General features: G+C 42.6%; 4 protein-coding genes across 4 annotated transcripts; 3 read left to right on the top strand and 1 right to left on the bottom strand.

Moving 5' to 3' along the window:
* Window positions 1–16062: 16062 nt before the first annotated feature.
* Window positions 16063–19771, bottom strand: LOC306975056 (excitatory amino acid transporter 3-like; the record flags this gene model as incomplete). Its single annotated transcript, XM_079572475.1, has 6 exons — window positions 16063–16174; window positions 16509–16646; window positions 17428–17619; window positions 18926–19051; window positions 19404–19511; window positions 19587–19771. The coding sequence occupies 6 exons, from the start codon at window positions 19769–19771 to the stop codon at window positions 16063–16065; spliced, it is 861 nt and encodes a 286-aa protein (XP_079428601.1).
* A 16096-nt stretch (window positions 19772–35867) lies between these two features.
* ufl1 (UFM1-specific ligase 1) lies at window positions 35868–43402 on the top strand. Its single transcript, XM_079571651.1, has 19 exons — window positions 35868–36087; window positions 36228–36373; window positions 36496–36524; window positions 36765–36862; window positions 36941–37055; window positions 37136–37266; window positions 37854–37912; window positions 37996–38142; window positions 38513–38688; window positions 38854–39033; window positions 39139–39265; window positions 39347–39469; window positions 39641–39761; window positions 41201–41367; window positions 41445–41575; window positions 41658–41738; window positions 42213–42298; window positions 42645–42825; window positions 43027–43402. Exons 1-19 carry the CDS (start codon window positions 36011–36013, stop codon window positions 43201–43203), a joined length of 2352 nt encoding a protein of 783 aa, XP_079427777.1. The 5' UTR covers window positions 35868–36010; the 3' UTR covers window positions 43204–43402.
* Window positions 43403–43759: 357 nt separating this feature from the next.
* LOC306974832 (uncharacterized protein C14orf132-like) lies at window positions 43760–46584 on the top strand. The gene is made up of 2 exons (XM_079572227.1): window positions 43760–44037; window positions 46260–46584. The coding sequence occupies exons 1-2, from the start codon at window positions 44011–44013 to the stop codon at window positions 46488–46490; spliced, it is 258 nt and encodes an 85-aa protein (XP_079428353.1). The 5' UTR covers window positions 43760–44010; the 3' UTR covers window positions 46491–46584.
* Window positions 46585–52369: 5785 nt separating this feature from the next.
* LOC306974877 (B2 bradykinin receptor) lies at window positions 52370–55146 on the top strand. Its single transcript, XM_079572277.1, has 2 exons — window positions 52370–52386; window positions 53633–55146. Exon 2 carries the CDS (start codon window positions 53639–53641, stop codon window positions 54704–54706), a length of 1068 nt encoding a protein of 355 aa, XP_079428403.1. The 5' UTR covers window positions 52370–52386; window positions 53633–53638; the 3' UTR covers window positions 54707–55146.
* Window positions 55147–58573: the final 3427 nt, after the last annotated feature.

The raw sequence follows: 58573 nt of genomic DNA on the forward strand, positions 1-58573 counted from the left end.
TTTACTGCACTCAAAACAAGCACCAAAACAAGCTCCATGCACACAGCACCCCGGGGAGCAGAGCCATGGACTGCACCCCGAGGAGCTGGGGTCGGAACAAAAGTGTGTCAAAGAAAGCACATCGAGTGATCCTCGTGTTCCCGACTGCAGAAGTGCTTAGATTGTCGAATGCATGCAAAATGATCTCTGCCTCATGAGTTTGAGTCTTGGAAACTGTTCACTAAATGTATGTCTCATTGGTAAATATAATCAACAATCAATTTTGTCAAAGAGAACTGGCCTTTATTTGATAGGACATTACAGAAAGGTGTAATTAAAGGAGACATACAGGATATTGGCCTAAAGCAACAGAAACAACTCATTTATTTCCGGTCCAAAGCCAGCGGAATTGATTCAAACCTGCCCACTATAGTCGTCACCAAAACACAATCCATCCATCTTTTTCCACTTGTCCTTCGTCGAACTGCCCAAATCACATTGCACCAGCCCCTTATGGCTCTTCCTGCAGGTGGTGGGTCCACAGAAGGACGGCCTCAAGATTCTATCCGGGCCTGTTGGTCTTTCACAAGGGGCTTCTGATCCACTCTTTGTCTGACCCATAAACTAGGACGTGTTTGCCATGGGAGACCCTACCAGGGGTACAAAGCCACGACAACAGAGCTCCCTGCACAAATAAGAGCATTTTGGTCCAAAAGATGGTCACCATAGATAAACTGACCAATCTGCCCATGTGCCATCGCTTGGAAACCTGAAAATGGGGCTTTTCCTTGACATCCAAAGAAACATTTTCCTCTAGGACAGACCTGGTCAAATTACGGCCCGCGGGCTACATCCGGTCCGTGAGATGATTGAATCCGGCCCACGACTTGTATGGTATAAATTCCTGAGTGTAATTTTTTTTTTAAGTCTTTAGCCCATTCCTTTGCATAGTCACTAGGGGGCTGCTTAAATAAAAATAAAAGGAAAGAATTCCACATGTGTCCAGCAGAGGGCACTGACATAATGAGAGATCAGGATACAAACAACACATTGGCTGCAGTCCTGTCAGGCTCATTATTTTTCATTCATTGATAATTATAGACCTACTAAATACCAGTGTCAGATATTCAAAATACACAATTTAGTGTCATGTACAATAGGATAAAGTTGCAGAATAAGTTATTGCTGATGTGGTACTCCGACTCAATTCAGGCTTCTTTTGTCGCCCCTTATGAAAATGAATTGCCCGCCCCTGCTGGATACCTACACAGAAAAAGAGGATAAACTTCTTGCTGACTCCCTCCAACACACACCTATTCGCACTTTTCAAGTTGGGGAAGAAAAACTGTCTAGACATCTTTGTTTTTGAGTGGTGCACATATTGTTTCACGACAACATTTGCGCGCACCTCCGTGTTTTATTTGCATAATAATTAATGTGTGCTGAGTTAAATGTCTGGCGCGCCTCGACGGGTCTGGGAGTATGCAGACTCACTTGTTGCTCGCACACTGGCGGATCCGAGCCTGGACGGAGCAGTGCTGGCGTGGAACCATCTGATGCCTCCACAGACTGTCTGGAGAGTGTGATAGAGCTAATGGAAGCAGAGGCTGCGTTGTCAATGGGCTGGCAGGGCTGACGGCCCCGCGCCTGTCTACACGTGGGTGGCTGTGCAGACAGATAAAATCCCCCAGTGACAGGACGGGCGCTGTACCGAGGACCGCGGATCAGAGAGGGGACAAACCAGGTCAGAGCAGGTTCACAACCAAAAAAGCACAGCGCCACGGCATGTCAACGCGGAAAAGAGAGTTACGCCAAGCCGTTCTCCGAGATATAACTTGTTCCATTTAAAGTACACACATTATCCGTTTGGTGGCTTGTTAAACCTGCTTTTGGACATCTGCAGCAATGACACTTCTCAATTTTAGATTAATGTGTGTGTACTGAGGCTTTCTGAAACTACTTTGGACACCTCAGTCTTGGTATTTTACTATGTAGAATTTAGAATAATGCACCTAAAAAAAACTTTTGACTGAAACTATAGCTACTCTATGATTAAGCATGTACTCATTACTGTTCTGTGATAAGCAATGAATGTATTTGTCTTCACGTGTTATTTCTATTTTGGAGTGAGATTTATCGTGAAATTTGTTCAGTAATATACACATTATGTCTTGACGAAGAACTGTGTGTTATAAAGGACTTTTATTTTCCTCTTTTTAGACTGTCTCTATGCTACAGTAAGCCAGTACTGTAATGTAGGCATTCATATGCAATGGACATTCCAATATGTTCTTGGTGTCTGTAATAAAACTGTGATTTGTCAGGCCTGCACATCAGATGACCTGCCTGGCTGTCGCCCCCACACAGGACAGGCAAAGTGGGTGAAGTGTCTTTAAAAAGTTACAAAACTGAGGCACTCAAAGAAAATGTCATCAGGGCGAGCTCGAGTGATCTGTCAGGATGCAGCTTTTAAACTGTATTAAGTGATCACATGCACCATAGGGGCTGGAACTCAGTCAGCTGACGCAGTACATTCATGAGCAGCATTTCAAAATACCAGGACAAGTGTGAAGTGTCTTGCCCGGCTATGCCATGACAGCATATGCTCATCTTCGCTCTGACAACCATTAAAGGAACAGGCCACCGTTTTTCCATGCTGAGTTATGTTCTTTCCTGAGCTTAGACGAGTTGATACGTACTTGTCTGGTCTTTGTGCGTGCCCTCAGTCACGCAAAACGACCAAAGATGGTGTTAGCATTTGGCCCCTCCCAATGTATTCCTATAGCTCCAAACGGGGGTGGCGTTAGAAGCTACCACGCTCTTCCACAGGCACGCACAAAGACCAGACAGGTATGTATCAACTCATCTAAGCTCAGGTAAGAACATATCTCAGTTTGTAAGAACTGTGTGCTCTCAGTCACGCAAAAAGACCAAAGATGTTGTTAGCACTTGGCCTCTCCCAATGTACTCCTATGGCTCCAAACGAGGTGAAGTTAGAAGCGACCAAGCTCTTCCACGGGCACGCACAAAGACCAGACTTGTACGTATCAACTCGTCTAAGCTCAGGTAAAAACATATCACAGTATGTAAAAACGGTGGCCTGTTCCTTTAAATGAAATAGCATAATTGCACTTTCACATACAGCAGCTTGTTACCATGTCAATGTCACTGCTTGATCCATAAAAGTCTTTAGACAATATCTGCTAACCATATGGAACAAATACTATTGTCCATGTTATCCCCTCCAGGCTTCCATAGTTTCACTTTGCCAATGAAATGCCCATACTCCGCCTGTAGTTTGCAGTTGTGGCTCTCAGCTTTTCCCCGTAAATGTATTGTGTCGATGCTTTGTCCGACCGGGATTTGAATAGAAAGCCCCTCATTATCTTCAGTGATGTCTTTCTGTCACAGCTCAGATTCAGTCAAAGACAGCGCTCGAGCCCACTGTCATGAAAGCGTTGAAATAAACGAGCTAAAAAACATTCCATCATCCCACTGCCAACATTAAGCAGATTGTCTATCCATTTTCGTCACTTGTCGGGTTTGATTTAGGAGTTTGCATATGAAAAAAACAAAAAAAACAAAACAAGCTCTCCCACTGTTGAAGAACAAGCATCAGCCATCATGTGTAACTGCCAAAGAAACCAAAAGGCTTTTTTTCTGTTCCTGTCTTCAGAACGGACGTCTTATAAATGCCACATTTATCAAATTAAAATGTTATTTTTCCAAATTCTGAGAGCAGAAAAAATTCTAATGGACGCTGATTGATTTGTGTAGAGCTCGGGGGGGGGGGCACATTCCACAATAATAAAGTTACCAAAGGAACTTTGTCAGTATCCGCGGCCCGCTCCGGGATTACATGGTAGACTTCATTACATTCAAATGATACGTGTTAATCTCTGTGAAAGATCGGCCGCAACTCTGAATGCTAAGCCTGCCTCGGACTAGCTCACAATGAAGTGCGAATTGGACTAAATGATAATGTGCCAGGTCTTATATGGATCTAGCGGCGGAGCGGGCCTCTCTATTGATGGAACGAGTGGAGAGAGTGTCTGAAATGTCAATCTGATCATCGGCGTGATTATCTGGTTAAGGCTGAGCTCCCGGGACGCGGTTGCATAATGCGCGGGAGAATTAGTGTTGGAATTGGTGCGGTCGGCGAGGTGTGGGTGGCCGGCGTGTGCAGGTGATGATGTGAAGCTGCAGGACGGAGGCGCAGCACGGTCATGGCTGCAGTTTTTCAAAAGTATCTGCTCGGAAGATCGTGCAACAAATGACGATCCTCCGAGTCCAATACAAGGGGCAGTGGTACAGCAGATAGCGCTCGTGCTTCACAGCTAGAAGGTCCCTGGTTTGATCCCTGGGGGGGTCGGAGGTGGTCGGAGGTGGTCGGAGGTGGTCGGAGGTAGTCGGAGGGGTAGATGGAACAGACTTGCTTCCCTGCTTGAGTCTACCTCAAGGAGCAGCTGTGACTACAACTGTAGCCTACCACTGCCCAGTATGGCGTGAATGAATAATGATTACAGTGTGGCGATACGGACTTGTAAAGCACAATCATAGATATAATAATTAGACATAGATTAATACCTATTCAACCCCATTCATAGAAAAGGTCCCGAGTCGTGTGTGAACCTTAATGGCCGCTCAGACTCCTCCTATGCAGCCTGTTCCTTAAAAGGGCAAAAAGGCGGGATGGGCGGAGCCTCTACAGAGCTCCAGAGCTTGATTGTCACTGCACTGAAAATGCTTCCAATTTTCTGGCTAATAAACAAAAACCAGCGTGGTTAAAAATATTTCACCAACCCCAACATGGTCACATGGGCCTTAGCATTTTTTTCGAAACAGAAAAACTCTTTGGAGCCAGGCTTATAAGCCGTTCTTGGGTGGTCGGAAGTCTCATTAGAATCAATGCTTCCACGTGTCTTTTGGAGTCGCCCCTGGCCACAAGGGGGCGGTATTACAGCAATGTCAGCTCCCTGCCATAAGGACCATAGAGAAGCGTGTTCCTCACCCATTGAGCGCAATACAAGCAAGTACAAAATATCATGGTTCAGTTTTCACAATGCGGTGTTATCAGCGGTTTTGCGCACTGTTGTTGTTGGTCATTTACCACAGATTGGAGACACACTTTCTCTCTCTCGTGCCGCGTTCGTAGATTGGTATAAGCCAAATCAGCATTGTCAGTACGCATGCGTGGTAATATTCCGGTCTGTGTTCACAACTACCCACAGTGTCAACAAAGAACAACTGGCTATTTAGTGTCACTTAAAGTGTTTTTTTGGCGATATGCCAGGTTCACATTCACTCTCCATTGCAGTGCGACTGTCCACGTGGGCTTAATCAGTCTGAGTCTCAGTCATAGTTTTGCTCTATTCACGAGTGCAATAAAGGAACCTCACAGCGTTGTATATGGAGCCACCATACGTACTCATCACATTTCCTACTGAAAGAAAAGATCCAGACCGTCGTGACGAATGAATTAAACTAGTAAGTGTGACATATACTAGTAATGTATCTGTAAACAATACGTCTACACAACAACTGTTTTTTATTTATTTATTGGTTTGGCAAGGGCCATGAGTTATTTTTCTATATATACTGTATTTATAAAATAGGCTAGGGGAGGAACTATCACTCTTTGGTGCAAGGTCATTTATGTGAATAAAACTATCCATCAAACTCTCTAGCTACATTTACTTGATCGGAGATTTCAGATACTCCAATAGAGTTCGGGAATGTGACGCTCTCGCGAAGCGTTATTGTTTTTTATTATTGTTCACATTAAAACACTTGGACACCGCAGTGAGTTAGATGTATTTACCAGCAGTAACTCAGCAGCTTACGGAGTTGTTCCAGTACTCAGTGGATTTCTCAAAATAGCAGCTGTAGTAGCTCCACTTGAGATGGCTTCAGTCATTGCAGAATTTCTTGCAAAATGTGATATTCATAGTGTAGTTTTACTGCTGTTTGCAATGCATTCTTTTCACAACTTTATGCTTCAATCGGTGGAAAATGATTCACATTCAGGGACTGGCTCATATAAGACTTGCATTCAATATGGATCCGTAAGTAATCCCGTGTCTTCATTTGTCAGAATCTATATGAATCTATATGATAGACCTGTTTGGTTTAATGTATGTAATGTAATACTGGCATAGGTTATGAACACCTGCACGTATATCCAGAAAACTGTCCTAATATCGATTCGCTGTTCACCCCGTTTCACCCTGAGCCAGCCTGTCTACTAAAGCCTAAGGGGCAAAAAAAAAAAATCCCTTAAAAACATGTGCAGCTGCAGTCTTGAGGCTCTTTCACATGTCCAATACCGTTTCCATGGTAGTGCAAAAATGTTCATCCATTAAGGCAGACAGGGCTCTGCCACCAAAGCGCTGTGCCTCCGGTCCGCAGCCTCAGCCTGACTGTGTGCGGGAGGACGGTGCTGACAGAGAATATTAGCCCCTCGCTGTCACGGCAGGTAAGGCTTCATCAGCTTCTGCTTTACACATTATTTTATGGCTCCGCATGCTAATCCGATCGCCATGGAGACGGAGACCAAAAGCCTCACCTTGAGCCGAGCGCCGCCTGTCAGCTTCGCTTCCGCCTGACGCCCCTCACGGCCCGACAGGTGTGAGGGAGCCGCGGTGTCAGGACTCATTCTGATCATCAATCACACGCGGGGAGGACAGGGGGGGGGGGGGGGGGGGGGGGGGGACGGTCCAACACAATGTCATATTCAGCCAAGGCAGAGGGGACAGCGTCACACCCGGTACTTCCTGCATTAGAGATTTAAAAAGGAGGTCGACTTATTAATAAAAGCAAGGAGTGAGAAACGACTGGGCCTCAATTTCGAATGGGGCAGGAGCACCTTCTACAGGCAGAAATGGGAATGACACTATGAAAACAAGCTTTCACTTTCAGCTAAAGGCATATTTTTATCTCGCTGTTTAGCACCTGTCTTAATAAATGACCCCCTTTGAGTGCAGCTCAGGACGGGTCTGCACTCCTGTCACAGCACATTGTTTTGGATTTCTTTAAAGACTGGCTTAGTTCTATCTGCTTCCTCTAGTTTTACAACAGAAACACGTTTTGGCTTCTCCATTTGTCCCTTTTTAGGAGGTTAGCACGAAATAACTAACATTTGTTGTTTGCTGGAGGGGGAAAGCCACGCCCTCAGCCGCTGACATCACACATGCTCGGTCCAATTTTATTTATTAGAAAACATTTTTGCCAAAACATATTCAACACAGTTATATTTAAAGGGACTATACAGAGTCGGGGGTCCATAAACAAAGCCGGGGTCCATAAACAAAGGCTCCAGTAAAATACGTTTTAATTGGGAAATTTCTATTGAGGAAACTTTTTTCAATAAATGAATAATAATGAGCCTAACAGGACAATACCTTCGGCTTATGCTTGTATTGCACTTAACAAGCCTGTGTTACAAGCCTCTGCTGCACTGTTGTCATTATTCATTCACTCAGGACATGGTGGTGGTAAGCTACTATTATAGCCACAGCCGCCCTGGGGCAGCCTGCCCATTTACCACATGATTATAATGTGTTGTTTATATCCTGATCTCTTCTTTTGTCAGTGCCCTCTGCTGGACACGTGTGGAATTATTTCCATTCTTTATTTAAGCTGCCCCCTAGTGGCGGGAGGGAGCATTCTGGTTATTTCTTTAAAAAATATATATAACTCCGTACAGGAATGGGCAAGAGACTTACTTACTTACATACTCACTAATTTGTGCTCTACAAGTCAGGGGCCAGATTGAATCATCTCGCGGGCCGGATTTGACCCGCAGGCAGCCTGTTGGAGACCCCTGCCCTGCATGTTCCAGTAGGTGTAGAATGAACCCAGACCTATTCACCACAACTTCCTCTAAAATCCTGCACTCAAAGCGGTGTTAGTTCGGGTCTGAAGCGTCGTCATGCACGAGCTTAATATAGAAGCTGCAGTTAGAGGTAAGACCTGAGGTGGCAGTAGTGAGTATAAAATAACCAACTTGCATCTGGCCCTTTTAAGATATTGTACAAAAAAATTTACATAGTTAGAGGCAAACAATTTTAAATTGTTGACATGTTATGTCCAAAAAATGAGTCAAACTGCTTTGGAACTTTACCATATCTATGTTACTTTCTTTTGCTTAAAAATTAAAATAAAATTAAAAAAACTTTTCTGTCCAACATTTTTCATCATTAAAACTGCTGCTTCACTGAAATATAACTGATGTAACTGCTCCATCTTAATAGTCATATTTTCAAAAGCATTAAAACCTGTCATAGGCACTTTAACTGGTTCCCAATCTGCACCGTTTTTTGGGTCCAGCATTTTTTTAGTGGAAAACAAAAAACAGTTGGTGTAAAAGGGCCATCTGTGATTAATATGTCAATGGACATGCAGCGATATCTAGTTCTCTGTCTGTGACTTTTCAAGCGTATTCCTAAACCGATCTTGTCTTGTATCAGCGTCCGTCTGGTCTGATGTTAACGTCGGAGCAGACCTCCCACAGTCAGGAAGCGGCACAGCTGCGAACTCCAAAACCAAAGGGCCAAACCAGCGGTCATCCACGGACCGCCATTAGACTCAGAGCAACACAGCTCCACATAATCCCATCATCAGGGCAGTGGCGGTGAAAAGGCTGATTTGAATAGGCCGCGGCTGTGTCTGCGGAGTCAGGGAGAGTTCAGAGCACATCCCTCCCTCAGCGCCGCTCTCGTTAATGTCAATTTCACACTCCCGATCCTACGGCGACGCTCTCCCAAAGTGTGCTTCCGAAATAGAGTAGTGTTTTGAATGCACTCCAGACATCAAAAGACCGAGCACGGCGCCAAGACCTACATGAACTTCTGAACCCTAACATGCCCGCTCGGAGATGATGCAAAGGGTCCACAACATCAGCACCATGACAAGTATATTTTTCTCTCTCTTTCTCTCTGGATTTTGAAGCTTTGATATTTGGCTCAGAGATGTAATAAAACGTCATTAAACATATTTATCGTCATATTTTGGAAGGAAAACACAGGAGATGCCCCTGAGATACAGCACAACAGTCCCATCCGTTTTCACAAATAATGGCCTAATAATCTCCATAATAAACCGCCGCTGTAGCTGGGTCAGAAAATATCCCAAACTACTGCGCAAAGTTGCACCACAGATTTCATCAGGGGTGCCGATATCAGCGGAGGGCACTGCAGGGAAATGTAGCTTCCATTTTTACCACCGCCATGATGTGAATTTGAAAAAGCTCCTGGCTCGGAGTGAGTTGATAAGGAGCTAAGTTGCTTGTTAATGCCGAAGTGCTGATGTGGTTGTATCAGTTGTCACGGCGGAGTCTCCGGAGGGAAGTGTGCACCGGGGTGAATCTGCGGTCGTTTGGTTCGCCGTTGCGTCAGCCTTCCTCACCGGCTCCAGCTTTTGCTTTTCATCTGACGTTATTTTATTTTTAAGTCCCGGGTCTGAATAGACGCCACAAATATTCACTGGGAGCGACGTGCACATTCATGACCCGATTCGATAGACCTCGCCGACCAGACTTAGAGCACTGGCAGGTTTGCTGACTGTTTTTTTTTTTTTTATCCCACTCTCCATTCCTTTTGATTGACATAGTCTTTCACTCTGGTTTAAGGGGGAAATGCCCAAACAAAATAAGAATAAAAATGGGAAAATATGTGAGGTAGGCCTGTATGTAGGCTGTCACTACAGGCTTACACAGGCATGTCATGGTAAATGCTCTCAACTTATATAGCGCTATTCCACCTACATTAGGCACTCAAAGCGCTTCACAGCAAGGATCCACTCACCCATTCATACTCTCATTCATCCACCAATGCACGCAGACACTGGGGGCAATGTGGGTGAAGTGTCTTGCCCAAGGACACAACGACAGTGTGCACTTTCGATCACGAGACGACCTGCTCTACCATCTGCGCCACCGTCGCCCTGTGTAGTCATGCATGTTTGTGTAATGTTATGGCCTTCCCCAGTTTGGAACACCAGCACACACCCCTGTTCAGTTCTATTTGAATTGAATCAAATGCTCAAGGACACATTGTCAGTGGGAATGGTGAAAGGAGAAGGCAGCACGGTGGCTGAGTGGTTAGCGCTCTCGGCTCATGGCAAGAAGGTCCCAGGTTCAATTCTCTGTGGGGTTTGAATGTTATTCCAAAGGCTGGATGTTGGTCCTCCATCACTCCATGCAATAAGTTAAACCCCACTCATGGATTCTGACCATTAGCCAGGCTCCACATCTGGAGATGCCTCCTGGGGGCGCCATGCAGTTGCCCACTGCTCCTGACGGGTTACCCCGGCGCCATCAAAGTATGGGTCAGATGCTTGACATTAACGTTAGAATTGAATCCCATCCTAGTATTATTATTATAGAAAAGCTCCTCCTTCTCATCGCAGGTCTGAAGCAACGCTGAGTTCCACTACACCATATGTAGAGCTTATGTTGCACATCGACAGCTGATCATTATGTGGGCCAGCTGTAGCCTCGCTCATAAGCACCACGTGATGATGGTGTAGCCCTGTTGTGGGGCAGAAGAGATGACTACACGGAGCAGGAGATGATGAGGGTGAGGAGGGCTCTCAGAGGGAGCGTCAGGAGTTCACTTCACTTTATTAGAAAATGCTCTGTGAAGAATAAGAGCTGCAGTCCCTTCTGGGACAGGCATCATTTACATAAAGCTCTGTACTTCAAAAGTCTCCGCTGCCTCAGTCCACTCTGTAGTGTGTGCTACAAGCTCCAGGCTCCACTGGACCTGCTCCTGTAGCTAACACAGGCTGAGAGGAAGGGAACATGGCCCTTCATCTGCACCAACAGCGTGATGGACATGTGGAGGAAGCTCTGTTTTTACAACAAACACCATGGTCATGTTCAAAAATGAGGTTGCAAATGCAGGTGTTACAGTTTGGATTGTTATATGAGCATATGCTTACATAAACTGCTGTGCCTTGTGCCCCGACAGCACGTCGGCAGGAGACCTCTGAGCCCTCACGCCAGCGCAGCTCCGCAACCCACCCACACACTCCGGAGACGTCCAGAAAGGTCCAACTACTGCGTCCATCTTCTCACTATTTCCTCATCTCTTCCAAGAAGCAAGAAAATAACTCCGAAACAAATCTACATATCCTCCATGAGTTTATGGACACTTTTCCCTCATCCATAGGCTTACTTTTTTATTTCGCTCGAGGCGGCACGGATACCATTTTAGTTTGTGCAAAACTTTGAACAATATTAGCCCTGCTGTGTCAGTGTGGGGGCGTGGATCTCATCGGCGCTCACATATGCTCTTCAGTAAAGTGTAATAAATCACATTCAGAACTAATGTTGAGCCATTCATCATGCCGTGCTGGCGGTTCAAGTCCACCGTCACATGCGCAGTCTCAGCCGCGGACTCGGGCCCCCGCTAATGGACACGTATTTAGAGAAATAGATGGCGTGGATAACTGTGTGAATATGATTATGGTCTGAGAGGCTGTTTGCTCATTACTCTCCCTGATTAATTACCTGCAATTAGATTTGAAGAGAGGCTTATACACTTTTTATGAGAGGCACACTTATAGGGTTATTGCGAAGCTTACCAACTGATCTTCATTTTCTCTCACATTTTTAACGCCTCCAAGCAACAAAACACAAAAGTACATATGCACTTTTACAATCGTTCATTTTACAAATATGTTAGGTACTGTTTTACTTTTGCCCTGAGAAAAAAAAGTTCCACTAAAAAGAATTTCAACCTCTAACAATGTAAGCCATTGTTGCAACAAGCTGGTTCCAAAACATCATAAAATATGAACAACGGCGTGCTGACATGTCCTGCCTCTCATCTCTCCAGGTCAGAAACAAAAGCCTTGTTTGTGTGCTTGCGTCTCTCTCTCTCTCTCCGTCTCCTCCTCTTATACAAGTTTAATTGAGGTAATATACTATTGATTTCCTTTCTTTCGTCCGTTTTGCTCTGTGCCCGGCTGCGGGGGTCGTTCGAGCGCCTCCGCTCTAACGCAAGCTTTGATGCACCAAAGGCTACGAATCACCGCTAATGACCTGCTTAATTGCCTGCATGATAAACATTGCGCGGCCGTTGCTCTCTCTGCGCAAACCGAGCAGAGATGGGCCCGTAATGTACTATTGATATTTGCAGCCGAGGTTTTACTTGGAGGCCTCACTCAAGAAAAAGTTCTCTTTGATCCGCACCGCAAAGCAGGAATATCTGAGTGACTTAAAGGTCAGGCTACTTTTGGACAACAACAGATATGTATAGATCAGGTACTTTCATTTATGAGCATAAAAGAAAAAATCTCTTAATGGCGAACGGGGAGGGAAGCGATGTCTATTCTAGAACTTCAAACTTTGAGAAAGCATCAAAAATAATCAGAATGAGATCAATTAACAAATAAATAAAGAAGTGTCCACCTGGATTTAACCAACTGTTCTGCTCTGAGGTTGTTGCAGTCAGTCAGGTTTAGGTTCAGCAACACTGTGTCCAAAGGTGTAGTTTACGATTGTCCATAGCCGTTTATTGGATGTTACGAATGTGTAGCACGTCTGCACGTAGCCATAGCCAATCATATCAATTGTCCCCAATGAAGTATGGCATACCCACTTTTCTTCTTTATAATAAACTTTCGAGCTAAACTATTGAGAACACGGTCTAAAGCTTGAACAAAAGATGGCTTCAAGTCTGCTGCAAACTACAACCTTCCATCGAATAGCGCGTCATCGTCTTGCCGTCCCTCCTCGCTCTGTGATTGATCCATGTGAAGATTTTGGCCTTGGCCTCCAGGCTGCTGAGGAGGAAATGATTCGAGCGCGTAAAGCAGCATGGATGTTCCCAGGACAGTAAAATTGTGCCATGTAAAGCCCTTTGTGACTATGTCTGTGAAAGGCGCTATACTGTACAAATAAAGTCCTTTCTTTCCTTTCTTGAGTGTGCGATGTCGCTGTTTATTTGTTCCCCCTCCTCAACATCCTCTGACATAACTTTTAGTGTGTGTTCCCTTTCTTCCTTACAGAGGAAGCTTATTGTGAGCAGAGAATAATGGCCAAGCACTTGGAGACACTTGTCAGTGAACGCACAAGATGCTGAAAACGATGTACAACAGAAATGACCATGTAGCATGAAGGCCCTAGATTCCGAGACCGTGTTTGCATGGTGATTTTCCAAACATGCACAACCACTGGTTTTCCTATGGGGACGTTGAAGTCTACCTCATAGCCTAAAGATGAATATTCTGGACTCAGCTCATTCCAGCTTATGCGGCGCTCCTCTTTTGCAGTATACGTGCCTTCATGAAACATTTGGCTTGGCGGCCGATGGGGAGCTAAATCAAGTTTTAATATCCACCCGGTGGTCACTCTGCCTGCGCCACCAAATGAACAAGGCCTAATTTATGCCTATAATATCATGGAGAATAATTGACCTTCAGTGTGAAATGAGCAGAGCTTTGGGCAGCCGTTCATCAAACCTCAGATGGGACGCCTCTCTCTCTCTCTCTCCCTCTTACACTCTCTCCCTGCGGCCCCTTCAGTTTTCGGGTGGGCTCTAATTGACTTCATCCCCTAATGTTTAATCTGGGGAAAAATAGTCTCCCTGAAATTTGCCCTGCACAAATAAAACAGTCCAAAGCCAATTTAATGCTAGGATATACGTACTATAAAGTGGTCATATTAAATGCTCGATTGTTTATGCTTTTCCTAAAATGTCAGCCTCACCTTAATCTCTGTGAAGACATAAATGAGCGAAAAGAACACTGTCGAGTTCCCATGCGCATCGTTTTATGTTTTGATAAAGCGCGCCATACCGAATTATGCTACGTCTTCAATGAGAGAATAGCACTTAGGACTTAGAATTCATCTTTACTGTGAAAGGGGCTGGAAGTAATAGGCGAGGAGACACACAGGGTTGCTGGTTGTCACATATGAGTCTAACCATGTTGCCCACGAATGTGCCGGGTCACGGAGAGCAGACGAAAGCAACAGCCGCTGCTAAATTATCAACGTATAATGTTCATCTGCCTGTCAGCTGCCTTTGATTAGACACAACAAGCCATGTCCAAACAATTCAGAGCCACGGCCTTCTCATGCCTCTCAGATTTCCAACCCTTTTTGTAGTCCATGAAGGCAGCAGAGGTCAGCGGAGGGGCAAAGGGATTGTTTTGTTAAATAAGTTATCCACCAGCCTCGAACAACACCGTGACAGAATCTTCAGTGCTCTTCTGTGCTAATTGTGACTGATAAGCAGTTAAGTATCGTGACAAACAATAGCAACGAGCTATTATCAAGGCATGCTAAAGCAGAGAAATGAGGCGAAGATTGGAGAAGAAATAGCCAGATTCCTCAAACACGCATGAATGAAACAGAACTTATGGTACGTTTATAGAAGAAAACGTTAGGGCATAGAGACAAATGTTGGAGTGGCAGCAATTGACTCAGTGCATAACTTCAAATCATAACAACGGCGCCCAAGAAGTGACTTCCTGTTTCAATCCAGCGCGCCAAAATAAAAGCACACAGCTCGTCTCATTGATTAGCTCGGCAGGTACCCCTCAACATTACATAAATATACTATAATACACACATTTCGAGTGTTTTGTCTGTTAATAGTTAGGCAGAAAGAAAGTTGAATTTATGAATAAGATGGCGCTTTTATTTTGATGTGCTGGATTGAAACAGGAAGTCATTTCTTCGGTAGCGTTGTAATGATTGAATTTATACACAGAGTCAATTGAATGAAGAAATGTTGGGAATAAAAGTTATTTTCATTAGAATTTTTAAAATACTGACAGGAAGTGGCATAGTTTGCCTCTATCTATGTCACTTCCTGTCAGTGTCCAAAAAGGAAGTGGAATTGTAAACATCACAAAAATGGTCAAACTAAATAAAAGCTGGGTACATTTTTTTTTTTTAGCAAAGTCTTAAATATAATTGTCTTAAAGGAACAGGCCACCATTTTTCCATACTGAGATATGTTCTTGCCTGAGCTTAGACGAGTTGATGCGTACCGCTCAGTCACGCAAAACGACCAAAGATGTTGTTAGCATTTGGCCTCTCCCAATGTATTCCTATAGCTCCAAACGGGGGTGAGGTTGGAAGCTACCACGCTCTCCCTCTGCTTTCAGGCGTGCGATACTCTCAGGGTGATGTAAACAACAATTGCTACCTGCTAGCATGCTAATTCACAATTGGAAAACAAAACAGACAAAAAGCTTAGGCCCCAAAATGCGCATAACACATTGTCAGTACAAATTAAAGACGGTTTGGGACTGTATGAAACCTCTCCTTTATTCTCACAGCGCTGCGATGAAAATGTCCGTTCCAGTGCTCTCATCATGTACCGCCAGTGGCTCGTGCGGACTCGGAGCGGCTACAATTACCAGCAGATTGCCACTTCTCCCTCCCCCCATGTCCAGCGGAGGAGCTTGAAGATGAAGCCATTCCGACGGGACTCCTAATCATGAGCTGCAAAACGGGAAAATCCGGGTCAGGGGAAGTGAAATCCGATGGGGGCCGACGAGAGGAGGCACTGGAGGAGAACTCCCTGAGATCTCAATGGGAGCTCTCCAAGGAACGCATGCAGCACTAATTAACACTAAAGACGTGCACAGGTGAAATGATAGTGTCAGGCCAGCGCGTGCGGCATGGGACCATATGCTTAAAGCGACACTACGTAACAACTTAAGGTACTTCTAGGCTGGAAAGAAACTTCTCTAGCAGCGTCTCAAGTGTCACAGTGTTTTCAATTATAGACTTGATGGTTGAAAATGACTAACAATCATCATGGTTTGAAGAATAACTGCTCATGTTTTCAAATGAGTGAGGAAATAAGTAATACAGTTCACTAAAAGTAATATGCGATAGGTTTATTGAACGGCTTCCGCAAAGCATTTCACATAAGGTAATGTAAGATTCGACAAACAATACTTGAGTTTAATCAGCAGACAGAGAAATCGATCAGTGACCATGCCCTCAGTAAATCAAATGAATGAGTGAACATCACAATAAGCATAGTGTTTAATATCCATCAGTCCATCCCTATACACACGTGGTGCATCTCAAAACATACACAGATCTTCTGCAGTGACCTAAACGCTGATGCTCCCTTCAGGAGAGTGCTCGTCCCGATAATTTCCGTGATGAATAATGGCGGCTCCAAAGCAGTTCCCGGCAGCGTTCACTGCTTCACACAGCGGGTACCTGTAACAGAGGGCAGGCCGTTAGGGTGGCCACCTCAAAAAGTAGGGAAAGTGGGGCAAGGGGAGGCGCAGAGTGGGAGGGGCTTACTGTAGCTCTCTCTTAGGATCAGGAAGTGATGCTACTGTATATTTTGTGTCAGCGGTTTTAGATCAATATGGCATTTTCTAACCAATAAAGTGTAAGATTGTGATAAAGATGTGTTTGAAATTATAACCAAATTCGATGTCGATGCCTCCCTGAGCATTTATGGTATAGTTAGCTAGTTGTTCACTATACCATCTGTGTGTTTGTTTATCAGTGTTTTGTGACAGTTTTAGTAACTCTTGCGACTCACAGGAGAATCTCAACGAATGCGAGGAGGGCTATGAAGTTGTCGTACTGCAAACCGAAGGCTTTCAGGACAAACACAGTGACTATGGCTCCTCTGCCATGGAGCCCACCGACACCAATGCTCACCATCGCCACTATCACTCTGTACAAAGGAAACACACATTAGAACCAGTGTTTTATACAGTTTATTTACATACGGACAATACTGCCCCAAAGTAAAATAATAAACGACCGTCGATGAAGACAGAAAATCACCAATAGAAATGGGACTAATTCAACAGGGCTAGAAAAAATGATAAGAAACATTAAATTTTTAAAATGTATAATAATAACTATATAACGTGTAGGTCAACTTGAATTAAAAGCCAGTGAAAAGAAATGTGTTGAGCTCAGATTTAAAACTTTCTGCTCTGCTGGTCAGAGGGGCCAAAGTTTAATATAAGGCCGGCAACTGAATAGGCTCCGTCTCCTTTGATCTTTAAGGGAGATAAATCTCTCTCAAGAGATTCATGGTGTCATTCTGGGGAAGTTGTTGAAATGCATGAAAATTAATTTTGGCACTCATCTGAGAGGCTTTATCAATTATTCATACGCGGTAAAAAAGAAAGCATGCAAAATTGTACTATAAAAAATCAGCGAAACAGCGAGGCCGCGAAAGGTGAACCACGTAATAGTGAGGGACCACTGAACACAGCAAAGAGCAAAGATTCAGAGTGATGCTTCTGTGTGGACACCTATCGCAAATTCTGAATACGTTGTTGTTATGATTTGGGTCCAAGGAGCTCCTGTCAAACCTAGTCTGGATGACTACTTTTTGAAAGCTTTTGCTGTTGGGTTTCCATTCTTTGACCTGTTTTAAACCTGGTTTTGCCTTTGTGTAGTCTCGGTATATCCCCGGTGTAGTTTGTGTGGAGGGATCGTACCCGAGGACCACCAGTTGCGCAGGGTCCAGCGTCGCGTTTTGGAGTCTTGCAACAAAGACCACAGCCGTGGCCTCGTACAGAGATGTCCCGTTCAGGTTCAGCTTGTGGCCCAGGGGCAAAATGAGCCGCGATACGTCCTCCCTGATCCCAGCATTACTGCACAACTTCAGGCACAACTTCAGGGTGGTCGTGCTGAAAGACACACAGTGTGATGGTTAGATTTTGGATTGGATTACTCCTGATATTTTAATCTTAATTTATTGGCTGTTGGTGTAAAATCTTGGGAAGCCAAACACTATCTCACCACCTGCCAATGTCATGAGATGGGGCTCGAGACTAAAGCTTGATGTGCCAATGTCCAAAGTAAACCCAAAAATAGGGTTAAACACTTATGTGTGTTCCATTATTTATTTATTTATTTTTAATAACACATGACCTTTACATTATGACTGACTCCTGGTTTAAGGCTGGATTCGTCTTCAGTTATACCAAACTGCCTTGTCTTTAATGGTTTAGGTTTTTGGCTTTAGTTAATCTGGTTCAGTCCTGGTTTGTTCCTGGTCATTTATGGAATATTCTTAGGTTGGACAGAACATTTTGAATGCTATCCGACATTTTGATGGATTCAAAAGTCAAACCGTAATGAAATCTCTATCTCTGAGTGCTTGACTCTCCCAGCTACAAAGGATTGTTGTGTGGTTTGTTTGCTTTTAGAATGGAAAATAAAGACTTTTCACTGCCTTTCACTGCCTTTCACTGCCGCAATGGTTCCAACATGATAATAATAATAATAATGCCTTACACTTGTAATGCGCTTTACAAGCCTGTATTAACAAGTTTCTCAAAGCGCTACATTGTCGTCATTATTCACTCACTCCATACTCGGTGGTGATAAGCTACTGTTGTAGCCACAGCTGCCCTGGGGTAAACTGACGGAAGCGAGGCAACCAGTCTGCGCCATCGGCACATGATGCACACTTGCATTGCAGTTGAGAGAGCATTAACTTGGATAAATCTGCGAAGGACAGAGAGTGGAGAAAGAAAGGATGCCGTTGATCCCGTTCACAGCGAATCGGTTCATCCAATTTGTTTCTTAAACACTAAGCTAAAATTGAGGAAATGCAAATAATAAGCTCCAGTTTGCTCATTTCTATGAGAGCCTTCATATTGACGAGCAGATGCTGCAGACATACGCACACGTTTGAACACATTTCTCTTCAAAATTACTCTTCCATAATTCTGTTCAGAAATCATTCTGAACAGCTCCATTTATCCTGCAATCTCAGATATTTTTCCAAACATAAATAATAGGTATATACAGTGGGAAAAAGAGTATTTGGCCAAAATCCAATAGAAAGTCTATGAGGAGCTGACCAAATACTTTTTTTTCTCACTGTATCTCATTAAAAACTTAATGAATATATAATGAAAGATGAATTAATGACGGAGAGAAATGATCCCAAGCCTTTTAAATCACTGGTTCTGGTTTAGTTTGGACCTGGAATTGCATTGCAGAGTGGAGCACAGCACGTCGTCGTAGAAGAATTCAATCAGAGGGATGGGGTTCTTCCACACCATGATGAAGTACAACAGAGGCAGTAGGAGTACTCCATGGGCCAGTAGTCTGGAAACAGAGTCACGAGAAGTCAACCAAATCTTGAGATGTATGTCAAAATTATAATCCGACACAATGACAGCATGCTGCAGCATACTGCCATACTGACGTATCATTTTAATCAATAAATAGAATGAAAAGCTCCCAATTTCATTACACATGTTACAGCAGGACATCGCCTGCTCGTCGTCATGGAGATGCTGCCGCTTTACTTTCTCTAAACATAGCCATGGAATATGCACCACGGTTTGGCTTTTAGGTTAGGATATCTCTAAAAGTCCTTTTGTTTCATTTTATTTGAGCACCAAAAAAATAACACTGAACACTAGCATTAATACATAAAAAGTATATGCCAACTCACCCACAAATGGTTATCCCAATGAACTTCGCCAGATTCAACATGAGGGACCAGTCATAGGTGTCAGCCAGCATCTTCACTGCGAAACTCACTACGGCGACCGGCATGACGCTGAAAAAGGAGCATTACAGCAGGATTACTGCATATTGTTAAAAACAAGCACGTATCAAAATTCCAAACACTTACAACACATGAGTGTACAGCATTATGGACTCGGTGATTCTTGAAAATGACCTCAAATATGAGAAGCGATCGGATGGGCGCAGTGCTTTGAGTTTGTTGTCATATTTCCTCATGACCACCCCGTAGACAAAGAACAACGCAATCAGGCCCAGGATGTTGAAGTCGTAACTATGCTTCACAATCGTCATGGAGTTCTGGACAAGCAAAGAGTTACTTTAGACCTTTGCCTTTTATCTGTCACTTCAGTTGGGCTCCAATCCTTACGGTGAAATTGCCGTCGGTGACCGTTTCCGTGCTGACGTCATACTTTGTCTACGAAAATTGAGAAGTAAACAGATTGTTAGTTCTTATAACCTTTATAATGATTGACATTATCAATTTAAACAACAACTTTAATCACACCTAAAGTTGTCTTTCAATCAATCAATCAATGGTTTTGTATAGCCCAATATCACAACAGGAGTTGCCTCACAGGGCTGCACCGAACATTAAGGCAGTAAAACAGAGCAATAAATATAAAAATATAAAGTTCAGGTGAATGAAGTATCCAGGCAAACACAATGTTCAAATAAGCGTTGGCAGCAGGCGGCGATGAGCGGCATGGGTGATTGGCTTTGGCTACTAATCTACAATAGACAATCTTTGAACTTCGGATTCATTGATCGTTGTATTGATTCACCTAACTCACCTTTGGTGGTTAGAAAATGCAAAAGGGCTGTTAAGTGTGAAATTACACAATCAAGCGACTTCAAAGTCCAAACGGCTCCATAGACAAACACAGCAAAAACCTCAAATTTATCTGAATCTGCTGCTGAAATAACAACAGAGAAAAGGCCAAAAACGAGTTTACACCTGATTAAAATAATATAGCTCGCCATTTCTCCAGGCAAAAGGAAGATATTTTTATATTTACAATAAGCATGTCTGTTAAAACGTAATGTGAGGATTAATGTCAAAAAAGCATTGCACAAGAAAATCCAGAGTAAATGTAATATTTCTGTGCGATCAGATGTTTAAAAAGCAGCATAATCCCATTATATTGAATAGGACTAAAGTTCCATGGGACCCGGAAGTAGAGCAATGACATCATCCCCTAATCCCATAGTGATCGAAAACGGCCAAAACTACATACAGTAGTTTCACTTCCTGGTATCTCACCCTCAGCCCCTCGCTCCCCTTCACTGCGCTGCTGTTTTAACAGAAAGAAGAAAAAGATAGATTAAGTGGCCTATGTGGCTGTGGTGATGCTATGGCTTTGTGATGAAAGAATTAAGCTTAGCAAGAGATCAAGGGGTGAGGAAAGATTAGGAAAAGGAGCTGCTGCTGCGGTGCTCACAATAGCCTCTGCGGAAGATCCAACAATTATACAAAGATGCGCGAATGGCCCGAAACACAACTCCAGGTATGTTTTGATGAGAGAACAACACTGATAAACACCAGTGTTTTCCAAAGACACGTGTGTTTTCACTTACCGTGCCAATGAAGAGCCCAATCATCCGTCTCAGACAAAGATTACTGCAACACATAAAAAAAAAGGATTAACTGATTGGCAAAGTGATGGCTAGTTTCAGCCCTGGCAATATGATTGATGTGGAGAACATGACAATAGTTGAAATTGTACTCGGCCATGCTGTAGAGGATGTCAATGGGATGAGAGACTACGCCCTCTCCAGACGCACCATCCAGTGGAATCACAAGGCAAAGAATGATTCCTGCAACACACCAACCGTACATTTATATTGATAAGTAGAACAGAATGGAGGAGCAGATTACATAACATTACAAAATGCAAGCTGTGCTATTTGATAATTGTGAGCAGTAAAGTTGTGATTTCAATTTGATTCCCCATAATAATTATTTTACCCGCAGTAAGACAAGATGCTTTGTTATGCATGGTCTAAAAAACTTACCGATGGCCACAGACATGAGGCTTGTAATGAAGCAGTAAATGACTGTCTTCACTAACATTGAAGGACAAGTGACACAGCTCATAAAAGCAGTAGCTGCGGAAAAAAAAAAAAAAATGGAGATGTGTGTTAGCGCCAATACCTTTATACACATTTCTAGGAAGGAAGGAAGGAAGGAAGGAAGGAAGGAAGGAAGGAAGGAAGGAAGGAAGGAAGGAAGGAAGGAAGGAAGGAAGGAAGGACTCCGTTTTTGGTGGTGAGAATGTAAAGAGAGAGCTGTATTTCCTTACCATTTAACAGATTCATTATTATAACAGGGATCATGAGTCCCTGAAATAACTGCAGGAAAATGTTTCCGAAAAGGCCAGCTAAAAGCACATGATCTTCAGTCACAATGAAGTGCTTCACCGTCAGTGAAACTGTAGCCGCTGAGAAAGAGAAAAGACACTTTTAACACAACGTTACGAAGCAGGGCTTGACACTAGCTTTCTTGGTCACCAACCACTGGGCGAGTGGTTTTCTAAAGCTACTGGCCACCAACTGATTTCACTGGCCAAAGCTAAAATGTGTATTCAAAGGTTATGTTTTTAATATGTTTGCCTATTTTAATTTCAGTCAACATAAAAACAAAACAAATTAAAAAATTATTGTTGCAATGTACTAGGTTTACTGATAAGAGCCATTCATAATATCATCTATTTATGGACCATTCTCAGTTGCTGTCATTTTGGTTGGCAAATCGGCAGCTTGGGACTCCGCCCACCACTACAGGTGTTATTAGCTGATCCATTTTAATTCTCTTTATTCCGCCCCGCCCACTTTTGCCTCTTTTTGAGAGGTATTGACACTACCTATAGAGCGTGAAGCCCCCTTCATTTAAACGTAGACGAGGGAAAACGTTCGCCGCTAAAATCTGATGTCGATTGATTTGTGTAAAACGTCCAGTGTTGATTTGCACTAGTCAACACTGCACCGTTTCTCTGCGCGGCCGAGACTCGACTTTGTTTTCATGTAGTAACTGATTTTATCTGGACTGCTCTAGTCTCATGTTAACTGATAGGAGGAAAGGGGCGATGAGAGGTGGTGATGGCCAAGAAGGTGATCAACCAAAAGACATCACAATTCATCTCTTCCAACCACATAACAACAAAACAAACAAAATAAATTAACATCATAGACTTTACTCGCAGGTAAAATAAAAATAATAAAACTATTTTTTATACATTTATAAATCTTTTATACATGTTTTTTTCATTAATAAGATCACAGGTTCTACATTAAAGCAACGTTAAACTTGAGCTAGCTAACTGCACAGTTAGCGTTAGCTACTGTTTATCAACACAATGGCATGATTGATGAATAAATAAAAACAGCATAAAGTTCACTCACCGGCAACAAGAGTGCCTATGCAAAGAAATAGGACGAAAATCCTTCTTCCAATGGTCATCTTTGAGATGCTTTGGGAAGTCGGATTTGCTGACTGTCTGTTGCAGCTGAGTTCAAGGTGAAGAAATCTGAAGACTGTTGCTATGGCAATTAGGAATACACATTTAAAACTAAATACTATATATGTTTAACGTTAAAAACAAATGCTGCGTTCATGTGAACTGGGGTACTGTTTACCCAAGATGTGACGTCATTGTCCGAAGTTGGTTTGTGTTCGTGTGCTTTTTTAAGTTGGAAAGTGGGGATTTTAGTGACACCAAAATAATAGCAGTATTTTATCACTGATTAGTGTTTGACTGAGCTAACCATTTAGATTTGGTATAACATCCCAACATCCCAACATCCCAACACCTAAATTATGTTACTCCAAGGACAACAACAGCTCACACTAAACTCTAGAAAGTTTAGTGGGGCAGCACATTTACTGTTTAATAAAAATGTTTCATATGGTATTCACGTAGCCCTGGCGCACACTGATCATTACATTAAACATAATCAACAGCAAATATGACCGGACCAACGACAGCCTGCATGAGTCCTCGTGGCGGAAACGTCAGTATGTTGCAGGTGGCGTTTCTCCGAGTTGAACCTCCTCATCAACACATCCTTCTACTCAAACTTGAATTTATGAGGGTGAGGTCCTTTTCAAAAGCAGCTGAATGAGCTGGGCCTTGCGTCTGTGCAGAATACTGCACCGATGCAACGAAAACACGTTTCTGAGTATGGAAAACGACCGGACTCTGGGGCTGTAGAACGAGCGCCTGCGCCCCCACACTCACCCCCACACTCGCGCCACCGTTGTTGGAGCATGAGTATGGCTTGGTCAGTGCTGTGGCCGCGTCCACTTTTCAGTCTCTCTCAGCCGTCACTGAAAGCTCCAGTGTCTGAGTGTAAAACGCACACTTGGAACGCGGGGTCTTTTCGCTTTGTAGTAAAATACACACGAGCACCTGTAAAGAGGCCGACGTCGTGGACTCTCAGAGCGGAGGATGATCGTTAATACTCCTCTATCATATCAGCTATATTTTATTTTGTGCCCAGACAACGCGGGAGCCGTGCACAATTGCGCACGAGCGCAGCTTAGAGGGAACCGTGCCAGAGAAAGAGAGAGAGGGATGAAATGCCGCCGGTCCCCTCTCCCGGTGTCAGGGGAGGAAATAGTTACTTGTTGTGGAGTTTGGGCTGGTCTCTAATCGGGCAGAAAGCACAAAAGTGACACTGCGCAAATGAGTGACAAGTAGCCTATCTTTGCCCAATTTGTAGTGGCTTCTCGTGGTTATACAGCGTATACCTGCGTATCACGTAGACTACACCACATCTGTGTCTGGGGGGGGCACAAGCATCTTGGGGGACGGGCACGGCCCCCTATGGCCCGCCCATGGCGACGGGTATGAGTAGAGTTTAACTAAAAAGCTCACATTAGATAAATGACCAAATCAGCTGATTTCTGCAGTCAGGTGTGGAAATCGGAAAGCTCGTTTTTATCCAAGTTCCCCAATTGTTTTCCCCATACGAGTTGAGTGATGCTGCGTTCATGTGTCACACGTGTGTGGGAACACATCCTTTCCGGCCAACACACAAAAGTAAACTGTATTGTTTGCTGATAGTATCATTTTACTCTCTTCTTGCTACTCTCGGTATGATTTGAAGCTCTATTTACTGCAAAGAAGTCAATCTTGTCCCTGACCTCCCTCTGACCTCAACACTGAAGAGCTTGGGCTGGTCTATCATGAAATATGAAACTCATCCTAATTTCATATAGTGGAGAGATCTGCAGTGTTTGGAACATTGACGGACAAAGCTCAGTCCACACAAAGCAGCAGAGAGGAGGCAATATACCAAAGTTCTGATGACTCACTCAGCCCCAGCACCTCAGGGTTTCTACTGGAACTCACAATCTGTTTCACACTTTTTTATAATTGATTTTGAAGTCTTTAATGTGACTGGCCCAGTCTTTTCTTCACAGTGCACCATGCACATTGGGACAACATCTCAAACTTTAAGGCCATGTTTCCTCAGATTGATAGAATATTATGATACATGTGGTTGATTGTAACAGAAAGGGCATCCATTATATCCATTATTGAATAACAAATGACTAGAGAGAACATGTGAGATCTGAAGGGTTAAAAATGCTAAAAAGCTCTTGCGTTCAGCAGCCTGGCCATATGTGAACCACATGTGCAGTCAAGTGCGCTCACTAATAGGCAAGGCAAGGCAAGTTTATTTGTAGAGCACAATTCATACACAAGGCAATTCATAGTGCTTCACAGTTGCATAAATACAAGAAAGCAAATAGAATCAATAAAAAACATCAACAAAAAAATTAATCAATTACAGTAATAAGCAAGAGTGCAGATAAAATACTTTCAGTCATATGCATTGGTAAAAAGAACTTTTTTCAGTCTGGATTTGAACATTGTCAGAGTTGAACATAAATTATATAATAGCAACATCATCTAAATGTACATTCAAAATATACCAGCAGACAGTTACAGTAAAAATGCATAATGTCTAAGCTATTACCGCCGCCATATCCGTAACTGCAGAATTTCCAATAGGCTCGTCTGTATGTTTTCAGTATAAATGGCCGACGCGGTGTGTATCTCGCGACTGAAGTAACAGCGATGAAAAATAGATGAAGTGAATGGGCCGAGATAATGGCTTTAGTGTGTCGGGTGTGGGACTCAGTTTAGCTTTGCGATTTTCTTCACTTCCACTGCTTTGCCCACACAAGACGCGCCATCGAGATGCTATTTAGAGACTTGCCTAACTACCCGCCACGCACACACTTCTGAGCCAACACTGCCAGAGGATGTAAGCTCAATAAGTACTTCTATGCTTTCACCTATTGATTGATAAAAAGCAGGAACTACGCTTGATGACTATATTGAAATAACGTTGAGAAAGTAAAAAAAAAGAAGGAAAAAAAAGGCTTTCCACAACTGTTTTTTACAATAGGCTATTTCGACATAAAGAAGAATATGAGCTCTGACAGAAAGACTGAAAAATATGGTGGAAGACAGATACTGTAAGTCAAGACCTTGAGGAACCTCTCAGATTTTAGGCACAAAACAACTGAGGCCTCACGCCTGCATTTAAACTCTATGGTAATGCCATGTTTTCTGTACTGTATGACTACCTGGCTGCAAAACACCCTTCAAACAGTCTTTATATTAACATGAGGTCAAAATTCATGACAAGAAACCACTGTCATGTGCTTGCCAAATACACTTTCCTAAATGTTGATAATTTGGTAATTTATGTTCATCTTTGCCTACTTTTTCAACTTTTAAATAGTGCTTCGCCTCTCAGGTTTTGTCTCGCCACATGCTCTTCCTCTACAGGACAGATGTAGGAGTGCACTCACCAAATCAGCCTTCTCCTCTGTGGCCATAGGTCATTGGAATCGTTTGCCAACAGAGATTCTGGCCTGCACAGAGTTTCCCGTATTTGCACGTCTAACAAAGAGAAGGCTGCTGTCCAAACAAAACACGTGTTCACATTAAGGTTGAAAGTGGCATTGAATGACGTGGATGAAAGTTGATGTAAAAGTCTATTTTGTATCAATGATTGAGAAGGAGAGAGCGAGAGGATGAAGGAGGGAACGGGAGGGTTCAAAGTGAGAGAATGAGAGAGAAAGCTATGCAGATTGTAAGAGAATGATTTGAGTGAATCTTGATTGTTGTGATACATATGTAACATGTAACTTAGTTTTATAAACATTATTAAGTATTCAATTTATTCACAGTTCATTAATTCTGTAAATGTATACATCTTCTCTACTATACATTATGGCTGTGCAATTAATCGAAATTCGATTACAATTTCGATTATTACAATAAACGGTTTTTCAATTTTTAAATGTATTTTTTCTGCAAAGCAAACTTTATTATGCATTATATAGCATTATTTCAGGCCGCTGGGATTATTTTCCCTTCGCATTTCACGTTTTTTAAAGGCAACAAATAATCGCTTGAATAATCGTGATTTCAATTATGACCAATTATGACCAATTTTTCAATAATTAAGCAGCCCTACTATACATGCTTTTCTGTCATGTGACTTTTGTTGTTATGACGGCCATTTCAAATACCGGTTAGCATTTAACTTCAACAGCTCAGCTGTGACCTCTCCAAGAGAAAGCCCTGAACCACACTCCAAACATTTAGCCTTGGATATGACATGCTGGTAGTATTTCCTTAGTTGACTGAATCAACTGTCAATGGTTGAAGCTAAATGCTAACCGGTAGCATGCTAATGTCTTGAGCAGCTTAAAAACTGACTCAGACTCTGTTGACATGACAAATTGTAAAAATCAGAGAAAGGTTTTCTGTTTCCTCTCTGACGTGTTAATTTAGTCTGACGAGTGAAGCAGATCTTAAATATATCCTGCTGTAGCCCGACAGACAGAGCTGCTACGTCTGTGCCACATTTGCTGGTTTCTTCACATAAACGTGCGCTCTCTGGGGCTGTGTTTTAACAGTTATCTTCTTGAGCAACGAGTACGAGTAAATAAAAATGTCACTGTCATCCCGATATTGATACATGTTGTAGTACTGCTTCATTTCACTTCGGTGTTCAAAATGGCCACCGGAAATATGCGGGCTGTCATTAGAAACGCATCAACCTGCCTAAGGAACTACAGGTGTATATTAGCACACTGTGCTATAACCTGGCACCAAGGATCTTTCCCGACTTAGTCTTGGCCAATGTGGTGTTGTGCACTGTCCCTGTCAAATAAAAGCATACCATACCATACCATACCATACCATACCATACCATAACATACCATACCATACCATGCCATACCATACCATAACATACCATACCATGCCATACCATACCATACCATACCATACCATACCATACCATAAATAATAACACTTTTAAACACCATTTCTAAGCGCCTATAGAGTAACACTGTAACACCATGGTAACACTGCACACCTGTGTCCGGTTAGGCACATGTCAGGAATGGTTAAGGTTAGAGAAAGGGTTTGTTGTGAGGAGCCGGAATAGAGGCCTCCAGTTCTCGAATGTGACAAGAATGTGATTTTTAACCATTAGATTATATAATATAGTCAATGGAAAATGCAAAATGGGGATATTATTTAGTCTTATGTGTCACATTTTCTTTCATTTTATCGATGAATATTTATTTCTGCTACGTAGCTGAAAAAGAGAAAGTCATTTCCCGCTGAGAACAATGAACCAACTCACTTGCCCCCGTCCCCTTTGAGCTAGTTAGCCCGCAGTCTCCACAAGTCAAATGTGTCGGGGTTAGCATTTTGAGAGCGCCGCGATGATGAGAATGCTGGAGGGGAAGGTTGGCAAAGTCTGTTCCTCCTGAGACCTCATTTCCATAGGCCAGCGGGAGGTCGCCCGGCACAGCGGCCAATTCAGACAGGTTCAGAGATTAGGTGTTTGACCCAAAACGAACAAGGCCCATGATGCAACCAAAAAAGAAGAAGCGTGGTCTGATATTTCATGACGCAGTGGAAAGGGTTCACAGCAGTTCGAATGGCTACAGGCACAAGGTTTAGGAGAGCAAGTATGAGAACTGAGGCAAAAAAAAAAAAAAAAATGTTCAACAGCAGAATCAGCCATGTTTTGATACAGGAAACACACTAGCAACATAATGACATGTATCTTTTTTTGCGATCTCTATGGGGCACAGGGTTAGCCTATCCATTTTTCCATATCCATTATTTTCAGTTATTACATGTAAAACGAAAATAAAGACAGTAAGAGTTGGAAAGCGTCGGAAAGCGTCAGTGCCGTGAGGGTAAAACTCTCTCCGTAACGCACAGTGACAGCACCGCCAGAGCTCATCACTCATTAATTAGGCTGCCGGATCGTGGAGGGAAAAAAGGTGTATTTTTATTGCAACATAAAACCTGGCGTGCCATTAGATCAGCGGTCCAGATCTGCTGTCTGTAACAGCGGGCCAGGCTTTTTCTCCAGGGCTGCATTATTCTGAAACACCATATGATGCAATCTGAGAGGCAAACTGTCAGGACTGAGCTCCAACTCAATTTACTCTCAGTAACAACTCAGTCCAGGCCAGGGAGAAATACTGCTCTCCATGTTTTTGTTATTCTACCAGGAACAGGTGCTTGGAAATAAACAAATGTCACTTTTCGCTTTTTTTTTTTAAACATATTTTGTGGAGTGAATTGGCCTGTGCAATGATTCAAACGGTCAATCTCATTTTGACCTGACAGGTCTAGAGCTCAGTGAAACAGCTCATTACTTCGAGTGGCGTTTGGAAGAACAACATGGAAAGATTTTTTATTTTTATTTTACCAAATTGTTCTGGAGTTGAAAGTACGCACTGGTCTGCAAAGTCTGTCTCCTAAACCATTTAAATAAAACCCTTTTTTGACATGATAATATCCTCAGTGACGATTCGATACAATATGCGATACATGGCCCACGATAACGAATTGATACGTTGCACATAAAGAGCCTATTTAACCTTTTTAGAAGAAGAAGAAGATCTTTATTTATATAGCGCCTTTCACAGACATGGTCACAAAGCGCTTTACATGAGACAATTGTACATTCACTCCATACTTTTAAGATACTTTTTTCTTACATTTATATAACCAACGACATGCTCCATATTTGTATGATTTACCTTTGATTTACTGAAAATGTGCCGTCTGGTGTCAATAACCAAAGGGAATAAATTAACCAATAAGTTAATATTATTCACAACTAGAAATGCAATGGCTGCGCCATTGCGATTGACTGCGGAAATGTGGGAAGCGAATGCAGAAATTGCATAAACTCTTCAAATTGCATAAATTGCTTAATTTGCATAATCGAATTTGCATAAACTGGTAAAATGCATAAAATGTCATGTTGCATAAACTGTATAAACTGGTAAAATGCATGAATGGGTTAATTTGCATAAATTGTGTAAATTGCATAAACTCTTTAAAATTCATTAATCCTAAATGGCATAAACTCTTAAGTTGCATAAACGCTTTAAAATGCATTAACTGGTTAAATCCCATAAAGTGGTTCATTTGCATAAATTATTAATGTTGCATAAACTTTTATATTCCATAAACTGGTCAAACTGTTGAAATGGCCTCAGTGCTTGATTGGCAGAAGCTGCACAAATGGCTGAAAGGCCTGGAGTCTCCCCATTGGCTGGATTCCCCCATACACACCAATGCAAAACTTTCAAACTCTCGTATAAAAAAACTGGAAAACTGCAGAAGGCCAATTTTTTCTCAAAACCCACAAGTTGCATAAGCTGAACATGCACAAAGTGCAGAAATTGCATAAAATGCAGAAAAAAGTGCAGAAAAGCATGGATTTGCGGCAGCCCCATTATAAGTCAATGGGAAAAATCTCCGACATTTTGGCCGATTGCGGAAAAACCGTAAATTGCAGAAGTCCCAAAAGTAATAGCACCCTTCTCCTCAACATGCGGAACATTTTGATGCATAACTTGCATAAATTGCACAAAGCATGAAGGTGCTGAAAGCTCTAGAAAATCGGGAAAAAGATGGAAGAGGAATAATAACTAGAAATGCAATGGCTGCGCCATTGCGATTGACTGCGGAAATGCGGGAAGCGAATGCAGAAATTGCATAAACTGTTCAAATTGCATAATCAAATTTGCATAAACTGGTAAAATGCATAAAATGTCATGTTGCATAAACTGTATAAACTGCATAAAGTGGTAAAATGCATGAATGGGTTAATTTGCATAAATTATGTAAATTGCATAAACGCTTTAAAATTCACAAATCCTAAATGGCATAAACTCTTAAGTTGCATAAACGCTTTAAAATGCATTAACTGGTTAAATCCCATAAAGTGGTTACTTTGCATACATTGTTAATATTGCATAAACTTTTATATTCCATAAACTGGTCAAACTGTTGAAATGGCCTCAGTGCTTGATTGGCAGAAGCTGCACAAATGGCTGAAAGTTCTGGAGTTTCCCGATTGGCTGGATTCCCCCATACACACTAATGCGACAGGTCCACATACACACCAATGCAAAAATTTCAAACTCTCGTATAAAAAAACTGGAAATCTGCAGAAGGCCAATTTTTTCTCAAAACCCACAAGTTGCATAAGCTGAACATGCACAAAGTGCAGAAATTGCAGAAAATGCAGAAAAAAGTGCAGAAAAGCATGGATTTGCGGCAGCCCCATTATAAGTCAATGGGAAAAATCTCCGACATTTTGGCCGATTGCGGAAAAAACATAAGTTGCAGAAGTCCCAAAAGTAATAGCACCCTTCTCCTCAACATGCGGAACATTTTGATGCATAACTTGCATAAATTGCACAAAGCATGAAGGTGCTGAAAGCTCTAGAAAATCGGGAAAAAGATGGAAGAGGAATAATAATAAAGAACATGAAAACCAATAATTGACTGCGGAAGAATTCCGCAGTCAATCAATTATAAAAAATATCCTTAAAGTAATAAAGTAGTATTTGTGTGAGTGTTCTAGTGCTGCCCTCTATGACTGTATTGTTGACTGTTACAGACTGTGAGAGCGGTTTGGGGCGGCAAGGTTTATCGATATTGAATCGCAATCGTGGTTTTGACGACTGCAATAACCAAACCTCAAATACCCTTCTGTCTCTGGTATTTGAGTGATAGATGTTCACCGGGCAGAATTGTGGAGCCTCTGATCTCAGGTTCAGCTTCAAGAGATAAAATGTCTGATTCTAAATGCCCAAAGTGTACAGCCCTCAAACCCATTTTTGGTGGCACTCAGGCCTCTAGTTGAATTGTCACACACATCACGAGAGATGATACTTTTTAAGTCAAGCTTCATAATTCTCCACAATTGTACCTTTAAAAACAACATTTTATTGTGGGAGAGTTGGCTCAACGTCCCAAGCCTAAATCAAGGTGTGGGGCATGGGTTGAAACTCTACTAAACTCACATTGTTAAAAGTAACACGACTTCCTTCACTCATAATTTTAGCAGTTTATGAATTAAGATGTAAGCCTCTTTAAAGGGGCTAGATGCAAGTTACCTCGGACCCGAAGTAGCACCTTTTTAAGTGACAGTGCAGGATTTTAGACGCAGTTGTGGGAAACAGGTCTGAGCTCATTCTACACCTCAGGACATTGCTGGAACATGTAGGGGGAGGAAAATACATAATTTTAACATTTTTAAACTCTATATAGTCCCTTTAAAGGGACTCTAAAAAGGTGGCAGTAATGAGTATAAAATGACCAACTTGCATCTAGTCTCTTTATGCATTCTTGTATCAATATCGACGTAAAAAGGTATCAATTCGTGTTGCAAAATATCACAATATATCACATAATCTATATATTGTCAGACCCTTAGCTATTACTGTATTATCTATTTGAAGGTCATTAAAAATAGATATTGTTTTTTACCCAATTGCTGGTTTGCAGGTTCTAGAATGTGATGATGTCAGTCGTATCTACAAAGAAAATGTATGAATTGCAAAAATGATCATTAATATCAGTCACTGGGTCCATGATCTCTCTATATAAGACCAAGAATTTCCTCTAAAACAAAATCATTTTTCCTCTATATAATATTATAGGCCTTTAGAACACTGTCATGTCACCTGCAACCCAGCAATTACCACAACCCTCCTCTGCCCCTTTTCCACCGCAGCAGAAACACACCAGCCACCTCAGCCTGTTCTTCACAAGGAGCAAATAACATTACCTTCCTTCAGCTCATCGCCAAGGCCTCTCGCTCCATACGTGAGAGCGAGCTGACAACAATAATGTCTCGCATGTAAATGGCGCTCACGTTGGCACGCTTCTCAAATAGATCACATCCCGCTGTGACTCCAGCTACTCGGATCGCTACACACTTTGATTAAGTTGTTCGTCTAATTGTCGCCGTAACAAAATAATAACACTAATTCAATCAACAATACAGCGTGAAATTGATTCTCGTCGCGGAGAAATCCATCAGATCAACTGTGTCTCGGTCCTACAGGGGTGCAAATGGGTGACCTCATTCTTAAATGTTTGTTCCCTCAGTTAAAGTGATAGTCTGGAAGTCTAAATGTTTTACAATTTTTATAATATGTGCAAAATCGACCATCTGGTTTTGTATTTTGGTGTAAAGGAAGTACCAATATACATCAATTATTTTTTGGCAAAGTTTTCACAGGTTACACTTCCCGGATACCTGCAGCTAATCAGAGAGTCTAGTATCCTCCCGTGTTGACCAATGAGACGAGCCTTTCCTGTGAACCAGCTTGGTAGGTCCAATCAGGAGGGAGGGGGAGGAGCTTGATCATTCGCTTTTGAAAATTCTGTTCCTGCTTTTCTCATTTTGAAAACTTTCTGGTCCAAGAAGGGAGGCATTTACCTTCAAATTTCTCTCCTCACCTTGCAAACTTGCAGACCATCACTTTAATGTTACCTTTTTGTCTGTACATCTCCGGTTGGAATACTGGCCTCTGCTCAAAAAACATTATTATAAGTCAGACGGATGTATTTTCCCTGTGTGCATGAAAAGATTGAGTTTCTATATGAACACGATCAATAAAAACATTTAGGTAACTCAAGTCAATTTGGAAGCTCTTTGATTCTCTATATTTGCATTGAAGCGTCATCTTGACTACAAACCCCATAATTTTTCAAGTATCCTCAAAGCACAGAGGCCTAAATCTCATGCCATGATTATAAAGTAGCGCACAGAGGGAAAGCGTTGAGAGATCTGCGATAGAAATCATTAACAACTTGGCTGCTTTTTATGCATTTGTAGTTGTGCCCAGATCCCCTTAAATAAACAGACTTCAGGAGTTGTTGTTCTGAAAGCGCGGTGCTTTCGAGGTCCTGGATATAAGTGCGTTCCTCCCACGATCGCTCACCCGCCGCAGCTGTTGAAATCTCAGCAGCGAGCCGCCCACTTGCACCTGGAGCATCCTTTCCCCTCACGGAGCCGCGATGGAAGCGCCGAGGTGTCGGGAATCCAGCCGGTGTCAGTAAACGCCTCGCGCCCTCTCTCGCTCGCCTGTATTTTTAACCTGAAGAGACGAGTGGCACCACACAGAGTCGCGTCGGGAGCAGCTGGCAACTCCCCGGGGTGCACTTTAGGCTGGGGAAATATTAGCATACGTTCAGAAAGTATCAAAACGGCCTGAAGGAATGAAATATTGCAGCATGATTTTATTTTGCCGTGTGTGTCAGTCATGTACAGAGGAGGGTAGTGTAGTCCAAAACAGTCAAATTATTATTCGCTACTTAACTGGCCTAACATAAGTAATATTAAAAAACAATATCTTTTCTAAAGCCCCTCCCTTTGCTGATTTCTACAACTAATCAGAATCCCCGGGATACAACTTTGACCAATGAGAAGCGCTTTCCTGTGAGCTGGCCTGTCAGGTCCAATCAGGAGGGAGGGGGAGGAGCTTTACGGCTTACTTTTGAAAGTTCTATTCCTGCTCTCCTCATTTTGCAAACTAGGACAGGCTTTCTGGGAGGACACCTTTGATTTCACTCTTATCTCTGCTCACTTTGCAAACTTACAGACAATCACTTTAAGAGGTTAAATCCTGGAGATACCGTTCACCTAAAAAAAAATATTTGGACACTACAATGTTAGAGGTATTTATCAGGAGTGACGCAGGAAAATGGAGAATTTGTATGATAGCATTAAATGTATAACATTTGATCATGAACTCTGAAGTCTTTGAGCCAGTTCATGTCAGTCATAATTGTCTGTTAGCTATTACGCTTATCCTGGGGGAGCTGAACATTTAGGTAAATTGAAGGGAATTGCACCCAATTTAAATTATTATTTTTTTCTGGAAAATGACTGGATGTGGCGTTACTCAATGTTGCTCTGCCATACACTTCTCTTTGAACATATTCACAATGCGGCTCCTTCACAGTGGAAATGTGACCTACATTTGTTGAGCTGTTGAAGTCAGGAATAAGACTTATTCTGCTTTCAAGAGGACTGTTTATAACAGTCTTTGAAAAGCGTAAATATAAGACATATTGGGGGAACGCTTGTAATCTACATTGGAAAGTTGACGCAATGGCTGTGCATTTTCACTATATTCTTGATCTCTTGTGCTGCACAGACTTTAAATCTGAAACTATTCTCCTTAACATAAGTCTAACATTATTCACTGGCAACACAATCAGTCACAGGATACCGTAGCCATATTATTTCACACTTGAAGCTTGTCTCTTTTCTTCAAGCCTGAAGTAGAAAATCAAGTCAAACTGCTCCTGTCCCCTGTACCATTTACACAAAGAAAGCATGAGTTAAGATAAACCCCCAAAAGAATGTAATAATAATCTGAAAGGACATCCATTTTAGACCATTACAGTGTTATATATCCCACCCACGATGCCTGCATACATTTTCTAATCTCATAATTCTGCATTATATCCCTCTACCTTGAGTGGTCATTTTAATCTGAGCTGGAGGCAAAAAATGTAACTCACCAAAGCATATAATATATCATAAAGTTTGAGCAAATCTACTTACAACTTTCCTCTGATGTTAAGAGTGGCTGCAGGGCCCTGATTAGTCTCTGCCTGTATGAAAGAGAGTATTTTCACATTAAGGGACAACAACCCAACGCTGTGCAGCTCATTTAAAAAGTGACACGTTGGAAATTATGCAGTAGAAAAAATGTCAACAAGCAAAACAGTAGCCTGTACTAAATAAATACAAATAAATGTATTTTACCTGACTAGCTCCATTGCTTAATTACTTCCACCATCAAACATCCCCTGTAGTCTACTGACCTCTAGAGGCTAGCCTTAACACTGCAGTCTGAGTAACCGCTGAACACTCTGATATAAACCATTCTAAGCGCATTTACGTTTATATTATAACTAAATAAAAAAGTTATCATAATTATTGTACATAGCTTTAAGAGGGTGGTATTTGCACCGATATTATTTTGCCGTGTGGTTTGTCCGTCCTGAGCTACCGTAGTGCGTCACTGAATGTTGACGTGTGGCTAGCTAGCTTCAGATCACAGTTAGCTCAGCGCACACCTCCTCACTTCAGGCTGTTTAGCCACAGATTCAGTCAGGGGTGACATTTATTAGGATTTATAAGTCAATAATGGCGGCGGACTGGGAGGAAATTCGCCGTTTAGCTGCGGATTTTCAGCGAGCACAGTTTGCAGAAACAGTGCAAAGGTTAGTGCAGCTGTTAGCACTGCAAGCCAACTCCTGACACATGCATTAACAGAAGCTGGGAAAGAAGTCACTGCATTGAATGAGTGTTGGTTTGCTGTTTATTGGCGTTAAATCTGAGTCTAAATCTGCCCCTTAAACAGGCTGTCAGAGAGGAATTGCATTGAGATTATCAACAAACTGGTGGAGGACAAGCAACTGGATGTGGTGCATACTTTGGATGGGAAGGAGTACATCACTCCGGCCCAGATCAGCAGAGAGATCCGGGATGAGCTCTACGTGCACGGAGGTGAGTTGAGCTCAGCTGTGACATATGGAAAATTCATCTCCACAACTGTGTGTAGCTCTCTATATTACCCACCACAGGTTTGATATCAAATATTAACCTATCTGTTTTCCACTTTGTCACAGGGCGGGTCAACATTGTGGACCTACAGCAGGTGGGTTTTCCCAGGGGTCTCCAACAGGCAGCCCGCGGGCCACTTCCAGCCCGTGACTTCATTCAAACCGGCCCCTGACTTTTCCAATCAAAACATATTTTACTGGTGTTTTTGATTATGTACCCCTGCAATACACTCCCAACATATTTTGGCCTGGGAAATTTACAATCTACAATGTCCAACCCCAGCTTGTTAAATTTCATCAGTTCAGTTCCTAATGGTTGTTTTGTTCCATCCCAGATCATTAACGTGGACTGGGTGCATGTTGAAAGCCGAGCCAGTGACATCGCCAAGTCTGACCGAGGAGTACAGCTTGTATTGGGGCAGCTTATCGACAAGTGAGCATACATGATCGCAGCAGTTCTGTTTTGTAGTTCAAAGAAGCGCGCGTGAGTGAATACATGTTCTGTTTGCAGTGCTTACCTGGACCGTTTGGCCGAAGAGGTGAACGACAAACTTCAGGAGGCTGGTCTGATCAGCATTGCGGAGCTGTGTAAGAGCTATGACCTGCCAGGGGACTTCCTCACTGAGGTGGCTCACACGCCTGTTTCTGGAATCGCTGTAGTGTGTTTGTGTATGTTATTAACCATTTTTTTGCTTGTGCGATCCAGGAGCTGTCCAAGCGTCTGGGAAAACTCATCCAGGGAGAGATGGACCAGTACAACAGGGGCATAATCTTTACCCAGGCATTCGTGGCCCGACACAAGGCCAGAATACAGGGACTGTTCAGTGCAATAACACGGTGGGTTGCAAATTAGTTTTGGTTTTATCAGTTTAGATTTGCTGTACACTATTTATTACTTTGAAGGACCAAAATGGAAAACTATTAGCATACTACTAGAGCCTGTGCTCTGTTATGCATTTTTAAGAATAGGATAACTATTCTTTGATCTTTCCTTTTACATGAGTACAATCAGAAAATCCTTTGAAGTACGGACAATGGAAACCTTTGACAACCACAGTGTAGACAGTTGTTTATTTTTTATTCATTAGGATCATTTGGGCTGCAAGTCACAGATAGATAAATTCAATTAGTAGCAGCATAACAATATTCCCAATCTAAGTAAGCGAAGGGTAATTTAGAAAATGCCTACTCCATTTTATTGGATTTGTTGGATTTCCATTCTGAAAGTTTGCTGCACAGCACTCCATATTCCAATGTCTCAACTTTTGCTTGAAGGTTGACAGCCCAAAGTTAATTCACCCAAATGCTCGTGGTGAAATGTTGCTTGAGTTTCAGATTTTGTTTCACACTTATGGAGTCTGCTGCAGGGTCTCTGTGGAGTGTGGAGTTGTACTGAAAGTAGCTCCGTTTGATGTTTTGTGCAGGCCCACACCTGTCAGCAGCATGATTGGGGCATTTGGATTCCAGGAGCATCTCCTCTACTGTAAGAAAGGCCCAGTGACTGGGCATGTTGACAGTTTGTCTGGAGTATTGAGTTTTCTAACATGGCAGCGCTGTCTTCACCAGCTGTCCTGGAGGAGTTGGTAAATACTGGACGTCTGAAAGGAGCGGTCGTTGGAGGCAGACAGGACAAAGCTGTTTATATCCCGGATATTTATGCCAGAACACAGAACGCCTGGGTGGACTCTTTCCTCCAGCAGAACGGATACTTAGGTACGGTTAAGAGGATTTAGCGGCTTTGGTTGTGGCTCAGACAAAACAAAACGCCAATTTAATTCACTTGCCTGGTTACAATTCAGTACCCTGCTTTATTCAGCAAGTTATTTAGCTTCATTATGTGTCATTTCCATTATGTATTTTTGTCCAAGAAGTTTCACTGCGGTTCAGAATTGGATTTCCAGAGAAGTCCTGTCCCTACAGACCCCGTCGTACTTGATACAAACGCAAACATTTGGATAATTTTGAACTCACAAAAAACTTGATTGAAGCAGGGTGCTATACAGTACCAGAGACATTAATATTTGTTTCCCTATAGACTTTTCCCCCTCTGTCCTGCTTTCTAAAAAACTTTTCTCTGCTTCAGAGTTTGACTCATTGGTGCGACTGGGCATCCCTGACCCCAGCAGCTACATAAAGAAGCGGTACAAGTCCAGTAAACTGTTGTTCCTGCGAGCGGCCTGTGTGGGGCAGGGTCTGGTGGACCAGGTGGAGGCGTCTGTGGAGGAGGCAGTGAGCTCGGCCTCATGGACAGATATCCAGGTCCGTTTCTAGACTCACATTGGACACTTCGGAGATGCTCATTTGTATTTCCTCATTGACATTAACTATAACGATTATTGATGGCAAATACTGACTTTCGTCTCTTTCTCAAGCCAGCAGACTTGTTAACGTAAACCTTCCTCATTTCTGTTTTTGTGTGTCCAGCCCATTCTCCCGAGCTGCCTGTCTGTGGAGGACGTGGGGATTCTGATCAGTCAGGCCATGCGGAACATCAACGCTCAGTCTACGGCTCGAGTTCTGGGTGAAACTGTGGTGGTCAGCGAGAAGTTCCTCAGCAGCTGCCTCTCTCTGTTTGACGACGACATGCAGAAAAAGGCTCTCAAGGTACATCCCTATTTTGCATGTTTTGGTTTGTGTACAAATTGCTCTACAATTAAAATGAAATGAAAAGCCTGGAAATGTGCTTTTTATTTGTTCTAAAACCCATAGGAAATCAAGAACAATCCGGTCTTTCTGATTACCGAGGATGACATAAAGCAGGCATCCATGCTGACGGAGAGCTCCACCTCATCCAAAAAGGAGAGAAGGGAAGCGGATCGCAAGAAAAAGGCAACAGGTTCGCCAATGCTCTATACATTTTGTCTGTTTGTGTCTGTCTGCGAGGCAATGATAAGCTTTGAATTTTGCTGTGTTCCAGAGGGCAGTGGCAGCGTGAAAGCGGGCGGCGGCGGAAATGCCAGAGAGATCCGCATTCGTAAAACCAAAAAGAAAGGGAGGAAAGATGAGGACAGCGATGAGGAAACGGGATCTTCTCAACAGAGTATGTGCACATTACTACTGTTTTGCTTGACAGTCTGAGCATTGAATAAACTGGCTGAATAGTGTAGATAATTTAACAACACAAATAAATGAAAAAGCCGTCTAGCAGATTTTAAAAAAATATAATTTGTTGAATTTGTAGTTGACTGTAGCCTATTTTGTCTTTTTTCAGATCGCAACAAACAAACCGAAGTCCCTTTCATGGCAGAGGACGAGATCATAACAGTGTTGGAGCAGCGCCTCGCAGACTGTCCTGAAGAGATCCTCTCAGAGCTGGCTGAGCAACTGGCGCGGTAAGTTTAAACGGTCTGCTCCTGCCGTTTGCTACTTTCCCCCGGTTAGTCCTCTGTCATGGTTCTATCCAACTGCCAGCTTGACCCAATCCCATCTCCCCTCCTCAAAACCTGCATGCCCACTCTCATCCCACTCATCACCAGCATCATCAACACTTCCCTTGTCTCTGGATCAGTCCCATCCCCGCTCAAACTTGCCTCCATCACACCCCTCCTGAAAAAACCCGGCCTCAACCCTGACAACCTGGACAATTTCAGACCCATCTCCAATCTCCCGTTACTTTCAAAAATTCTGGAACGCGCAGTCATCACCCAACTCCACCAACATCTCCACTCGTCTCAGCTCTTCGAAATATTTCAATCCGGATTCCGTTCACATCCCAGCACTGAAACAGCACTTCTCAAAGTCACAAATGACCTCCTCCTTGCCGCAGACTCTGGTTCCATATCCATCCTCCTCCTCCTCGACCTCTCCGCTGTATTCGACACAATAGACCATACTGTCCTCCTCCACCGTCTGAAATCAATTGGCATTTCCGGCACAGCACTCCTCTGGTTCACCTCATACCTCTCCAACCGTCATCACTTCGCCTCTGTCAACAACTGTTACTCCCACACTTCCCCCGTCACCCACGGTGTCCCCCAAGGCTCCGTGCTCGGCCCCCTCCTCTTCACCATCTACATGCTTCCCCTCGGTCAGATCATCCGCCACCATGGACTCCTCTACATCTCCACCAAATCCATCACCCCGGTTATCCTCTCCACCATCACTGACTGCATCTCCGATATCAAAACCTGGATGGACAATAACGTTCTCAAACTCAACAGCAATAAAACAGAACTCCTCATCACTGGCCCCAAATCTCTCCTCCCCTTTGTCCAGAACTTTACCCTCCTCATTGACGGTCACAATTTCACCCCCTCCCCCTCTGTACGCAACCTCGGCATCATAATGGACTCCACCCTCTCATACAAAACACACATCAACAACATCACTAAAACATCCTTCTTCCACCTCCGCCCCTCCCTTACCCAGTCTACAGCTGAAATCCTCATCCACGCATTCATCACTTCCAGACTCGACTACTGCAGTAGCCTTCTCTACGGACTTCCCACCACTCATCTCCAAAAACTGCAATACATCCAGAACTCTGCTGCCCGCCTCCTCACCCACACCCGGTCCAGAGAACACATCACCCCCGTCCTCCAACAGCTCCACTGGCTCCCCGTTCAATATCGTATTCAGTACAAGCTCCTCCTCCTCTGACTCACTACCAACCTTCAAATCGGTACTCAAAACCCACCTGTTCAAACTAGCTTTTTCCTAAACCCTCTTTTTGTTTTGTTTTATCTCCCATGTAAAGCGTCTTTGAGTGTCCAAAAAAGCGCTATACAAGTTTGATGTATTATTATTATTATTATTATTATTTATCCCTCAGGCCTCTGACCAAAAACTACCAGGAGGTGCTGAGGACAGTCTTCATGTCCTCGAGTAGTTCTACAACAGGTGCCAGCAAAAAGAAGAGCATGAAGGACCTCCAGGAGGAGATCTCCAACCTGTACAACAACATCCGGCTGTTCGAAAAGGGCACCAAGTTGTTCTCAGGTAAAACACTCACAAAACATTAATATGCTGTCTGCATGGGTTCTGATTCTATGCAACAATGTTTTTTCCTCTCGCAGATGAGACTCAGGTGAACATCGCCAAACATGTGCTGAGAACTGTGTGCGCAGACGTGACCAACATTCTGGTCAACTTCCTGGCCGCAGATATGATGATGTCTATGGACAACCCCAGCTCCATCACCAGTGAGGTCAGAGGAGGCCTGATTCACAAATAAACGCTGACATTGCATGTGGAGGTTCCAGGTTAACGTCTCAGTTGTTCCCTTTCAGGTGCGGCTGAAGATTATTGGCAAACTTCAAGAGGAGACAAAGGGGCCTCTGATGAAGCTGCACAATGCTCTCAATGGAAAAGTGTGTAGCTGAATTCTAATTTATTACCCATGCAGCGCAATTGATCATTTGTTTTATAAAACAGTCATCTCAACAACGATCGACATCAATTATCAGCATGGCGCTTTTTAATTGTTATGTCTACCAGCAGAAATATCCCCTGGTTTGGAGTTTGAGGAGGGAAATAGAACTTTTTGAATCAAAGGGAACTGCAGTGGAAAGCTTTCATTTTTGTTTCAGTCAAATTAGTAAAATCTATATATTTATCTAATTGGGCATTATATATTATATATAGTAAAAAATTGATTGAAATTTAAGCTTGACCGTAATAAGACAAATGGGGATTTTCTTAGCCCAAACCTAGGCCTGGCCAAGTTAGTACATATGAACTGCGTATATTGACAGTGGGTTTACTCACTCGGAACATCACTTCTCCCACTGTTTTTAAAAATATAAATCTATTGTATATCCACCATCTTTGTCCCCTATTTTTAGTCCATTGAAGATTTCCTGACGCATATCGAGAGCTCAGCAGAGGTGTGTGGCTTCATGCTGAAGAAGGCCGATAAGAAGAAAGAGAGGTACTTGACACTTGTTCAAATTCCAGATTTGGTCCCATTTGATAATAAGTACACATTATTCACATTGGTAGCACATTGGTAAAGCATCGGTTAATACTTGCTCCTTCATTACTTCAATAATAAAACATTTACAGAGTGGTCACTTTTTAGGCTTGTCATGATCCATTGAAAGCGGGTCCTAATGGTACACCCATTGAGAACCATTGTCCTATAAGGGCTTTATGAATGACTAAATATTTAAGATAACATGGGACTTTATTGCTCTCACAATGGAGAAATTCACCAGTCACATCAGCTCTGAAGTGCATGTTTTAACAGTCGTGCTTTGTGTTTGTATCATGTGCAGACAGACACTATTCATGCACCGGCAGGCCCTCCTGGAGCAGCTGAGGGACACGGAGGACCCGGCTCTGGTCCTGCACCTCACCAGTGTGCTGCTGTTCCAGGCCCAAACCCAGAACATGCTGCACGCCCCGGGACGCTGTGTGCCCCAGATCATTGGGACGCTCACCGGCCGCATCTCCGCAGTACGTCGCATACACACACAAGAGGGTGCACGTGAGCTCTTTATGTGGAGGCTTCAGTCATTCATGCCTGCAATAATAAGCCCTAATGAATATTATTTGTAGATGTTCTCACATTCTTGGCTGTGAACAGTGTCCGTCTGTTAAGCGCGAGGCGTTACATGTGGAGCAGATTATTAATGTTACAGTATCTGTGTGTTTCAGGAGCAGCAGCAGTTGTTGGCGTCGTACCAGAGCCTGGTGGTGAAGCAGCTGGTGAGCCGCAAACAGGACGAGGGGGACCAGGAGGAGCCCGACGAGGAGACCAGGGAGGTCCGCACCCAGATCGTGGCTCTGACTCCCCGGGTCAAAGAGCTGGTCCAGAAGAAGACTGAAGAATAACCCCCCCCCCAATGGAAGACTATGCTCGTGATTGACCCTCGTGGATGTAATTCGCAAATGATTTCAGGCAAATCTCTGTGTGGGATGTCTCCTGTTTATGCAAATCCTCAATGAGGCTGTGATGTCCAAACGATAATTAAAAGATTACTCTGTCTTATGTCGAGCTGTCTGCTGTCTGGTTTGCACACCCACAGTAAACATGAACACTCCCATTCCAGCGCAGGGCTATGGAGATAATGTCAGAGCTAATCTGCCACTGATATTGCAGTACACAAGAAAGGCACCTTCACATGAACAATAACTTCTGAATGTCACCTTCTGTGGTGGTAGTGTTCACTTTGAAGATGATTCTTGTGGAGGTCACAAATGTATCTGGGAAGTTAGGAATGAGTTTGAACCACAACTAACAATTCAGAAGATGTATGCTCTCTTCCATTGTTTGTGTGGTAACAAAAAAAAACAAGTATAGGGCCTTAAGTGTACATAAGTTGCAGTGCAGGCGCGTAAAAGAGAATCTGTTCTTTCATTCTACTCCTGGTTAAACACTAGAGGGTGCTAACGGGCCACACAACAGTGCAGCAGCCCTCAGGGTCTGAGAAATTCTCAACTCTAACTGAAGTTCTCCCCTCCCTCTGTCTCTCCTCTTAAGACTCCTGCCTCCCCATCCCTGCACCCCGCACTGTCCGCTGAACAAGCCCTGAGTAGTTTTTAAAGGACGAATTCGGAGTGAGGACAATGTAACGCCGCACCTTCGGCTTCAGTTTCAAGATCCACTGAAGAGTCCAGCTTCAGGACACAAAAAAGAACATGGACCTGTCGTTTATGGCAGCGCAGGTAAAACACACACACCTGCACATGCACTTGACAGAATCTGGCTTATAATGTCAAATTATTCCCTTCTAATTATAAAATCCCAAAACTTTTTTTTATGTTTGGGAAAGTGTACGTTTATGAGCAGTGAAAAAACACGAAATGTTGATGTAAACATGCGTTGAATTTGAGTTTGTTTACTTGTTTGTGACTTCTATGGAGTTTAGTTTAAAAGAAACAAAATATAGATGAACTATATGGGGTTAAAGAAGGTATTACAGTACATTTGACAGCACACATGCTCATGATAAATGCACATAAACCCAAGTACATGCCCATAGTTGTGGATAACGCTGCTGCCACATACTCAGGACACTGTTCCGGTCCCAGCGTTGAAGAGCGTTCTCCCTGCTCTTCCCCCTCTTTCACTCTGAACTGTCCCATCCAGTAAAGCCCCAACAGGCCAAAATGTGTATATGCTTGATTAAAGGGTTAATTTTTGTTGTCATGTTTGTCAGATAAATAATAACCCTGATAACCCTTTATTTATTCTCTTTCTTCTCTCTCCAAACCTGGAAGATCCCAGACTGCTCAATCATTCATTTATCCACAGGGTCCCTTCTATTATTTCTTGCACTCATAATATGCTTCTCATGTTGTTATCAAAAATACATCTGAATTATTTAGCTTTCGTTCATCATGATCGTCTATTTCTGCCACCAGAGACTTTTGTTTGACGGCATCCGGCTCATTTCATGTATAAGGTACATTTCTCCGAGCCATAAATGTTCAGTGAAAGGAACACCAGAGTGCATTTGAGTGCAGCGACCAGAAGACAGCTTATGGTGCCCTGGCTGAGTGCACTACTGCCCTAAGGGTTCACTCAGAGAAACCCAGAGATACGGAGCTAGTACTAAAGGAACGCTTGTCCAAAAAATGAGTGGGCTACAAAAAAAACACTCGTACTTTCCATGAATATTGTGCCGGATGTGTCCTTTTAAGCGCGAGACATACCATTTAGTACTAGTGCAGTGACATATGACATTTTAATACAGTATATTTACGCACTGCATGACTCATGTAAACTGGTCATCCCTAAAACTCTAATTCAATTTATTATGATGTGCGCATTTAAATAGGCGGAGGTCATGCAACTATCATTATCATTTTTCAAGAATATAATCCAGCCAACATGACGGATGGCCACATTAATATATTATTAAGCACTACTTTACCCATGAAAAATGACGAGGCCGACCCCTATTAATCTCAGAGCACAGGTCATTAAGGGTTTTTAATACGCATTTGGAGCCCGCATTTCCTCCTTCAGGATTTCTGGATACAGAATAGAATATGCTGTCTGTTAAAGAAAAAATGTTTTGTCTTTAAACAGTGGCTGTACTCCAAAACTTTGTTTAACAAGAAAGTAGAATGATTTGACAGATTTATAATGTGTCAATAATATATTTTTGTGAAGGTTCTCAGTCTTCACAGGACTTTCCATGGCAGTAGAGATTTAAATATTGTTGACTGGACTGGGTTGCAGGCTTATATCTTCAGAAGCTTCTTCTCGCACTTTCAGTCAAATAACTGGTTAAACACACAAACTAGAGGCCAATTTACTGACCACTCCTGAGGGGAAAGGTCAGGGCTGACATGACCCCAAATGTTTGCTTGTTTACACTAAAAGTTTTACTCAGACTCAGTATTTTTTCTGGATTGCAATGAAAATTAAAATCATTTAGTTTAGGGTGACCAAATTTCCCACATGAAAATCTGAGAGCCAACGAGAATTTTGCTTCCCCCCCACCACCACCACCTTAAATGGTAAATTGTTTGTCTGTGAGAGTCTAATGTCAATTTAATGGAACAATCAGCAGTGAAGTGATACCTTTGTGCTTAGTTGCAGCTATTGAAGCACAAATGGCCAAAATCACGAAGACCCCAGTCAAAAATGGAAAACTGGGACACCTGGGACAAAAATTGTGTAAAAATGAGAAAAAAATCAATGGTTTTTGAGAAATCCACTGGGACATGGGACAGAGGGCTCAAAATGGAAACTATCCCGGGCAAACTGGGACATCTGGTCACTCTAGTTTAGTTCCATTTGCATTAACAAAACCCTGCTGCTCTTTCTGTTTAGACACCCCTGGTTTGGAAAAATAAGACCATAATAATTCTAATAGCAGAGCCTATATTGTAAAGTTCTTCCCATGATTTGAAGTGTTCTGCTGTGCTTGCCGTAGATCCCAGTGATGACCGGTGCCTTCATGGACTCTCCCACAGACGACTACAGCACGGACCATTCCCTGTACAACTCCTCCTTCAGTGTGCACACGGCCGCCTCCCTGTCCGGCCCGGACCCAGCGGAGGAGCCACGTTCCAGGCTCAGAGACGCCCTCTGGCTGTGGATCGCCATCACCGCCACCATCGCGAACATCGTGGTGGTGGGGGTGGTGTATGCGTTCACCTTCTGAGGACATGACAGTGCACACAAAGTACCACCTCCACACACCACATGAACCAGGAATTAACCAACTGTAAAAGGAGGCAAAATCAGTAAAACAATGAGGACTAACCAGAACTGGCCAAAGCAAAAATCACTCAGATAGAACTTCAGTGAACCATGAGTACCACCAGATGGAGTTTGAGCACCACAGTTCAGAACTCCTGATTTATGGTATAAAACTTGCCGTAGTTTCAATTAAGTTTTGCAAAACCTTCCTTAAAAAGGACATATCATGCATATGGGGCTTAAAATAGACTCAAAAACATTATTTTGGGTGCCTCAGAATTGACATTTTATGTTTTATATTTTGATATTGTGTCTGTAGGTTTTAAATAGTAATGAAATACAGGCACTAAAGCTGGTGAGGACTTATAAACACACTTTGAGCAGAGCGAATCAGAACCGATATAATGTTGGATAATGGGCTTTAATAAAGTGGAGGACAGTTGTGGGTTTTGACAATTTTGACAAGCGCTGACACTGTAGAAGAAGAAACAGCGGGAATGCAATTATACATGGTGTACGCTTAAGAAATCAATTTTGCATATGTCCATTGTCCACTTTAAGACTAAATTCACAACCCTGGTGTCTATTAATATCAGGTGTTTGTCACTTTGCAACTCTTATCCTCTCAATCCAACCAATTGCACTATTCTTTTGAACTATTTGGCATTCTGAAAATACTGAGGGGGTAATGACCGACAGGAGAAGATCACGGATACAGGCGGCTGAAATGAGTTCGCAGGGTGGCCCTTCGAGATCGGGTGAGGAGCTCAGTTACCCAGGAGGAGCTCGGAGTAGAGTTGCTGCTCCTTCTTGTCTAAAGGATCCAGCTGAGGTGGCTAGGGCATCTGTTCCGGATGCCTCCTGGTCGCCTCCCTCAGGAAGTGCTCCAGCCATGTCCGATTGGGAGGAGGCCTCATGGAAGACCCAGGACATGCTGGTGGGACGATGTCTTCTCTCAGCCAGCCTGGTGTCGCCTCGAGGTCCCCCCAGAACAGCTGGAGGAGGTGTGCGTGGATCAGGAGGTCCTGGCTTTTCCTCAGAGTTCTGCCTCCGTGACCCTGCCCCGGATAATGCGAAAGAAAATGGATGGATGGATGGAAAATAATGAGCATTGTGGTGGAAGTGCTGTGTCAGAAACTTATTTTCAGTTATGCTATGTAAAAGTTTTTTTTGTGTGTGTTTTCTACAGTGCTTTCACTTGAGTTCTAACAATGGATGGTTTTGAAAAGACAAAGACCAAAACAACTGTAACTATTGTAAACATGATACCAAAATGTATATCCTTCCCTCAGACAAGCCTCTAACTGTAACATACTTGTTTTTTTTGTGTCATGCATGTTCTTTTTCACCACCGCACACAACTAACTGTTGATGAGTTGGAAAATAAAACACTAAAATAGTCTTGAACTATGTATCTTTGTGAGCATTTATTCTATATAAATGAAAGAAAATGTATTGTAAAGGCAGAGTATGGTATAAGAAAAAAAGCTCGCCCTAACTTAAAATGTTGTTGTAAAATGTTCAGTAAAAGGGTCTGTTTAAGTTTTGTAGAGTCTGAAAAATACACTTGCACCTCTTGTTATGACAATGACACTCCAGTGTTTCTACAAATAGCGGGCTGTTACTGGTGATGACAGAGACTAAACAGAAGGATTGGCTCGGATCAGGACTCCATGTTACCCAGAGTGTCTGTGATTTGTTCTGCTCCTGCATTTGGAGTCGGAAGTCACCAAATCGAGCAAGTGTGACGCTGAACATAGTCATGAAGCATTGAGACCCGACAGTGAAATACCAAACTGATGCTCTAAGTCTAATGATAATTCCCTTTATTTTCCCACTGACACATTTATACCTCACATTACTACAATAACCACAATCTTTGACAAGAAATCTCTCGCAGTGAACAGGAAGGTTGACGTTAGAATTGGCCAACTAGCTAAATGCTGGGTGATTATATTTTTTTCGGCTTCCAACATAAATTTAGGTCCACAAGCCACTGTGGCCACATCTTCAACCTACTCCTATAGGTGGGTTTATATGAAATTAATATCCTTACCCAGGGGCGTAGCACCAAATTCTGGGCCCTTGGTACAAGCTATTTTGATGGGCCCCCCTACACCCCTTCCACCTAAAAGGGGTTCAGTCAATTCACATTTCATATTCATCTCAACTTATTCTGGGGTTTAGTTTGACAGTGTAGTTCATTTCTTCACACAAACGGTATACTTACGTCCTGTATATTTTGTGGTGGTTTGTCTGTTTTAACCTTAAGATTATTATTATTTTATTAGGATTATTAGTTTTACATGCAAACAGGGGGCTGCACTGGGGACACAGGATTTTTTAGTTAATAGGCATTGAAATAGGCATTAATAGCTAATACTTTCAAATGCTAGTTTATGTTTGTATACAATTCATTATGTTGTTCTGAAAAAGCTTGAATAGTCTGGCCCGGGACGTCTCACACATTTTACTAGAACCAAGTCAAAGGAGTCTCTAAAGCTGCGCATTTAAAATCAACGATTTGGCCACTGTTTTGGCCTGATGGCAGTAGATGACGGTAGATAAAGGGAAACTTCAGCGATGACCGTTTTAAAGGGGTGTCCGGGCCCTGAGATTCATCCATCATTGTTGTAACCGATGTATTTCAGCAGGTTTGTTCAGTCGTTAAAATCAATTAGGAGGAAATGTAGAAAGTGCAAAACAGAACACGTTTATAGCAGCACTTCTGAGGGCCCCTCCCTGCTCTGTAGGCTTCTCCTAATTTGGTCCACAGTTTATTTAAAGGGACTAGATGGAAGCTGACATTTTTATGCTCACTATTGTCAGGTCTTACGCGTAACTGCAGTTTCTATTTTAAGCTCATGCATGACGGCACTTCAGACCCGAAGCAACAACTTTCTTAGTGACAGTGCAGGATTTTAGAGGCAGTTGTGGTGAGCTAGCCTAGCCATCAAATATCCAGAAATTCACATTGAAGCCTTGGAATGTGCAAGGAATGCCCCCAAGAGTTATGATCGCTGCTTCACTCGCTCGGGCGCATTACGTACGTCACGACCAAACGCTAGCGAAAATCAGATCCAGTCGTTTCAAAGGAGTTCACCCCTCAGAGCACGAGGGTAAAACCAGGCTAGTGGTGAACAGGTCTGAGCTCATTCTACACATTAGGACATTGCTGGAGCAAGAAGGGGGTGGAAAACACATAATAAAAAAAAAAAAATTAAACTCTGTATAGTCCCTTTAAAGACTTTTTTTTTTTTAAATGCAGTCTATATAAACAATGGAGGAATTAAATCAAATCAAATTATATTTCGACCAATATAGACATGTGGCACAGATTTTTAAACAGGCAATTCTCCCCAAACATCTATTCCAGTCATGGAGCACCATCACATACATCAAAACATTAATTAAGGACAGAAAAATAAAAAATCGAGCATTAAAATTAAGCATTTCTTATCCATATTAAATTATGTGTGGCCCAATCATAGGTTGACTGATTTTTTTGGGTCCAAAATACTCAAGTAAAATATAATTCAACAACAATTTCAACAAAACACTCTTTTTGGAAAATTTGGCTCATTATTTTCAATTTTCACGGTCAGAAATTACCTAAAAATACTCCACAAATGAGAAAATCTTCTTGTAAACAAACTTTTTTGGCAATTCCAGTTCTGTTCCCTTAATCCTAACGACTATTCTGTCATGAGCCATTTCCCAAAGAAATACATTGATATTTGTGCTGGCAGTGCTCAGTGGGTGCCAGAAGCACATGTTAGCCACATGTTAGCCACATTAGCATTTAGGCACAAACTTGTCTAAAATGTCCACAGGGCCATTGATTTCACAGTTGACAGTGGTACATCTGAGTAGAGGTCCATTGTCTCTGTCCAACAATATGCCATAGTCCAGATCAACAGTGAATGAAGACGTGTAAGGGGCTCTTTTCTGAGTGAACAAGGCGGCCATTTTGTTTCGGGGGAAGGGTGTGACTGACGCACCTTTGTGCACTGAGATAAATATGGAAAAGAAAGACCCACTTCATTTTGCTTTGATTTAGTCCATTTTTGGGAGGTTAGTTGTTACTGCTGCACTTTGTTTGACAAATTTGTGAAAATATGCTTTTATAACATTTGGCACTTTGGAGAGGTTTGTGCACAATGCTAACAAGATATAGCACAAAAAAATTGAAAAGTTTACAAATCCAACATACTTGGACCTAGACTTCTGAAATTTTACACACATGCTGACTACCAGTAAGGTTAACACTGTACTCAATTTGGAGTGTGTGCTATGAAGTATATTTTCAGGAAAGACATTTCAGTTTATGTGTAATTTTCAATATATAAAAAAGCTATATTTTTATTAATTTTATAACTAAAGAACCTTTTTACATGTTTTTGTCACAATGTCCTTCTAAATGTACAAAGAAGCTACTGCTTGTCCTGATTCCTATGATGGTTCACATAAGCAATTTGGACAAAGTATGTTGTTTTAACAGTCATTTTAATATGGAGAGGTTACTTTTTAATTTAGCCAGGCGAGAGTACATCAAAATAGGTGGTCCTTAACAGGTTAAAGACTTTTTTTAAAATGCAGTCTATATAAACAATGGAGGAATTAAGTTGAAGAAAATGACTACACCCCCCACATCAAAAGGGCCCAGGTCAAATACAGCTCTGAGACACTTTGGTGCCGTCTATCCACGAGAGACGGAGGACGAAACGAAGGTGTCGCAGATCAAGATGCAAGAGCAAAACCTGTGCTCGGCCTCTGCGTTTCCAAGAAGGAATTACTTTTCGAAGTATCATTCCAATAAAACATATGTGATGATGGACAGTTTTTTGGAATGTTAAACTCCTCCTTATGTTGATCTTTTGGTATTATTTTTGGGACTAACTCTGTCATCAAGGTTCAGTTTCACACATGGCCGTCCGATGTCCACTGTACACAATCTTTACTCACTTATGGCTTACAAAGTCTGTAATTGGATTGCAGCTTTTGGATGAGACACTGGCCAGTGAGTAAAACAGTGTTTGTCATTTTTTTACCATTAACAGTGCACGGTTCCCGAAAGCTTGTGTGGGTACTGCAAAGAAAAACACATTCCTCACAATATCCACTCAAATAATAAGAATGTGTCTGTGAATCTATTCTCAGCACTGAAAAGTATAAACCTGTTAAAGTTAACGACAACATCCATGATTAAAGACGTTTTCTGGACTGGAGTGCTTACACAGACGTATCCACAGCGACAAAATAAGCTGGGGCAATTTTTGAATGTTTTGAAAATGTGGTGTAAATAAGAGCGATCGAAAAAGCAGTTAGGAAAGGAGAGGCATCCAGGCGAAGATTTGCTTTGGCAATCCAAGGAAAACGTAATATACAGCATCAAACGACCCCAGGCCCAAAGCACCCCACGTCCTTCTAATGTAATATTATGGCTTGGTTTGTGTTCTGTTCACAGGTGATTTAATTTGCAAGAACATGCCTGAAGGAGCGGCACAACCAGAGATGAGCATGAACCTCCCCCCCCTCGAATACGGCAAAAAGCGCACTCCCTTTGGATTTTCCAAATAGTTGAAAGTCTAAAGTAACCAAGATTCCTTAAAACATAAAACTGCTTTACAGAACTTGAACTAAATGATGTTCTTATCAGATCCCGGGTGGAGTCAGTGGTGAGTCAGGGCAGAGGGAATAGTCTCCACATGAACAGGGAGGTGTGTGGGGGCCAAAGGAGCGGGACACGGAGGCGTGACGTCATGAGTCTGCATATATATGAGTCTGAACAGAACCAGGAGTCGACCACTCAACACGCTCTTTCTCTGTCTGGATGGGAGCACGTCTCCGGAGATAAGGTGAGAATTTAATATTGGAGTTTTTGTAGAGCACTGAAAGGTAGGGTATGTAAGATCGTAAATATTTGACCTTGGCGTGTGAGCTAGATATGAGGTCAACATGTTGTTAGATAGTCTGCTCGGGAGGGACGGTCTGCAGTGAAAAGTTGAGATTTGATGACACAAAATAAGGTTAGGAAAAGGGAAATGGTTAAAGGTGCATTACGCAACTTTTTACGTTCCGTCACAGTGGTCTCTAGGACGCTCCAGGATCCATTGTTGAAGATTTTCACTGCCCTCTCACCAGAAAACAATTCATCTTGAAGAGTTGTAGAGACCACCGTAATCGAAAGTAAAGGCTCCATGCTGACCACCCGTACAGCAACTGGGTCACTGCACAAATATCAACTTTTTTTTCACATAAAAAGTTGCATAATTCACCTTTAACCATGTCCAAAGAAAAATCCACAAATATTTCCCTGGTCATTGCCTCCATGGGATTACTACGTCAAACATGCCTGCAAAAGGAAATAACACTTTTTAATGCTAATTGGGAAATACAGTTTGTATGATTTTGCTTTCAAAGAATTTTTTCCATTCCTCTAAACTGACTATGCAACAGTTTGGGGCCTCCAAAAGTGGCTAAATTTGTACTACAGGTGTTGTTTCTTTCTTTGTTTCAATTCTATTAGCCATTACTTTGACAACGGCCGGTCTTGGGGTCCTCATCATAAAATCGCATTTAATAGACTTACATTAAACAGTTAATGTGACTGTAGTGCCCGGGAACCAATCTTCAGATCTATAATAATAATAATAATGCATTGGTTTTATATAGCACTTTTCTGGACACTCAAAGACGCTTTACATTACACAATTTGTTCACTCCATACTTGGTGGTGGTAGGCTACTATTGTAGCCACAGTTGCCCTGGGGTAGACTGACGGAAGCGAGGCAACCAGTCTGCGCCATCGGCTCCTCCGACCACCACCAACCACTCACTACATTCGCGAAGCTTCCTGGTGTTCCCAAACGGTCTCCCATCCCAGTCCTGCCAGGCCCTTCCCTGCTTAGCTTCCAGGTCTGACGGGATCGGGCAGAGCAAAGGCGGTTTGGCCTTTGATCAGGATTTAGCCTGTTGTGCATGTTTTCAGGCTGATGATGGAAACCTGTGTGCGCCTTAAAAAATCTTAAGAGACCCAAGGAGAGCTCAACACACACACAGACTCCAGTGCCAAACTATTAACCGTGACTTTGTTTCTGACAGATCCCCATGTCTGTGAATGCGTCCCTACCTCAAGTCCCTGACATGGACACTTGTGAGATCTACTCCACGGCCTGGCTGTGGCTGTCCTGGCTGCAGCCCTCCTTCATGGGCCTCCTCACCGCCGTCGGGCTGCTGGGGAACGCTCTGGTGCTCCTGGTCTTCTGCCTCCAGAGGAAGCCCTGCAGCGTGGCCGACATCTACCTCGGGAGCTTGGCCGCCGCAGACTTGGTGCTCATGTCCTGCCTTCCCTTCTGGGCCTTCACCATCTCCAACGGGCACAGGTGGGACTTTGGGGAACTCCTCTGCAAACTCGTCAACGTGGCCATCTCCATGAACTACGTCTGCAGCATCCTCTTCCTCACCCTGATCAGCCTGGACAGATACCTGGCTCTGGTGAAGCCCATGAGCCCCAGCCCGTTCCGGAGACGCTCCTGTGCCAAACGCTTCTGTCTCATCATTTGGATACTTGGGTTTATGTTTAGCTTACCCATCCTGCTCTTCCGCACCGTCAGCTACGTTGAAGACCCGGGTGTCCGAGCGTGCATCCTGGTTTATCCTCATCCAGAGTGGAAGGTGCACCACAACATCGCCAGGAACATCTTTTCTTTCGTGTTGCCCGTGCTGCTGATGGCCTACTGCACCGGTCACATCGTGGTTTCTCTGAAGGATGGGGGGACGCTTGGACTGGCCGGTTTCAGAGCGGAGAGGAAAGCCACGTATCTCGTCTTGGCTGTGATGGTTGTCTTTCTGATCTGTTGGACTCCACACCAGCTCCTTCTCTTCCTGGATACGCTGGATTACTTCGGGCTGACGCCGGGATGCCTGTGGGGGCACGTTTTGGACGTGGGGCTACAGCTGTCCACGTACCTGGCTTATAGCAACAGCGCCATCAACCCGCTTCTGCTGGTGTTAGTGGGGAGGGACTTCAGAAAGAGGGCGCGGGAGGTGTGTGGGAGAAGACTGAAGCGAGGTTCCAAAGACCCCCTGACTGTGAGCTTCTCCTCGGTGACCAGGCTCCATGAGTTGCATCGTGTCAGCGTGGACAAACAGTTCAGGAAGAACATCGTTTTGTGATGTTTTAGGGAGCACGGACAAGAAGAGCAGGAATAAACTCCCATGAAGTTGTGAGAGTCCAGCAGCAAACAGATAAATGGATCTGCATATTGACTGTTAAAGTGATAGTCTGTAAGTTTGCAGAGAGAGGAGAGATTGAGCAAATTTAAAAGTTAGCAATCAAATTCCTCCCGTCTTTAACCACAAAGCCCTTTTTAGTTTGCAAAAATCAAGCTCCTCCCCCTCCTGTCCTGATTGGACCTGGCAGGCTGGTTCACTGGAAAAGCTCGTCTCATTGGTCGACACGGGAGGATACTTTAGAATCTGATTAGTCGCTGAGATCCGGGAAGGAGGGACTTTGCAAAAAATAACATATATATTACTTACTTTACATCAAAATGCAAGACCAGGTGGTTGATTTTGTACATTTTATAACATTTGTAAAACATTTTGACTTCCAGACTATCACTTTAAAAGACCAATTGTACCATACACCCAGTACTGAGCCGTTTTTGGGTCCAAAGTGATGAAAAATGAGGATCGATGCCATAGCAATTTTCTACCCTTTGTGTGATAGAAAGTGTCATAGTGTCCATTACAGGCAAAGGTTGTGACTTTATTAATTTATTACTAAATACAAAGAAGCCTGTTATATTATTGTAATGATTGTACAATGTAAATATTTGTATTGCATTTTATGATTATTTATGGAAAAAAAAAGAAAAGAAAAGAAAAAGAAAAGTGATTGTGATTCAGAGTCATCCGTTATCCATTTCCTGGGTTGTGGATTTTTGTTCCTATTGTGAGTATTGTTGTAACGTGAGTGAATTTGCAGATGAGTGTGTGGGTCCAGATGAGCAGACATTACCGGAGAGCATTAGGGCTGAACTGGGAATAATTACAGGTACGCAGGTCACTTCCTCCTTCAACTCATTTACACAATAGAGGCTCACGTCACGCGCTCTGTCCATCAACGTTTACACGATTGGACTCAAGATTTAGAAGTTAAAGGCCCAGACTTTTCCACATTTCAAACCGTGATGAAGAAGGAATTTGAATCTGTGTGTGGTCCAACTCTCACCCACAACACAATGGGAAAATGTGATGACCTATTATTAGTTTCATAAAACAGGACCCCAGAAAACAGATCAAGAAAAACTCCCACAGGTTTAAATAATACTGCACTGATTCATTCATTACACTCCGTTATAAAGTCTTGCAATGGGACAATCGACCCGTCATTAATAATCCCTCATCAGATATTTAGATTGAAAAAAGGACAGAAAGCTGCAGATTATATCTCAAGGTGTGTGTGATACAAGCGCCATCTGGGGGTGAAAAATGTGAACTCAACACTGAGCCAAACTGTCATTACTGAGGTTGTTTAACCAGGATTATGAGAATAGAAACACATAAATGAGAGGTTGCAATATTTGTGACACAGTAATTTAAAAATGAAGTCACTTAAAGGAGCATTATGTTACTTTTTATGTGGAAAAAAAAAGTTGATATTTGTGCGTATTTTACCTTGTAGTGACCCCAGCTGCTGTATGGGTTGTCACCATGACGCCTTTACTTTCCGCTCGAGGAACAATTGTTTGGAAGGTTTTCACCGCTGACCGAGCCTCTCACTAGAAAACCTTAAAAAAAAAAAAAAGATTCTGGTGCGCCAGCTTGACCACTCCTACAGCCGCTGGGTCACTACAAGGTCAAATAATCACAAATATCACCTTTTTTTTTCCGCATAAAAAGTTGCATAATGCGGCTTTAAACCTTCGACTTGTAAATACAGCATATTATCAGAGGTGGGTAGAGAAGCCAAAATATATACTCAAGTAACAATAACGTTACTTTGAAATAATAAAAGCTATACAAGTAAAAAGTAGTGGCCCAAATATTTACTCAAGTAAAAGTAAAAAAGTACTCGGAGATGTTACTTGGGTATTGTGAGTAACTGAGCGAAAAAGTCTTTATTTTCAATGACGCCGTAAATTGTGTGAAACAAAACATAAAATCATGCGGAAATCGTGATATTTACCAAGAAAAATCACAAAAAATGAATCGTTTGCCACAATATTTGCACACAGTGGGAAAAGTTACTCAATTATGTGTACTCAAGTAAGAGTACAGACACTTCATAATGACTTTACTCAGTAGAATAAAATATACCGTATAATAAAACTACTCTAAAAAGTACAATTTCGAGTACTACCCGCCTCTTCATATTATGATACATTCAAATGACAAAATGGGTCAGATGTTGTCTCATAACTTCTATGAGGTTAAGAATTCATATTGACCAATCCCACAATGAGGCAATCATCCCACCATACAGAACATTCCTTCAGGTCTGAGAGTTGGAAGAGGGCAAAAGGCTGCATGTTCTCAAACAGGGTCATGCTGCCCTCTCGTGCAGCAGTCTGCTACTGCATTGCAATATGATCATTAACTGTAATCCACGAGCCAGCACAAACGAAAAGGGGGTGGGAGGGGCGGGGGTTGCGTTCAAAGACATTTAGGTAACAGTCACAAGGATTTGATCAATTATGAGTGACTTCATAGTTTTATGGAACTAAATTAGATCTGGTCATTAAAACACAGCAATACAAAGAGAACATTAAAGGTATGGGAGACATTTTTCCTTCTTTTCTTTCCCCCCTAGTGACACGTTGTTTTTTTGCAGTAAAGCTCATTTGTCATTGATCCATGATTAAAGCATTTTTGAGGGGATTAATCATGAGTTAAATTTAACCTGGACAGGATTCAGGATTTTTGACATAGGGCCTCATTTCCTAGTTATCCAGAGTGTTGTTGATTTCTGGAGGTATTTGTTTTAAGAGTTGTGGTGCTGGGCTAGTGCTAGGCTAGCGCATGTCTATGGTAACTAGTAGCCTGCATTAAAAAACCTCTTTAAAATCATCAGGTAGTCCTCCAAACGTTGCCATATCTGATTTGTAGAAAGCTCCTTTGTGAATTCCACGTAGGTAAACAAACTACTGTAGATCCGGTAACTGAGCAGATCACTCCACCGCTGCCTAGCTTACAACCAGGAGGCTGATGCTGCTCAAATAGAAGTTCTTTTAAATGCAAATTGGTTATATTTTAAAAATGATTCAGTCGACACAGACATTTATATGGGTAGTCATGTGTTATAAGTGATTTGCCTCAGGTGCACTTTGCTTGGGTCAGACTGTTTTTAAGCTACTAGTTACCATAGACATGTGCTAGCCTTGTACTAGCCAAGCGCCACTAAACTCTTCAAATATAAAGACTGCATGAATAATATATATATATATATATATATACCTTCAGAAATCAACAACACTCTGAATAACTAGGAAATGAGGCTATGTCAAAAATCCTGAAATATCCCTTTAATTATACGGTATAATTTAAGCTTCTCTTAAGCTCTCTTTGGTCAACTGTAAACTGTCATACTGCCAGTAATAAATACTATAATATGAAGAAAGTAAGTTATTCAAATAGCAGTTCAGTTTAGCATTCTTTTACAAATACTGAAAAATGAGTCCAAGTGTAAAATATTGTGCCGTTTTTATTTTTGTGTAAAAATCACACAGCTGCTAGTTGACTCTGCAGAGATACAGTACATCCATGCAGTTTTAACATCTAGATCCCACAGCGGAACAGAGGAGCAATTAAATAGAATATTCATCTTTCGCCGTTAGTCAGCAATTAATGCAAATTTACACGGTCCAAAAAAAAAAAAAAAAAAGTGTGTTTCCATTTTTACAATGTACACCACAGACCTGGGTCCACTCTCCGGTCAAAACCCCATTGAAGCTCCTTTTGGCCAGGACTGATTGCCTTTGCCTGCCTGGATTGCCTTGTAGGGTTCGGATTGGGATGTGCTTGCAAACAGAAATCCGT

The sequence above is a fragment of the Gobius niger genome (genome assembly GCF_951799975.1).
Source record: "Gobius niger genome assembly, chromosome: 15".
NCBI lineage: Eukaryota > Metazoa > Chordata > Actinopteri > Gobiiformes > Gobiidae > Gobius > Gobius niger.

Bases quoted from the DNA above. Each gene is read 5' to 3' on its own strand.
- ufl1 (XM_079571651.1), top strand. From the start codon at position 36,011: ATGGCGGCGGACTGGGAGGAAATTCGCCGTTTAGCTGCGGATTTTCAG. The intron at 37,913-37,995 runs GTAAGAAAGGCC...TGTCTTCACCAG, and splicing joins CCAGGAGCATCTCCTCTACT to CTGTCCTGGAGGAGTTGGTA. The intron at 39,470-39,640 runs GTATGTGCACAT...GTCTTTTTTCAG, and splicing joins AACGGGATCTTCTCAACAGA to ATCGCAACAAACAAACCGAA.
- LOC306974832 (XM_079572227.1), top strand. From the start codon at position 44,011: ATGGACCTGTCGTTTATGGCAGCGCAG. The intron at 44,038-46,259 runs GTAAAACACACA...TGCTTGCCGTAG, and splicing joins TGTCGTTTATGGCAGCGCAG to ATCCCAGTGATGACCGGTGC.
- LOC306974877 (XM_079572277.1), top strand. From the start codon at position 53,639: ATGTCTGTGAATGCGTCCCTACCTCAAGTCCCTGACATGGACACTTGT.